The sequence below is a fragment of the Microcaecilia unicolor genome, chromosome 2 (genome assembly GCF_901765095.1).
Source record: "Microcaecilia unicolor chromosome 2, aMicUni1.1, whole genome shotgun sequence".
In the NCBI taxonomy this organism is placed as follows: Eukaryota; Metazoa; Chordata; class Amphibia; order Gymnophiona; family Siphonopidae; genus Microcaecilia; species Microcaecilia unicolor.
This window is the reverse complement of record NC_044032.1, coordinates 339,070,141-339,142,229: the sequence shown is the minus strand read 5'-3', so window position 1 is coordinate 339,142,229 and position 72,089 is coordinate 339,070,141. Positions and strand designations below refer to the sequence as shown.

Below are 72,089 nucleotides of genomic sequence, written 5' to 3'. Positions count from 1 at the left end.
GTCTCTTGGCCATTATACAGCATTCTCCTGTCCCCTGGCTCTGTGACTTGTTTTTCTAAGCTATCTGGACTTCAGAAGCATGCTCTTCTCCTTCATGTATTGTCAGTGCTTTATACTATAACTTATGGCTGGCTATCATAGTATACGGCCATCTTCCGGTCTGCATAACTCATTTTTTTTTATTGCTTTTGCGTGTTTAATCCACTGGGTGTCAAATAAAATATAACTAATGATATTTCATAGTCGCTATTCTATTGGCTTGTCCTTGTTAATTGCTCTTGTATGGTTGCTACTGTGACATGTATTCCTTTTTAATTTTCAGTTGTAATTTTAAAATTTGTACTTGTCCTAGTAGCTGTTATCACACCCTTTCAATTTACAATTTGTTTTGGGACAATTTTATACTTTTAATTAATAATGCTTAAGGTTTGTCATTTATTTTCCTATTTGAAATTTGCTTTTGGTTATTTCTACCTTGTGTAATCGGTTCTGAATTCACTTTTATATTAAGGTTTCCTGTTGTTGACAATGCCAGCAGATGTTTCTTTCTCCCAAGCTGTGCATAATTTCATATATAATTGCCTAGGTTTCCCTGAATTTGTAGTTTGAAATGGGTATTTATTGTGACATAATTAGGAAACATACCTTTACAGTTTGCTGTTTAGACGCTATATAGATTATATCCTGCTCCCGTTATAAGCTAGGGGCTATGCTGTCCCCGGCCATCAGCTTCTATTGCTTGCACAATCTATTTTACTGTTTGTATTATGCTGCGTTAGATAGGATCTTATTCACTCTCTAGATAAGATTCTCATATGCTTTGCATTTCCGATACTCATATAGTTCTGGTTTCTTGTGCTCTGTTTTAATGGCGTATCTTGTACTCGTTTAAAGAAATATAAGTTAACATGGGTTTTTGAATCCCGGTTTTGAACAGTATTATAGATTGTCAGAATTATAAATTGTCCTCATATTTAAGTCTCATTTGAAGGTTGCTTTTAGATAATTTTAATAACCGGTGAGCCTGACTATATTATAACGTTATCTACAGGAAATACTGCACTTCCTCGCTCGCATTGTGGTTTTCGACCTCCGAGTGCATACAACTTGGACTGGCTTATTTTTAACACTTGCAGTAATGACTTATGTTATAATGTTTCCTAATGAATATTTCCACGTCCTGAGAATGACCATCACTTTTAAATAATATGGTTCTATAAAGAATTAAATTGTGTAAGTCTTTATAACAAGTTTTCTGTTTTTACTCGACATCATTGTGAGCTTAGATATAACACAGAAAGTCACATGAAATTACAATGGTTTATTGTTACATTAAGAGCTAGATAACCCCTTGTATAACTTATATGATAATAGAAGTATTATGTACTATATAGAAGCATCTCTTTGCTTTTACCTTAATAGATAGGTATATAAAATAGGTTTTACCTTTCCTGTTGAGAAGATGATGGCTGCGTGCCATGAGAATACAGCGTTGCTTCACTTCTTCAGTTATTTCCTGTTGGTTCTTTATAACCCAACCCACCTTCTCTTTCCTTCTAATGCTGCAGTTGTTCTGTTTGTCATCATTTAGACATATCATTTCAGTCACTGAGTAGTATGTATGTTTTATGCCGTATGATTAGAAGATCTTGGTGTAAGAATCACATGTTTTAATTTGTTTTTTTCCCTTTCACCTGTTTAGGCACAAAAGCTTCCTGCCATTGCATTCGGGTTTATTTTATTTACTATGTTCCTTTTCTGAGTGTATGGGTATTAACTTGTCATATTTGCACCACGATTCTGGTGTCCTGTTTCACAATTTATTATAATATATGCTTCTCTTATATTTTCCTGTTTAGATGCTGCTTCCAACCTATCCGGTACCCGCCCCAAAAGCATTTAATATGTATTTACCTTTATTTCAATTATTCCAGGGGTATAGCTCTGGACTACACATGTTACAATGCCTTTCTTGTCTTTTGTTGAAATCGGTGTTTCATTAACATATATGCTTATCCCCTGTTACTCTTATTATAGTATGTAGAAGTATCATGTCTTGTTTAATGTCTATATTTTGTTTCTATACACAGCTCCCAATATAACTTTACAGTTTATTATTTGCCTTACATTACAAATAGGGTAGGCCCAGTTTTTACCATATAATATGTACACTTTATTTTTATTTCGCAGCTGGATCCTTAAAGTCTTCAGAATCGGCTGCCGCCCTTAAGGTGCCCTACAGTTCGTCCCTCATATACGTAAATATACAGACATGATGCCAGGCTCTGCTGTTCCAGGCTGGAGATTATTGCCAGGTCCTTGTTTACATTTTGTAATTTAAAGTTGGGAAATTTTTACTCCAATTCCCTATACTCTATATCTTTTCTATTTCTATATCTTTATCTTGCAATGAGTTAGAACAATTGACAATTACTGGTACTGACTGGGATTGCGGTAAACCACCCCATATTGGGACTAATATCTGCCATAAGCAGGTTAACCGTGGTTGGGGTGACAGTAACTAAAATTATAGATTTTGGAATATACACCTGTTTTAAGGTGTCCTCTAGTGAGGTGTTTGATTTTGCGTAACTGGTATATTTGGCCCCCTTGGATATACTTATAGCTGGTATCGATCAGTTGCTTGGGTTTAACTACTGATCTAGAGATTAGTCGGGAGGGTGCCTGTCCTAATTCCGGCAGGGTATATCCTGGATTTCTGAGTCTAGAACACTTAGGAACGTTAACTGGGGGTGTGTATAGGTCAAGGATGCATTTATGGGGCTCTTGACTATGTATAATCCCTACTCTTCAGACTTTTTTTTTCTTTAATACTTTTACTAATTTTAACGCTTATATTGGGTTGTGAGCAAATGTTAGTTCTCTGTCTCTCCAAATTATGGGGATTCCTTTACCATCCCTTTTGTGAGTAGTTAAATCTTGTACAAGTACTTTGATGGTGGAGTGAGTTTCTATTTCTTTGGACAGACTACATAAGGTCTAGACATTAAAAGTTATTTGAGTTATGAAAGATACGTAAGAGTTATTGGATTTATACTGAAGATACATAAGAGTTTTTTTGGAGTTATTACAGAAGATACATAAGAGGTTTGATATAGTGTAGAAACTGTTAGATAGAGTTCAGGGACTGATGCTCTGCGAGGCTTCCACTTGCTAAGGGGCAAATTCTTGTGTTGTCCGTTTGGTAGGTGACAGTGCCTAGTTAGGGATTGTTAGGGGTTTAGATACAGCTAGGGTACTAACACAAACATAGTTTTAGGGACATGTAAATACTTGGATATAGCTTAGGTACTAACCCAGATTTCGTCATAAATAATGTAGGGAATTTAGCAAGCATGGTTAGAGTAGTTAGGGAATGACGGAACGGACATTTGAGTCCTTTAGCATAGATTTTGCACGGTGCGGTGTCCCCCGCCTTATATCTATCTGTCTACCCAGCGCAGGGTAACACAGTAGTGGGTGTGTGCCGTTAAGGTATCCCCACCGAGACGGTGGTGTGACCTTTCGGATTTCCTCCGTGTACCTGTAGTTTATTGTCACGTTAGTTGTGATAACCTACGGTGTTGGTGATTTTTAGTTGTATTCATAGTCGGATTTCTATTGGCAATTGTATATTCGGATTTTTTTTTTTGGAGATAATAGTAACAGATAGTAGTGATATAGGTGTTTTATAAGACTAGATTTGCCAATACTATTTGACACAACCCAGATATCGGTGTTCTACCATACCAGAGTTCTGGTACCCAATTCATTATGCTGCCTCTTGAGAGAGTGATAAATCACTTCCCAGGAGACCACATAAATCTTATAAAGTTTTGCCAAATATGGCATTCCTGGAATAAGTTTCAGCCTGGACTCTCGTGGCCCCGTAAGGGCACCTTTAATACCAAAAATCTGCAAAGGTTATTAGACTTTATTTACACATACACACCCGATTCCACCCGTCATCTCCACTATCAGATTCTCAGTAGATGGGTATCGACTATCACTGATCACGTGATCCCAGACACTGTCGATCTGACATCGTTATTGATACCTGGTGAGGTCAATCTTAATCCGCGGCCAAGTAGACGGCCCCCTGCAAGAGCCGATTCACTCATTCCACATAACTCCAATGCTCCTAGTGCTAACAATCAGTGCCGGGACTATCGCTCTCAGCCTACTCCCAGCCACCGAACTGAAGTACAGTGCAACCGTTGTTTCCAATTAGGACATTACGCCATGGAATGTCCGTGCTGGCACTTTCCTCATAGTCAATACCGTCAACCTCCTTCAGACTCCCCATCGCTGCGTGTCTCCCGGATGCAGATACGACAGCCACAGAGAGACCGCAGGCGACCGAGTGACCTCCCCTCGCTAGATAACCCACATCGCCAAGACTGTAGGAATGATTACCCTGATAATCGTGGCCGCCGGTCTCAACCAAAAAAAGGCCCACTCATCACTAATATACGACCCAGAGACTACCATTCTGGCCCTAGTCCTGATCGCTATTCCGATATCCTATGTTATCGTTGTCATCAATACGGTCATTATGCACGGGAATGTCCGTTACCACCACAAAATAGACTTAGAAATCAAATGCGCAAAAATCCCCCTGAACGCCAGTCATTCCCTTTATGGAATCCAGACCAACGCCGCCCGCAGTGACTAGGCGTAGTTCACACTAAAGCAGGCATGGATGATCCTATGATCACCCTGCTTATCTGTGATGTCCCTGTCCCCTTTTTAATTGACACAGGCGCTTCTCGCTCTGTGCTGGCTCACGTTCCGCACAAACTGCAGAAACTTCTCAAAGTTTCCCCTAACAACATTACCACCACAGGATTTGATGGTGTCCCAACGGACACACCCCTGCTTGAGCCCCAGCCAATGTGCTATGCCAATGTCCAGTGTTATCGCTGCCAGCAATATGGCCATTATGCCTTCCAGTGTTCTCAACCACCACATCATCTGCCCCGAGCTCAAGTTCGGGCAATGCGGCTATTACGCAACCGTCTGTCCACGACCACGACTACGCGTACCTATAAAACACAGATCTGATTTTGTTGCTCTCAGTTACTCATACTACTCAGCTCCTCATTTGATATCCAGAAACCATTTATCTGTATATGTGTTGGTGTGATGTTTCTGTTTCTATTACAGGTGATATGTCTTTATTTTATATTTTTCTAGGTTTAATTGCAAGTGTATATTTATGGTACCATACAAATGACCTAACTGAGTCAGCAAGTTATTTATTTGCTTTTATGCATACCTTCCCTGGGGAGTTCTTATCAACTGCAGGGATGAGCGATCCCCAGAGGATGTTCATTTTATGTTTTTTGTATATACCTTAACTGACTTATTTATGCCATTTTACTTTATACGGGATCCCTTTTAAATAAAAGCTGTGTATTGCTCATTGTTAAAATGTTTGCTGCTTTTACTGTTGCGCTGTTTAAATTGATGTGACATTGACTTCTTTAGTTTCTTCATGAATATAAAGCCTTCATTTTTGAAATCTCTTTATGGAGTGTGTGATGTCTGAAAGCGTTTCATTATTTCCTTGTCTAAGAAAGAAGAAATATTTAATAACCATTATCCGTTATATGGAATAAATGCGAGAAATATTCCCTTGAACTGGCCATTTGGGGGAACATTTTGCGCTGATCATAGATTTTGTAGTATTCTTGAACAGAGAATTGGTAAAGCTTTCAGACATAAATAGGGAAAATTATGCATTCCACTTTCTGATTCCTTTCTATTTAAAACAGGTTATCACAATAACCCCTGGAATGCCAACTATTGCGCTTTTTTATCTCTCTGCCTTTCACTGCTAGTGATTGTGAGAAAAACTGGAGATAAACTATTTGTGTGCAGCGGTCCTGGAATTTATGCTTTGTGTATTTAACTAACACCTTGCTTCAACTAACTCTTGCCACGTGGTGGTTTTGTCTTGACGCGATATGCTTCTTCCTACTTCTTTGTCTGATTGAAAAGGGTTACTTAAACTCTATGTGAAGGTCAATCAATGGTGTCTGCACTTTTGAATGTTTTTTTTTCCATTTGTCTTTTTCAAGGAACCTTTTTCTGGCATTGCCTTCTGAATATGCCTTGCTGCAATTCAGATGTATCATATTTTGTTTTATTTTTATTTTTTTTTTATTAAGCCTATTTTTATCTTACACCCTTCAGGGTGCTTTTTTAAATTTTTTTAATTTTTTTAATTTTTTTTCATTCTCGATGCTTTGTTTCTTACCATGCCTCCTTCCTGGCCCCCATTTATACCCACGACCCGCCTCCTAGCATTATGACTTCATTCAATAAATTTACCACATAAATTGCACTACTGGTCTGTTTAAGTTTTGCCTTTCCCCAGATGGATACAGGAATTCCGTTGACGTCCCTCACCGAGGAGACGACTGCTAGCAAAGAAGAGCTACCCAATAATGTATCTGATCTGAAGGCTATGTTGCAGCAAAGAATCGCTAGATTAAAGGACAGATGCACAGACCCCAACATTACCCGGTGTGAGATACGAGACATTATTGAGCGTGAGTTTCAACAGATGCATCGATTGGTCCATGAGCGAAAGAGACAGGCTCTCCACTTACTGGAGTTGCAAGAAGCTTTGGCCTCTACCCTTCTTTCTGATTCGTCTAGCTCGTAAGTCCTGCTGGCCTCCTGCAGCTGAGGGCTCAACCCTTGGTGAATGTTAGTCATCGCAGGTGAAGATTCCATACCTATTGGCGATCGATTTCAATGCATTGACTATTTTTGTGCACCATAATCCTGACCCTCCATACCTCAATAACTTGAACAATCAACATCATCTCTAAATTTTAATTTTTACTCTTTTCTTTTGTTCCATATACTTAACCATTGTTATTTGATCATGTCTTAAAAATTACCAATCTGTCTCGCACATTATGCAAGCCAGAAGTGGGGATATATTATGCAAATCCCAATTTCTAGTATTAAGAGGGTTGCAATTGACCCCTACCAAACAGGAGATATAATTTTATATATACTATTGCTATTTATGTAAATTGGCTTTTCATTATTGAACCCTTATGGTTTCGCTTTTGCTTTTGCACTTAATTAGCACTGTTTTCTCCATGTTTACATTGTCTTTCATTTCTCTTGACATCTATATATTATTTGACTCTTGATGGACTGATTATGATGGTATATGCCTAGAATAAAGACATGGAAAGATCCAAGTTTGTACACCACAAGTACGTCTTCAAGATCTATCCAGGCCCAAATGATGTTAGATCCCCCAAGGTTGTGGCAATAATCTTTACACCTTGCAAACTACTGGACCACAAGTCTTGGGTCCATGTGAAAGATATACGTGTCTACTCAGCCGCAGAACCAGATGTTACCAGCCTAACCATCTCAAGACCGGCCACTTCCTTCAGCAGGCCAGCCTGAAAATCCAGCCCTGTTAGATCTTCCAGAACTCCGTCCAGATTCTTCAACGCTTCCACCGCCTCAACCATGATCGATGAAAGAGAATTCAGAACTGATACTTAACTTGAGATTTACTGTTGCTGTTTATGGACATTATAGATTCATATTTTGTTTTATTTTCAGTTTAGTAGTAATCCTGTCTAGATATTGAAAAGGTTTTATTTTTATTTTCCTATTATTTCCTTTATTGTTCTAATTGTTTTTCTAAGAGTTTTCCCGTTATTTCTGTTTATGTAATTTAAATTGAAGTTGATATTGCTCAGATACAAGGGTAACATCAAACCCTAATACTGGCTATGATATCATAATGTAGGTGTAAACCCTGTTAGTATCAACCAGTTATGCATTTGTTTAACTTTGGTGTAGGCTTACTTAAGCTGCATGTCTTTCTGTAGGTTTGACTAAGCTCCAAGAGGGGTAACGGATATATAAAATGCTTCCCATACTTCCAGGTCATTATGCATATGTCAAAATCCATGCATGACCTTTGTTAATATAAATTTTCCTAGGATTGACCCTTTTTGCTGTATAAGACAACCTCATACTTGTTTAAGGATTCTGAATACCTACAACCTAAAACAGCCTGCAATCAGAGTACTAACCATATATTTGTTGAGCCCATAACAATGCTTAATCAAAACCACTGTTCCTTCCGAGGACCACTGAGATAGATACATTAGATTATCTGTCCATGCGCTATGCAACAGATATAATAGAAGCCATAGAAAGACCTGAAAGTGTTTATTAGTATGATCCACCTGAAATTGCTATTACCCGCATACCTATACTTCATGGGATTTTGTAGATGAACTCATGGATTTGTCCCAAGGGATTGGGTAATATAAAGGGAATTCCATATGCCCCAAATAATATATCACCTGAGAATGAAGTTTCCTATCTTGCACCATACCTTCTAACAATTTGTAAGACCAAAACTCCCCCTCTCGTTTGATAGCTTACCACCTTCTGGAATGGATGATGACAAGCTTGACGAGCTTTGTGTCACCCCTCTCCAGAGGGGGTGACAAGTGGGGAATGTATAATTATACTACAGCAAGAGGCCCTCACTGGATGGCCACCGGAAGGGTGGAAGGCCAGATTTTAGGACTCAGGCTGTAAAAATACCAGCTAGGTTTAAAAATCTATGACTGGCTGAGCAAGGACTTGCTTTTCCTGCAAGTTAATATGCGTTCTAGTTTAAGATATATCCACTGGAATAGTGGTGGGCCAAGCTACATAGCTTTGTACAGCTGAAAAGCACTGACTAGGCCTGATAACCTACTAATGGCCTTATAGATGAGTCTTAACAAAATCAGGTACAAATTGAATGTAGCACTTATTAAAATGGAGTTTGTCTTTCTATAAGATGAAACTTAGATCATAAGATGATAAAAAAAGAGGAAGTGAAACTGATATGCTAAAAATAAGATGTTCTGGCAGAAGAGAAAACATGTTGACAAAAGAGGAAATTGCACAATAACTGGCAATAGCTAGAACGGAAGCACCTGGCCGGATAGGAAAATATGATCTCAGAAATTGTGAAATATTATAAAAAAATGGGTCCTGCCATTGGCTTGCATTGGGATCTGGGGCTATAAAAGAGATAAGATTTTGACATAGAGTTGGAGTCCTTCCCCAACACTTCTCGGACGGCAGAGCTCTGTGCAATTGAACCCAGAATCTGTTTGATGTCTGTACTTATTTGAAAACTTGGTAAGAATAAAGTCTTCTTTCTGAAATCTATCTCTGTCTTTATTTCCAATAATTCTTTACCTGTCATTCTAACTAAAAACTAAGCCACATACAATTAACACACACTCTTTGCACTAATTTTTATAGATTTCTAATACCATATACCTGAGAACATTAATGGACAAAGATATACTTAGATTTTGATATACAGAAGGCCATGGTCATGGACATTATCCTAGAGTTACGCCTTCTGATGCCTCCACAACAGAAATATTACTGGGATGCAATATCAAAACAATGTAGGCAGGCAGCCCAACAGATAGTAGAAACGCAGACCCTTTGTCCCTGGAGAAGGGTATTCCTGGGGAACAAAGAGGGCCCTTAAAATTTACACTATTCAGAATTGGTGTTAAGGTTTGCAGCATAGGCTCTAAGAAGCCTCTTTGCAGGATATAGTGTTACTTCACAAAGTACCTGGCAGTGAAGGGATTTTGTGTTGCTATTATTGAGGTGCTATCAGAATTTGAATGCATTTTTCCTATGGAAAGCTGTTAGTGGAAACATTCTAGCTGCTATATTACGTATGTATCCCAAGAAAGGCTACTCATAACCTATATACATAGTGCCCACCCATGTTAGCTCTGGGCCCACCCAAAATGTCAGGTCTGGCTACGCCACTGATGCCCATCCATGCTCCTCTGTCCCCTGTCCCCTCCATTCATCCCTATCCAGCAATTCCCCTCTCTCCCTGAGCCCTGCTCTGCAATCCATATCCATCCATGCACCTCTGTCTCCTGCCCCCTCCATTCATCCCTATCCAGCAATTCCCCTCTCTCCCTGAGCCCTACCCTCCCATCAATCCATGCTCCTCTGTCCCCTGCCCCCTCCATTCATCCCTATCCAGCAATTCCCCTCTCTCCCTGAGCCCTGCTCTGCAATCCATATCCATCCATGCCCCTCTGTCCCCTGCCCCCTCCATTCATCCCTATCCAGCAATTCCCCTCTCTCCCTGAGCCCTACCCTCCCATCAATCCATGCCCCTCTGTCTCCTGCCCCCTCTGTTCATCCCTATCCAGCAATTCCCCTCTCTCCCTGAGCCCTGCCCTCCCAATCCATGCTCCTCTGTCCCCTGCTCCCTCCATTCATCCCTATCCAGCAATTCCCCTCTCTCCCTGAGCCCTACCCTCCCATCAATCCATGCTCCTCTGTCCCCTGCCCCCTCCATTCATCCCTATCCAGCAATTCCCCTGTCTCCCTGAGCCCTGCCCTGCAATCCATATCCATCCATGCCCCTCTGTCTCCTGCCCCCTCTATTCATCCCTATCCAGCAATTCCCCTCTCTCCCTGAGCCCTGCCCTCCCAATCCATGCTCCTCTGTCCCCTGCTCCCTCCATTCATCCCTATCCAGCAATTCCCCTCTCTCCCTGAGCCCTACCCTCCCATCAATCCATGCTCCTCTGTCCCCTGCCCCCTCCATTCATCCCTATCCAGCAATTCCCCTGTCTCCCTGAGCCCTGCCCTGCAATCCATATCCATCCATGCCCCTCTGTCTCCTGCCCCCTCTATTCATCCCTATCCAGCAATTCCCCTCTCTCCCTGAGCCCTGCCCTCCCAATCCATGCTCCTCTGTCCCCTGCCCCCTCCATTCATCCCTATCCAGCAATTCCCCTCTCTCCCTGAGCCCTACCCTCCCATCAATCCATGCCCATCTGTCCCTTGCCCCTTCCATTCATCCCTGACCCTATCCAGCAAGTCCCCTCTCTCCCTTCCATGAACCCTGCCCTCACATGCTCCTCTCTCCCCTGCCCTCCCGCTCCCATGTCCCAACTGCCCGCCCTCTTCTCCCCCCTTCCAACATCCCATTCCCTTTCCTTTTTTTTTCTTTTAAATTTACCTCAATCCGGCAGCGCAGGCGCAGCATCAGTGAAGGAGGCGGCGCTCCCGACGTGTATACTGTCTAGCCTTCGCTTTGCTCATGTTCCGCCTTCTTCTGACGTCAAGGAAATGACGTCAGAAGAAGGCGGAACATGAGCGAAGGGGAAGGCTAGAAAGTAGACACCTCGGGAGCGCAGCCTCCTTCACTGACGCTGCGCTGCCGGACGGAGGTAAAATTAAAAGAAGAAAAAAAGGAAAGGGATCTTCTTGCTGCGGGAGGGCGAGGTTGTTGGATTATTTGTAGTAAATAATTAGCAGATTTTAGTACACACAGCTTCAGCTTTAGAAATGTTAATTTCTTTCTTCATCTCTCTCTCATTCACCCCTGAATAATTCACTGCTGAGTCACTTTAAAGTTGAAGTAACAAAACATCTGTTTACTCACAGTTTGCAGTTAGATTATAATCAGACAGGCTTATATATACATATTACTATACATTTGTATTATCAGCTCCTTCCATGTGCTTAGATGGTAATGGATGCTCACACCACCATAGATCCTCTCAGGTTAGGAGAGATCATGAGCTCCATGTGCTCCATGTGCTGCATGTGCTGCATCTAAAACCCCCAACAGGAAGTTGCATAGCTGTGTGACCTCTCTAAGTAATTCACATCAGAGGTCACAGAGTAATCACAGAGAAATAATAGGTGACAGGCAATGCATGTAAAATACAATTACATTCCAACAAACCCCTTCTCATGCATAACTGTCATGCAATTATTTATTCATACAAAGTCCAAGCTTTATACGCAGATTCACAAAATGTTCTCTGGGTAACGGTTTGGTCATGATGTCAGCTGTCATCTCACTGGTGTGACAATAGTGTAGACTGATGACCCCTTCTTTCGCCAACTCTCGCACGTTGTGGTATTTCGTTGCGATGTGCTTGGTGCGTGACTGAACCTTGTCATTCTGTGACAGTCGGATGCAGCTCTGATTATCTTCCATTATCTGGATTGGTCTCTTTTCAGCTATACCAAAATCCAGCAAAAGTTTTTCAATCCACATCAGTTCTCTGCACGCTTCCGATACGGCCACGTATTCAGCTTCTGTAGAAGACAAACTCACAATACTTTGTTTATGACTGGCCCATGAAATTTGTACATTTCCATACATAAACACATATCCACTTGTGGATTTATAATCAGAATGATCCCCTGCCCAATCTGAATCACAGTAACATATTAGTTTTGGATTACTATTGGCTGAAATCTTTAATTTACAATCAATGGTACCCTTTAAATACCTTACCATCCTTTTAACTGCAGTCCAATCTGATTTGGTAGGTGAGCTGACCCTTCTGCTCAAAATTCCTACTGCATTTGCTATATCAGCCCTGTATGTGGTAGCTAGATATAAAAGCTTACCTATGGCTGATCTATATTGGATGTTATCTGGTAAAGGTTCTCTTACTGTTTCATCCTTCAGAAAATCAGTGATCATGGGAGTGCTTACAACTTGGGCATCTTGCATACCTAAACTTTCAATAAGCTCATTTATTTTCTGCTTCTGGCTTAGAAGATAAGAACCATCATTTTGTTTCTCAATTTCTATACCAAGATAGTATGACACATTACCAAGTTCTTTTATCTCAACATTGTGGTTTAAACACTTTACAATGTCCTTGTACTCTTGCTCACTTTTGCTTGCAATGAGCAGATCATCAACAAAAGCTAAAATGTATGCATATTGTCCATTTGTGCACCTAGTGTACAAGCATTTATCTGCTTCACCTTGCTTAAATTCTAAATTTGTCAATATTTCATGCAATTTTTCATTCCAACATTTTGCACTTTGCTTTAATCCATAAAGACCTTTGTTTAATTTACACACTAGCTGTCTTTGTTTTGTATTTATGAAACCTGTTGGCTGTTCCATGTACAAGTCTTCAGTTATTTCTCCATGAAGAAACGCTGTTTTCACATCAATGTGGTTGACTTGCATGCCTTTTGAGACTGCAATGCTCAGAAGTGTTCTGATTGTCGTGTGTTTCACTACAGGTGCAAACACTTCATCAAAATCTTCTCCATATTTTTGAAGATATCCCTTTGCCACTAATCTGGCTTTATACCTTTCCACTTTTCCTTGTGCATTCCTTTTTAACTTGAATACCCATTTGCATCCTATAGCTTTCTTGCCAGGAGGTAATTTTGTAAGAATCCAAGTATTATTTTTATCCAATGCATCAATTTCTTCTTGTGCAGCTTTATGCCATTCAGCAGCTACTTCTGCTGGCATTTTCTCAATCTCATCCCATGTTAAGGGCTCTTGAGCTTCTGCTGACTTTGTTAGGTAAGACAGTCTTGGGGTTGGAACACCTTTGTTTTCCCTGGATGAGCGTCTGACAACAGGTTGGTCTGACCTTTCCGCATCCTCTAAATCTGAGAGTTCTTCTCCAATTGATTCCCCTTCTCCAACTGTACTGTCTTCTTCAATGATCCTTTCTGTGTCTGCTTCCTCTGCCTGTTCCTCGTTAGATACAGATGAGTTGCTTTCAGACATCTGCCTTGGTATGGCATTTATATACACTGGCATGTCTATTATGGTTCTAGTTTCATATTCTGGATGATAAGGCTCATCTGGGATAATCCAGCCTTTATCAACCCTTTTGTTTTCATCAAAATATGTAACATGTCTTATGCCAACAATGCCAGTTTTCAGATTCAAAATTCTATATCCTTTGTGTCCTGGAGCATAGCCAACTAAAATGCCCCTTTCTATTGTGGAATCCAGCTTATGCCTTCTTTGCTTTGGTACATGAGCATATGCTGTACTTCCAAATGTTCTTATGTGTGACAGGTTTGGCTTCCTACCATGCCATGTCTCATGTGGTGTGCGCTCAGCGCCTTTAGTTGGCATTCTGTTTTGTAGGTACACTGCTGTGAGAATGGCTTCCCCCCATAGTCTTTTAGGGAGATTGCTATCTGACAGCATACATCTGGTCATTTCCACAAGTGACCTAAATTTTCTCTCTGCAACAGAATTTTGCTCTGGTGTGTAAGCTACTGTTGTGATATGCTGAATGCCTTCTTGTTCTAGAAATGTGCGCATGCTTTGTGAAGTGAACTCACCACCATTGTCGGTCTGAAGAACCTTTGGTTTTCTTTCAAATTTATTGCTCACCATGGCTACGTATTTCTTCAGCATGTCTGTGACTTGACTTTTCTCTTTCAGCAAATAGGCCACACAGTATCTAGAGAAATCATCCAAGAATATTAGCACAAATCTGTTATTTCCCAATGATGGGATATTAAACGGTCCACATAAGTCACTGTGTATTAAGTCCAGCACTTTATTACTCCTATTTCCTGTGTATGCAGGAAATGAGGGTCTTACACCTTTTTGAGTAACACAGTCTATGCATTTCTCCATTTTACCAGCATCTGCACTTATCTGAATGCCGGTGGCCAGTTGCTTACTGTAAAGATCCTGGATCACCTTAGAATCACGATGTCCCAGGCGGCGGTGCCAGATTTCCGGACTACATTTACCATCATTCTTCCTTACTTGCGCCATATGTGAGGCTTCACCTGAAATGCTCAGTTTATAAACATCATTATGCATAAAAGCTTCAGCATACACTTCATCATTTTTAGAGATTGTGCACTTACTGTTTTCAAAATGAATCACAAATCCCTTCTTATCTAATGTAGATACACTAAGCATATTGCAAACTGCTTGGGGAATATACAAGACATCACTTACAGGAATTTCTTTAACTTCATTAGACACTTTGCATTTTAAGAATCCAATTCCTTTTGCTTGGATCTTAGCAGTCCCTGCGTTTGCAGTTTTAAGAATACCTTCCTCTGGACACATTTCCTGAAAGAAATCCTTACAATTGGTTAAATGGCATGTGCTCCCTGAATCCAAAATCCAAGTACTTTCATTTGAATTATTATTTACCATAGTCAAAGATTTTTCTGCCATTAGAAAGCCCTTGTGTTTATCTTTGTCCTTCATACATTTCCTGGTTTGAAAATTCTTTAGTTCCATTGGCTTAGGTGAGCTAGAGGGAGTGTTTTGTGTTTTCTTACACCATTTAGATACATGTCCCTCCTTTCCACATGAGTAGCAAATCAGCTTGCCCTTGGGTGGAGTTTTCCCATAGCTCCGCCTTCCTCTGTTCTTTGCCAAGAAATTTGTTTCATTTCTCTCTGACTTGCTTTGAGAACACATCTCCTCAGAATCATTTATTATGCATTCCTGCCTTAGTTTTGATGTTGTCTGTTCAAAAGATTGCCCTTCAATGGCCTCATTTACAGACCTAAAAACATCAAACTTCTTTGATAGTGAGGTAAAAAGAAATGCTCTTTTCAATGCATCACACATGGGAATTCCTGAAAGTTCTAACTTTTGAAATGAAGACATAAGATGCATAATGTGATCATTACATTTACTTTTATCCCTTAATTTGGTTTCATTCAATTCTGCCAGCCAAATTGGTTGCTGCTTTGCATATGTAGTTGCATACATAGTTCTCAGTTTATGTAAAATGTCCTTTGGTGTATCTTTTCCCTCCACTAATATGGCTTGTTTCTCTGAGAGAGCTTCCAAAAGCATGCACTTCACATAATAGTTTGCATTGTCCCATTCAGCCATATTTTCAGCTGTTCTGTCTTGGTCTAAGCATATATTTAATCTTTTTGCTCGAAGGAGACATATGAATCTTAGTTCCCACTGCCGATAATTAAACTCAGTTAATTTAGGCACCTTGAGAGAATAGAAAAATGGTGAATTTCTTCCCTCAGCCATTTTCTTAGCCTTCTGTCTGCTGTGTGGGGGGAGAGAGAGACAGACTGAATCTTTCCTTTAAAACTTAAGAGAAAAATGTGGCCTTTTTTTCTGCCTGGTAATATTTCTCTTCTTTTTCAATTCCTGGCCCTGGGCCCATAACCCTTTTGTTGGATTATTTGTAGTAAATAATTAGCAGATTTTAGTACACACAGCTTCAGCTTTAGAAATGTTAATTTCTTTCTTCATCTCTCTCTCATTCACCCCTGAATAATTCACTGCTGAGTCACTTTAAAGTTGAAGTAACAAAACATCTGTTTACTCACAGTTTGCAGTTAGATTATAATCAGACAGGCTTATATATACATATTACTATACATTTGTATTATCAGCTCCTTCCATGTGCTTAGATGGTAATGGATGCTCACACCACCATAGATCCTCTCAGGTTAGGAGAGATCATGAGCTCCATGTGCTCCATGTGCTGCATGTGCTGCATCTAAAACCCCCAACAGGAAGTTGCATAGCTGTGTGACCTCTCTAAGTAATTCACATCAGAGGTCACAGAGTAATCACAGAGAAATAATAGGTGACAGGCAATGCATGTAAAATACAATTACATTCCAACAGAGGTAAGCATGGTGCGGTGGCGCCCCCCAAAGGAATGGCGCCCCCTGCCATGCTTACCCCGCTTACCGTATTGGCACGGCCCTGGAAGGCCCCCAAAGCTATGAAACAGTGCTAACCTACGCACAGTTTATTTATTTTATTTAGATTGTATATATTATTTACATATATTATATACATTGCTGGAAACCCTCCACTCTCCCACTTCCCCCCTGCTACTCCCTGTGTCATGGTGTGTAATGAATAGTGATTTGCATTGCATGTGGTGTTCTCCCCCCTTTCCCTACTGAAGAGCACCACGCTGTCCCCTACTTGTGTAAAACAGACTGTAGTCCAGCACAACAGATACCCCAGCTTCCTAATAGTGAACCTACCTGAGCCCTCAGGCTGTGCTGATGTGTCAAGGGACCCAATGCCATGGATCCCCTCCTGGGGCAAGAGCCCATGAATGATGCACTCAATGGGGGTGAGGTTAGCGGTGTCACCTGCTGGGGGGTTGGCACCAGCCTTCCTCCTCACATCTTGCCTCAGCCCAGTGGCGTACCGGGGGGGGGGGGGGGCGGTGGAGGCGGTCCGCCCCGGGTGCACGCCGCTGGGGGGTGCCGCGGCGTGCGCCTGTCAGCTCCGAGTTCGCTAACTTCGCTCGTTCGCTGCAGCTCCCTCTGCCCCAGAACAGGTTACTTCCTGTTCCGGGGCAGAGGGAGCTGCAGCGAACGAGCGAAGTTAGCGAACTCCACCAACTGCGTATTTTTGAAGGAAAGGCGGAAGAGGAATTGTGAAGCTGAATTCTTGTAGGTACTTAATAATCATCCCTATGAAATCATTTGGAATAAAGAAACAGCTCTTGCCTTTTGGTTTGCTCAATAAGAAGGATCTTCCATTTCATGACAAATTAGAATTTTAACACCAGTAGGAAATCCTGTTCACGCCAACATAGTCCTTCATTGTAATTTCCTACCGGCGGGCGCCGCGGCACCTCCCCCCCCAGCGGCGTGCACCCGGGGGGGGGGGTCATTTCGCCGGGGGGAGGTGTCATTTCGCGGGGGGGGGGCGCTGCACCGGGGGGGGGGGGTGCATTAGCGATACGCCCCAGGTGCCATCCAGGCTAGGAACGCCACTGCCTCAGCCGGCGCCACTTTCGTTTGCAGTCTTCTACATCCCTGCCACAGTGGAAGACTTCGTTGGGCCTGTCTCTTACTGCTTCCCATTCTCGCTGCTTTGTTGTAACAGCTAGCCTCTGGCCAATGGGAGCAAACAGATGCATGTGTCTCCTCTGTATTTCTTGAACCAGCAGTTCAATTTCTGGGTCGGTGAAATTACCCTTGCGGGTGGATGGTTTGTCATTGTATCAATGCGATGCAAAGAATCGAAAATACAGAGAAGGCCGCTTAAATAAGCTCTCAGGGATGCCCATGTGAGAATGAGATGGGCGTATCTGAGATGGCCAGCCTAATTTTGATTATTGACAAAATCCCTGGCCGGCCCCAGCTGCACTGTGTTTTGGGTGTCCTCATTTCGATTAAAGGTGATAATGATAAACGTCTGCAGCTGCTCTTCCCATTTGGAAGTTTGCATTTGCTTTATTTGCGCCTCTTTAAAACAGCTTTCTCTGTCTTGCACTTTAGAGGTATTTCTTTACATTATGGTGTGGTATTTCAAAGCATTTTAGCTCCAGTTATAGTAAACCTTGTTTTTGCCACTGTATGCTTTTGTACATGTGTTTGTTTGTGGGGGTGGGGGGGGGGGGGGGGTTGCCAATTCTTGAAAGATAACTGGTGTGTGGGTTTTGTTTCAGACTTGGTGTTAGCTGGTAGCGTAGCATATACTCTGTATTTTCTACATGTGACCAACTCTCCATTCTCTACCCTCCAGGTGTTCCTTGCTGTGTGTGATGTGCTCCCTCACTGCCCCCCCATTTTTCTCTCTCCTTTGTTGAAGCAGGTGGCCTCTGGTCCCTTGGAGCCAACAGATTCTTGCTCCACAAATTCAAGGTAAGCTCATATCTCTCAGCCACCTGAGCCATGTAGGTACTAAACAAACACTTCTTGCATCTTGCAGGACAGCTGGTCAAGAAGATTGCAAGAGACAGCAGTGGACTGTAATACACTGGACTCTGAGAGCCATGATTGTTTCTACCCAATTCATTGTACAGATGTCTTGTTCTCTATTGGACACCCTCGGTTGTGGCTGCCTGTGGGATGGGGTGGGGAAGAGGTCCTGAGAATAGATGTGTGCATCCCTCATGGTCAAGGGTTCCCCATTCTCTCTATGTTCTCTGCATTCAAATCTTACCTCTATTTTCACCAGGTTCACAGGTATCCACAGCTGGTAGTTTTTCTCCCGCTTTGCACCTCATGTGTCTCCCCGCTAGGTTCTATCCTTCTTTATGTGGTGAACCCCAGTCCCCTGTTATGAAGTGCCCACCCATTCTCAGAGTTGTTGGGGGTGGGGAGGGGGGGAAGCATATATGCCCTGAATGTCTTCTCCACATTATTCAACAGAGTCCTACAATCCTCCATAGTTCTGGAACAACATTTCTATATTCTATCCTGCAAACTATTTTCAAGGTGGTCACAGGTGCGTGCCTACCACTGCCTTAAGCCCTTAAGTCATGGTGAAGGAGAGGGGTTCTAGTTACAGTTCCTATTCTAAATTACCTGCAGGTGACTACAGCCCGTTGCCTATATAATTCCCCTAGTCTGTGCCCTTCTGTACCTGATGTATTATATTGCAATTGTGATGAAGTAAACATCCATGTAATGCTTTTACCCTTGGTTTCCCTTTTCTCCTGAGCACTATATACCATTATTGATACATTCAATGTGAAAAGATGACCCAGCTGTTTGTAGCTCCTTCCTGGCCCTCACCAATGAGGTTTGATTGTGGGTAAGGGTGTCTGGCGATCAGGGAGCGAACATCGTCTATGCGCTACCTATGGTTATCTGCAAGTTTCTACTTGGCAAATCACTGGTGCTAGACAACATACCTATTATTTACACAACTCTGTGCTGTGCGGTTGTATGGTAAGGGGGGGAGAAGCTGGATTGGCATTTGTGTTGCTCAACAGAAATGCCCACCCAGCCTCCTCCCCCTTACCATACAGCCATGCAGTTTGGAAGGAACAGGTGGCCTTCTATATGGCCACACTTATCACACATATATACCAAAGTTTCTGTGTCACAGATTACCTGTCATGTAACCCAGATTGCTGCCTCCTCTCAAATCAACCCCAGCATTTGATAATATGTAGTGCACAAAGTATACACCCTGTTATATACAAAAATATCAGAAGTGTATTTTACTACTACTACTACTACTACTATTTAGCATTTCTATAGCGCTACAAGGCGTACGCAGCGCTGCACAAACATAGAAGAAAGACAGTCCCTGCTCAAAGAGCTTACAATCTAATAGACAAAAAATAAATAAAGTAAGCAAATCAAATCAATTAATGTGAACGGGAAGGAAGAGAGGAGGGTAGGTGGAGGAGAGTGGTTACGAGTCAAAAGCAATGTTAAAGAGGTGGGCTTTCAGTCTAAATTTAAAGGTGGCCAAGGATGGGGCAAGACGTAGGGCTCAGGAAGTTTATTCCAGGCGTAGGGTGCAGCGAGACAGAAAGCGCGAAGTCTGGAGTTGGCAGTAGTGGAGAAGGGAACAGATAAGAAGGATTTATCCATGGAGCGGAGTGCACGGGAAGGGGTGTAGGGAAGGACGAGTGTGGAGAGATACTGGGGAGCAGCAGAGTGAGTACATTTATAGGTTAGTAGAAGTTTGAATAGGATGCGAAAATGGATAGGGAGCCAGTGAAGGGTCTTGAGGAGAGGGGTAGTATGAGTAAAGCGACCCTGGCGGAAGACGAGACGGGCAGCAGAGTTTTGAACCGACTGGAGAGGGGAGAGGTGACTAAGTGGGAGGCCAGCAAAAAGCAGATTGCAGTAGTCTAAACGAGAGGTGACAAGGGTGTGGATGAGGGTTTTGGTAGAGTGCTCGGAAAGAAAGGGGCGGATTTTACGGATGTTGTAAAGAAAGAAACGACAGGTCTTGGCAATCTGCTGGATATGAGCAGAGAAGGAGAGAGAAGAGTCAAAGATGACCCCAAGGTTTCGAGCTGAGGAGACAGGGAGAATGAGAGAGCCATCAACAGAAATAGAAAACGGGGGGGGGGGGGGGGGGGGGGGGGGGGGGCGGGGAGGTGGTATTGACCAGTTGCTGCAGGAGGCGCAGTGCTGGGGTTGGTGATGGGGGTGGGGATGGGGTGGGGATAGGGCTGCAGATGGGGGTGGGGTGGGGTGGAGAGGGCGGGTGGTGTTGGGCCCTCCTCATCATCCCCCTCAAGGGGAGGCATGTCTGCCCATGGATCCTCCTGCTCGGCCTCGCCCTCCTCCTGCTCAGCCTCGCCCTCCTCCTGCTCGGCCTCGCCTTCCTCCTCCTTGGCCTCCTCGGCCTCGACCTCGGCCTCCTCCTGCCGCCGCTGCCGCCCTATGTATGTAAAAGGATTGTCTTTGAGATCAGCACATCCAATATGGCTTGCATAGAGCAGGAGCTGGCTGGCCTGAGGCGGGGGATGGGGAAAGGTGGTGTTGGGCTATTTCCCTGTGAGCCTCACTCTGCTGGTCTCTGCCTGTGTATACAACTATGTCAAGATGGAGTCTGTGAACTAAGACCCTGCACTTCAGTGACCAAGCAGATTCAACTTTCTGTTTGTGGCAGAGCTCTGCTTGTGGTAAATAACTGGCAGGTCTGGAAAAAACTCAAGGATATGCAGTGGGCTACCTGACCCTTGCACCTCCCTGATGAGCTACAGGGGGTAAGGCCATGGTGCCAGCGAGTCTGATGAAAGACAGGAATGCATAACACAATGTAACAACTGGAAGAAAAAAAAGGTTTTTCTTGCTCAGGGAAGGAGCTGGACAAGATCCTGATTGGTTGCTGTCTGGTCACCTGGGAATCAGGGGCCAGAGAGCGAAAACCAGAAAGAGGAGTCAGAGGACAGACAGAAGATAAGAAAGAAAAGAAAGAAAAGAAGAAAGGGGAATTGGTCTGGTTCTACTGGAAGAAGGGTAGCTGGCAAGAAGACCAGCGAGACCTGAAGTGACCCACAACCTTGTGAACTGACCATCTGAAGAAAGTACCTGTTGTTCAGCTCTACCGGCCAGAGACACTGTAATCCTGCATGCTGCAGAGAGCCTGTGCTGTTTCCTAAGACGGGGACTCGCTGTGGAAAACAGCTGGAGTCTAAAGGGAAAAACCTGTGTCCACTTCATCTGAGAGACCACCTAGAGTCAGCTCGGTGAGAATTACGGGGATTTATTTTCTATAGTCGGGGATTAGCCAGTGGGTTCTTACCTCAGCAAAGGCGTGTTAGTCAGAACTTTGTGATCAGGAAGATGTGCTGCTAACTGTATTACTTCATAACCTAGTCAGTATTACTAATCAGGATTGTGTAATAACCTAGTAACTAGTGATATCAGTGTTTTAGTTAGACAATACATTCTACAGTTGCTTATCAGCATAAGGGAGCTACATTTGTACAGCTGAGCTGTAGTGTAGGGTGTATTATTCTATTTTCTTACCTATATAATAAATTAATATATTTCACAGCAACTTCATTAGCAGAGCCAGCCTGCCTACCTCAGTGAGCACTGTGGCCGAAGAGGGGAGTGCAAGGGAGAGAGGAGAATCACAGCTTCAGGTAAAACGTTTTGCAAGTGAGCTGACCTCAGGAAACGGTAGGCGCCCCTCTGCGCTGCTTACCTTGCTTACTGTGTTAGCACGGCCCTGGGGTTAGGTAAGTCACGTGATATAGCCAGTCATGTGCTAGGCGCTAACCAGCAACATTCAGTGGAGATAACCAGTTACCCTCCCACTGAATATTAGCAGTTAGGTGTCGATATGCTATTTAACCAGTCAGCTTTGAATATCGGGGGAGGGGGGACTATATATATATGCATAATGCAAACAAATTAGACTGGCTGGGATCTTAACAGCATCCAAATGAGCTGATGTCAGCTCGCCTCCAGCGTTCCCTTCCCTCTCAGTGTCCCACCCTCATGGAAAGATGAAATGATGTCAGAGGAGGGCGGAACACTGAGAAGGAAGGCAAGGGAAGGCTGGAGGCGATGCGAGCCGATCCTGCCGCCGCTGCGACCTGAGGTAAGATGAATGGCTTAAAGGCAGGGCGGCAGGAAGGACAGAGTCACTGGCCATAGATGGGAGGGCAGGGGAGGGGAGAATCACTGGACATGGATGGGATGGGAGGGCAGGGCAGAGGAGAATCGCTGCACATGGATGGGATGGGAGGCGAGGGGAGAATCGCAGGACATGGATGAGAGGGTACAGCAGGGCAGAGGACAATCACTGAACATGGAGGGGAGGCCAGAATCACGGGACACGGAGGGGAGGGCAGGGCAGAGGAGAATCGCTGGACATGGATTGGATGGGATGGGAGGGAAGAATCGCTGAACATGGAGGGGAGGGCAAGGGAGAGAGGAGAAATCGTTTACACAACAGCCTTCCTAGGGCTCGTTTCATTTTTCACGAAATGGGCTTTGTTGCTTGTATATGTATAAATGGTAAAATCATTTAGGTATAATTTTACTTGTTACAGCAATTTGACCATGGTCTTTATGCAGGCTTTAAATATTCTGTGTTGTGGATGCAGCCTAATTCATGTGTTTCTAACGATTGTGTATATTGTGAATAAAAGTCAGTATTATCACAATGTTCCTGGAGCATATGTCAAGGAGAATGGAGGAAGGATAGGCAAACTAGAACAATGCAGTTAAAGTTTATTATTTTAAATGTGTACAAAGTAACATAAAATAAATGCTAAAAATATAGCATGTGTAAAACAATACACAACAAAATAAATATACTAAAAGTTCAGTAATGTACACTAAAAGTAATGTCAGTGCTCAAGACTCAACACGGCAACATGTTTCAGCATGTAACATGCCTGTCTCAGGAGTCTACAATGCCTGTCCCGTGGGACTTTGTTATTCGGTTACCTTCTAGCACATGTCAAGGATCCATTAACATAAAAAAATTGTGTATAACTGTCTGTGACTGGATAATAAAAATCCCAGTGTAGTGTGCATGCTTTATAAACAGAAGTAAACCAAGTAAAATCAGCAAGTTTGGCTCCCACTAGGAAGGCAATCACGAACAGGACTTTCATGATGCAGTTTCCCATCTGTAAAACAAAGAGCAGACTATCCTGTTCTGGATTATTAATATCCATTTAACATTAAAAATATCTTAGTGGTACAACTTTTATGCTAACTGTACATTGGCTTTAGGTCTAATAAGAGAACTTCAGTACACACAAAAAAAATATCTTTCCTAAGACATAAATGAAAACTGTGTTTTAAAGTTTTATCACTGAACGGAAATTAACAAAAATCTTGACTCATAATTTCTTTTCTTCTTCAGGCATCTTCATAAAAACATTACTTCATTTGCTCAAATAAATAACTACAGGTTCCCTGCTCCACTTCAGCTGTTAGTACAATCAAACCAAACCACTTCTGGAGGTTTGCCATCTCTTAGGGTAGGGTGACACTTGAATTCAATCAGTATAGGTTATGTACCAGACTTACAAACTCCCAAAATATCTCTTCAATGGCTCCATCAAGTTCACGTAGGCATGACCTAGGAAAATACTAGAGCAACATAGAACAAGTTAGCTACTGAACTAGGTAAATTCTTTATGTTATAAAAAAAACAGTTACATAAGCACATAAGTATTGCCATACTGGGACAGTCCGAAAGTCCATCAAGACGAGCATCCTGTTTTCAACAGTGGCCAATCCAGGTCACAAGTACCTGGCAAGATCCTAAAAAATTACAATACATTTTATGCTGCTTATCCTAGAAATAACCAGTGGATTTTCCCCGTTCATTTTAATAATGGTCTATGGACTTTTCTTTTAGAAAGCCATATAAAAATCTTTTAACCCCCGCTAAGCTGCTTTTACTACATTCTCTGGCAACAAATTCCAGAGTTTAATTACATGTTGAACGAAGAAAAATTTATCTGATTCGTTTTAAATGTACTACTTTATAGCTTCATTGTGTGCCCCCTAGTCCTAATATTCTTGGGAAAAGTAGATCCATGAAAGCGACCCAGAATTAAAGGGCTCTTAGGAGTCCTTTTACTAAGCCTTGATAAAAAGTGGCCTGCGCTAGTGTGAGTAGGTGAAATTTGCACGCGGTGGACCATTTTTTACCACAGCTGGGAAAAAGGCCTTTTTTAATGGGGCAATAAATGGCCATGCACTAACATGAAAACTAGTTTGTGGCTATTTACTGCCTGAGCCCTTAATGCCACCTATTTACTTGGCGGTAAGGGCTCACACACTACTCCTGTGGTAATCAGGCAGTGTGTGGCAATGTGATCACGCTGCCAATTACTACTGGGAATGCCCCCTGCGGTAGAAAATAGAAAATGACTTTCTATTGTGGGAAACAGCATTCACCAACTTTTTTTTTTTTTTGTTACATTTGTACCCTGTGCTTTTTTCCCACTCATGGCAGGCTCAATGTGGCAGGCAATGGAGGGTTAAGTGACTTGCCCAGAGTCACAAGGAGCTACCTGTGCTGGGAATTGAACTCAGTTCCTCAGGACCAAAGTCCACCACCCTAACCACTAGGCCACTCCTCCACTGCCCACGCTGCCTCTGCAGTAGAGTCGATTTGGCTCGCGCTACCCATGCATTAGCCCTACTGTGGCTTAGTAAAAGGGCTGTTAATGAATTCAGCTCTATGAAAACGTAGACACATTTGGCACTAATGCTGTCATCTTCCCTATAGGAACGTGTAACAAAACCTTTTATTTTTGTGTGATCAGGTCAACATTCATTATGTTTTTCAGCTGGATATTAAACTGCTCCAGTTTTACTTGGGTAACTCTTTATCAGATACCTGTAGAAGGAAAGAAACTATGGTTATACAATCATCGTCCTTTACATAACTAACTGTGAGGAGGCTTGAAATTTATGTTCAGAATTCCAACTACCAACGCTGTAACAGCCACAACAATATTCAAAGTACTGTTTCTGTGGCTCAGAGGCTGTAAATTAAGGTTGTCAGCAGCCTTAAATTTCTCTGGCATAGCAATTTGGCTGGTCCTATTTGTTCCAGAGAAGGACGCTAATCCATAATTATAGCTTCCAGGCTTTCTTGATATACAGAGAAGAACAAGGGTTTTGTGTGTGTTCAGTTCACATCTGGGCCCACTGCCAATGGTGAGGAACATATAGTACTCTCACTACCTTGCTGTTTAGCATTTTTTCTGAAATGTCTTTGTCTTCAACAGGTATAGAAAAACAGTTCATGTTAGCCAGCAATGGATCCTTGGGTAACCAGAATTAGCTTTCACAGAAACTGTCTCACACTGTTGGGTACTGTAGGCCAGCCCTCACCCCCACCCCTTCCCCTTCACTACAGTGAGGAATTTATCTTTTAATTTCAGCCTGCTCTGTTTAGGTACCTCAGGTACAGTTTGTGTAGAAAAATGTGTTGACCCGTATTCATTCTTCCCTGCTATTGAGACTGACCCTTCTTTCCCTCAGTAGCTACAAAAGTGGGGCCACATCTTTTTGATATGTTTATAAATTATCTAGAGATGAGAATAGCTAGTGAGGTCATTAAATTTGCTAATGACACAAAGCTATTCAAAGTTGTTAAATCACAAGAGGATTGTGAAAACTGCAAGAGGATCTTAGGAGTCTGGGAGACTGGGCATCCAAATGGCAGATGACATTTGTGAGCAAGTGCAAAGCGATGCATGTGGGAAAGAAGAACCCGAATTATAGCTACGTAATACAAGGTTCCACATTAGTAGTCACCGACCAGGAAAGGGATCTAAGCGTCATCGTTGATGAAACGTTGAGACCCTTTGCTCAGTGTGCGGTGGTGGCTAAGAAAGCAAATAGAATTTAATCTTCATTTCATTAATTAATATTTATAATCCACCCTTATCTAGGGTGGACCACAAAGCAACACAGATAATAAAACATAAAAATCTCACCAAAACAAAACATAATTAAAACACAAACCACAATCAGTGAGTCCAGGCAAAATGAGTCATAATTAAATTGGCAACAAAGTTCCGGTTCCCCAGGCACATGGTAAACCAAACAAAGGAAATAATCCTTTAACTGACATTTAAACACTACAAACCAGGCAGTTTATTCCATTCTGGTGGTCCCATGTTAGGAATTATTAGGAAAGGAATGGAAAACAAAAATGAGAATGTCATAATGCCTTTGTATCGCTCCTTAGTGGGACCACACCTCAAATACCGTGTGCAATTCTGGTCACTGCATCTCAAAAAAGACATAGAGGGCCATAATCAAACGGCGCCGACCATCTGTATGGCTGGCCCCATAAAGCGGCGCCCCGACCGTATTATTGAAACAAGATGGCTGGCTATCTTTCATTTCGATAATACAGTCGGAGCCAGCCAAATCTCAGCATTTGGGCCAGCTTTAGAGATGGCAATAATGGACACTAATGCCGGTGATCTCAAACCCGGCCAAATCCAAGGCATTTGGTCGTGGGAGGAGCCAGCATTTGTAGTGCACTAGTCCCCCTGACATGCCAGGACACTAACTGGACACCCTAGGGGGCACTGCAGTGGACTTCACAAATTGCTCCCAGGTGCATAGCTCCCTTACCTTGGGTGCTGAGCCCCCCCATATCCCCCCCAAAACCCACTCTCCACAACTCTACACCACTACCATAGCCCTAAGGGGTGAAGGGGGCACCTACATGTGGGTACAGTGGGTTGGGGGGGTTGGAGGGCTCCCATTTACCACCACAAGTGCAACAGGTAGGGGGGGATAGGCCTGGGTCCACCTGCCTGAAGTGCACTGCACCCACAAAACACTACTCCAGGGACCTGCATACTGCTGTCAGGGAGCTGGGTATGACATTTCAGGCTGGTATAGAGGCTGGCAAAAAAATGTTTTTTAATTTTTTTTTTGGGTGGGAGGGGGTTGGTGACCACTGGGGGCGTAAGGGTAGGTGATCCCCGATTCCCTCCGGTGGTCATCTGATCAATTGGGGTACTTTTTTGAGGCTTGGTCCTAAAAATAAATGGACCAAGTGAAGCCGGCGAAGTGCTCGTCAGAGCCGGCCTTTTTTCCATTATCGGCCGAAGCCGGCCATCTCATAACCACACCCCCATCCCGCCTTCCAAACCCTCCGGAAACGCCCCCTTTAGCTTTGGCCGGCTCTGCGACGGAAAGCAGTTGGAGCCGGCCAAAATCGGCTTTCGATTATATCGATTTGGCCGGGTTCAGGAGATGGCCGGCCATCTCCCGATTTATGTTGGAAGATGGCCAGCGATCTCCTTCGAAAATAAGCAGGATAGTGGAATTAGAAAAGGTACCGAGAAGGGTGACGAAAATGAGAAAGGGACTAGGACAACTTCCCTATGAGGAAAGGCTAAAGCGGCTAGGGCTCTTCAGCTGGAAAAAAGACGGCTGAGGGGAGATATGATAGAAGTCTATAAAATGCTGGGTTGAGTGGAGCAGGTAAATGCGAATTGCTTGTTTACTCTTTCCAAAAATACAAGGGCTAGGGGGCATGCAATGAAGCTACTAATCGGAGAAAATATTTCTTCACCCATTGTGTAGTTATCTCTGGAATTGGTTAGAAACATAGAAATATGACAGCAGATAAGGGCCAAATGGCTCATCCAGTCTGCTCATCCTCAGTAACCTCTAACTATTCCTTTCCTAAGGGATCCCACATGCCTGTCCTGCGCTTTCTTAAATTCTGACACAGTCCTCATCTCTACAACCTCCACCGGGAGGCCATTGCATGCATCCACCACCCTTTATGTGAATTTTCTTAGATTCCTCCTGTCTATTTCCTCATAACTTCATTGTATGCCCCCTCATGCCAGAGTTTTCCTTCATTTCAAAAAGGTTCGACCTCCTGTATATTGACGCCACTGAGGTATTTAAACGACTCTATCATATCCCCTCTCGTCTCTCTTCCAGCGCATACATGTTGAGGTTCCTAAGCCTGTCCCTATATGTTTTACGACAGAGACCACTTACTAATTTTGTACCCGCCCTCTGGATCGACTCCATCCTGTTTATATCTTTCCATAGGTGCGGTCTCCAGAATTACACTCAGTACTCTAACTTGGGCCTCACCAGAGACTTACACAAGGGCACTATCACCTCTTTTTTCCTGCTGGTCATCCCTCTCCTTATGCACCCAAGCATCATTCTGGCTTTGACCGTCACCTTTTCTACCTGTTTAGCCACCTTAAGGTCATCAGACACAAAAGTCTCACTCTTCTTTTTTACATAGAAGCATTTCACCCCCTATAATGTACCATTCCCTTGGATTCTTGTAACCCAAGTTCATTGCCCTGCATTTCTTAAAATTAAATCTTAGTTGCTTCACTAGATCCTTCTTCATACCATCCACATCCTCTGGGGTGTCCACCCTATTACAATGTTTGGTATCATCACTCACAAAGATGTTAAAAAGAGCTGGCCTGAGAACTGAACCCTGCGGTACACCACTGATCAGCCCTTTCCTCAGAGCAAGCTCCATTTACCACTACCCACTGTCTCCTTCCACTTAACCAGTTTTTAACCCAGTCAGTCCAGTCATTTTAGGTCCCATACCGAGGGCACTCAGTTTATTTATCAGATGCCTTGCAGGAGAATGTGGTAAAAGCAGTTAGCTTAACAGGGTTTTAAAAAGGTTTGGATAATTTCCTAAAAGAAAAGTCCATAAGCTATTATTGAGATGAACTTAGGAAAGTTCACTGCTTATTTCTAGGATAAACAGCACAAAATCTGTTTTAATCTTTTGGGATCTTGCTGGGTACTTGTGACTTGAATTGGCCACTGTTGCAAACAGGATACTGGGCTTGATGAACCTTTGGTCTGTACCAGTGTGGCAAAGCTTATGATCTTATGTTCTTGGTGCAATGGTAAATTTCATCTTCTGTCCCTCTTGTGACAGGAAGTGGTTTGTACTTTCATCCTGCTTCATTTTACAGGATGAAGGTCACACCTCTGGCACAAAAAAGGAACATCGCTTTTGCAGAGAATCCAGCTTAGTTTCTGGAATAGGCTGAAAACCTTTCTCTTCCCAAAGACTGCTTCATAACAATCCATTTACTTCTTCCGCCTAGTATCATCCATTATCCTTTCCTGTAATGTTTTTGGTCTCATGCATTACACCAATGGTCTTTAATTGTTCTCATACCTCTCACTAACATTACCAGCTTTTGTCTCACCTAGAGACATTGCTAGAACATAAACTTAGAACATAAACTACACTGAATCCTGGAAAGGGGATATTAGCGGTATATAAGAAGTGATTTGATTTGATTTACTTTACTGTGGCTGTCCTGAGGAGAGCATATCCTGTCATAAAAACATTCCCACAATCAGTTTTTCGATCTACATTTAACTCTTGCACTCTAAGTCTGAGAATATATAATTCAAGTCCTGCCATGGCTTCATTGTGCCAGATCACGCTGGTTAGAAAGTTGTACACGCTGTGCTTTTTGCTGTCTGATCTCTGCCAGCAAATGATGATACTATCAGTACCGCAACTTTGGAAATCACTACATTTTACTTTACATTTTCATCTGTGTACAGAGACAGCTCTGATTACTAGATCTGCTTAATTAAAGAAGCCTCATGGCCTGCTCTCTTAAATACTTAATTCCATACACCAAACTCTAATTCCTATTTTCCAAGGACACTTTGTGCTGTGATAATTCCAGGGGCATATCTGTAATGGGGCCAAGAGGGCCAGGGCCCCCGTAGATTTGGCCCTGGAACCCCCTACCGATGGCCCTCGCAACCCCCCCTCCCGCCGCCAACCTGCCGTGGCCTACCTTTGCTGGCAGGGAACCCCAACCCCCTGAAAAAGACCATGCCAAGTCAATTCGTAACTGAGCAGACTCTGCCGGAAAGGCTTTCAAATCATTCTGAAGGAGAATATTGTTAAGGACATGTTCTGCCAGCTTTGTTGCCATGATACCAAATGAAAAAGTAGAGAATACAGCCAATCTTATCAGCAAAACTTATCTAAGTATGGAACCTCCAATTTATATCTGAGGAGGACACTGCAGAGGAAAGGATCCAGAGATTCTAGAGAGAGAAGGAGTTGCAGGACCATGGATAGAATGGAGATTCAGAGAAAGGAGATACCAGATTGTAAGCCCCCCCCAGGAGTCTCATGTGCAGAGAGCTCTCTTGTGGTTCTTGTCAAGCTTCTTCTGTTCTCCACTAGGGTTTGCTAGCACTCTGCTTCAGAAAACAACCCAGAAACAAGGATCCTCTGTGACTTCTGTAAATCTGGGCTCTATGTTTGGGGCTCCTCTTTCACTCGGGGTGACTTCTTCATTAACACCCGTTCGTGGACCTGCCTCCCAGCTGTATCCCCTGGTAACAGGCCACCTTACCGGTTCCTCTGATGGGCCCCCTGGTCACCCTTCTTTGGAATATAACCCGGGTTTCTCAGCTTTCAACCATATGCAAATTCACTCCACACCAGATGCAAATTAACAATAACTCTTTATTAGCACCTGGTTCCTGGCTGTAGACACAGTTTCCAGCATATCATTCAACTTTCAATAATATACAGTTTCATTTCTACCCCAAAAGGTATCCCAGGTCAGCACCTTCTTGGTTTGTAGAGGGATCCTTCTCTCTCTCTTCCAGGAATCTCCTCCTTTCCTGCATATCATTCAACTTCCAATAATACACAATTTCATTTCTACCCCAAAAGGTATCCCAGGTCAGTACCTTCTGGGCTTTTAGATGGATCCTTCTTTGCAATCTTCCAGGAATCTCCTCCAACTGGCTTCAGGTCCCCAGCTCCTTGGGAGATGCTGTTTATATAGGGCTGCTAATAGCCCACCACACCCTTTCTGGGCCCCTCCTCCTAGTTCTGGAAGAGTCCAGAGCCTTCTGTGTGCCTTTTCTCTTAAAGGGGAATCCTCTGCTATGGGTATTCCCTGGTCCCCATGTTCAGGCCTTGACTGGAGCTCCCTCAACTGGCCCCTTCAGGTCATTACCCTGATGTGCCATTGGAACTCCCTCTAGGGACCATATCAAGGCATTTTCCCATTCTTTCTGTAGGAGAGCGCCCTCTGGCGGCCTCCTCAGGGTAGGGCAGTCCTGTGTTTATCACAAGACTTGAGGTGGAGTGGAGGGAAAGAAGAGGAAAAGGGAGAGGGAGAGATGCTGGACCTGGAGGCAGAGGAGAAGGAGAGAGGGAAATTAGAGGACAAACGCAAGGTGATGCACATTAGAAAGAATAATCCGAATAACAGTTATGATGCTAGGGTCCACCTGGGGGGTCAGCGCTCAAGAAAAACATCTTGGTGTCATTGTAGATAATATGCTGAAATCTTCTGGTTGCCGTACCTCAATAAAGATATAGCGGAATTAGAAAAGGTTTAAAGAAGTGCAACTAAAATGATAGAGGGGATGGAACTCCTCTCGTATGAGGAAAGGCTAAAGAGGTTTGGATTCCAGGGCTCTGTCCTTTCCTGGTTCTCTTCCTACCTCTCCCTCCACACCTTTAGTGTTCACTCTGGTGGATCCTCTTCTACTTCTATCCCTCTGCCTGTCGGCGTACCTCAGGGTTCTGTTCTTGGTCCCCTCCTCTTTTCTATCTACACTTCTTCCCTTGGTTCATTAATCTCATCCCATGGCTTTTCCTACCATCTCTATGCTGATGACTCCCAAATCTACCTTTCTACCCCTGATATCTCACCTTGCATCCAAACCAAAGTTTCAGCGTGCTTGTCTGACATTGCTGTCTGGATGTCTCAACGCCACCTGAAATTAAATATGACCAAAACCGAGCTTCTCATTTCCCCCCCCAAACCCACCTCCCCGCTCCCCCCGTTTTCTATTTCTGTTGATGGCTCTCTCATTCTCCCTGTCTCCTCAGCTCGAAACCTTGGGGTCATCTTTGACTCTTCTCTCTCCTTCTCTGCTCATATCCAGCAGATTGCCAAGACCTGTCGTTTCTTTCTTTACAACATCCGTAAAATCCGCCCCTTTCTTTCCGAGCACTCTACCAAAACCTTCATCCACACCCTTGTCACCTCTCATTTAGACTACTGCAATCTGCTTCTTGCTGGCCTCCCACTTAGTCACCTCTCCCCTCTCCAGTCGGTTCAAAACTCTGCTGCCCGTCTCGTCTTCCGCCAGGGTCGCTTTACTCATACTACCCCTCTCCTCAAGACCCTTCACTGGCTCCCTATCCATTTTCGCATCCTGTTCAAACTTCTTCTACTAACCTATAAATGTACTCACTCTGCTGCTCCCCAGTATCTCTCCACACTCGTCCTTCCCTACACCCCTTCCCGTGCACTCCGCTCCATGGATAAATCCTTCTTATCTGTTCCCTTCTCCACTATTGCCAACTCCAGACTTCGCGCCTTCTGTCTCGCTGCACCCTACGCCTGGAATAAATTTCCTGAGCCCCTACGTCTTGCCCCATCCTTGGCCACCTTTAAATCTAGACTGAAAGCCCACCTCTTTAACATTGCTTTTGACTCGTAACCACTTGTAACCACTCGCCTCCACCTACCCTCCTCTCTTCCTTCCCGTTCACATTAATTGATTTGATTTGCTTACTTTATTTATTTTTTTGTCTATTAGATTGTAAGCTCTTTGAGCAGGGACTGTCTTTCTTCTATGTTTGTGCAGCGCTGCGTACGCCTTGTAGCGCTATAGAAATGCTAAATAGTAGTAGTAGTAGTAGTAGGTTGGGACTCTTCAGCTTGGAAAAGAGACGGATGAGGGGAGATATGATTGAGGTCTACAAAATCCTGAGTGGTGTAGAATGAGTAGAAGTAAATTGAATTTTTACTTGTTCCAAAAGTACAAAGACTAGGGGACACTCAAGGAAGTTACTTGGAAATACTTTTAAAACAAATAGGAGGAAATATTTTTTCACTCAATGAATAGTTAAGCTCTTGAACTCTTTACCAGAGGAGATGGTAACAGCGGTTAGCATATCTGGGTTTAAAAAAGGTTTGGACAAAGAGGAAGTGACGTCACGAGGTTTAATGGACGCCTGAGTTCTTAGCTCCTACACTTCCCTGCACTTAATTTGCTTCATCTGCCGCCATCGGTTCCCGTTTTCTGTTTTGACTAACCAGGGCGATACACAGTGAGTCTGTGACCGACATGAGTAAAAATTCTGCTTTGCAGCCAAGGGAGGGAGAGCACTGTTTGGCGAGGAAACTAGTGAGAGGCCCCTCACGATACGTGTCTCCAGCACCGGGCCGCTCATCTGGATCAGACTCGGCCTCCTCCCAGGAGGATTTAAGGCGCTCGGCCCCAAAAAAGGTTTCCCGAAAGAGTTGGCAAAATGCCTTGAGGAAATTCGAGCGGACATTAAAGTGTCCAAAATTGAGATCTTGGAGCACATGGACGCCATTAGTATTGACCTATGAGAGTTAGGGGGATGGGTCGAGGTTCTGGAGGAGCGCGTGGACGAACAGGCAGAGAGATTTGTGGAGGTGGACTCCCGTTTCCAACAACTGACAGATCAGGCAGAGGAGCTGCAGTACAAAATTGATGACTTGGAGAACCGAGGGCGGAGGCACAACCTCCGGTTCCGTGGGACACCGTAAAATGACAAGAAGGAAGACGTTCCTGCAGTTGTTCATGTGTTATGTGAAAAAATCCTGGGAAAAACCCTGGATTCGGGGGCAGTAGAGATGGGCTGTGCGCATAGGGCACTTGGAAAACCGAGAGATAACAGACCTAGAAATATTATTATGCAATTCTCTTCCTATGCCCTGAAGGAGAAGTTGTGGGTGAAAGCGCGCCAAATACCACCCTTGGATTACAATGAGGCAAAGGTCACAGTTTTCCAAGATCTCTCACTGTTCACTTTGGCATAGCGGCGGGCAAAGAAGCCAGTTCTTGACATTTTACTAAAGGAAAACATTTTGTACAGATGGTCCTTCCCATTCGCGCTGTGTTTTGCCATAAGTGGAAAACAGGTCAGGATCCGTAGGCTTGCGGAAGCCTGGAAGATATTGCATGAGGCGGGTCTGACCGTGGCGGCGATTCCACCACCTGATTTGGCTCCAGCGATAAGATCACAGCTGCAGAAATGGAAAAGGATTCCCCAGAAGGCCAAAAAGCAGCGAGATCTGACTTGACTTTGTTTTCTTTTGTTTTTCTTTTCTTCTTTTGTTACCTGGCTCTGTTAGCTACCAAGGTGAAATGATTGTTGTGAGAAAATTCACATATTTCTGTGGGTCAACAGTCGGAGTGGTATGCGGCGACACGTGTGGGTTCTGGTGGATGGAGGGATGGTACACTTGCTGGTGACTTTTGAATAAGTGGGGGTGTGTGCAGGGGGTGAATGTGAGTCGGTAGGGGGTCTATTGGGCCTACGGGGAGTTCTTCCCGGGTTTTTTTTCCCATTCAGAGCCTAAGGCTGCTGTCTGGTGGGGGTATGTGTGGTGTAAAGATTGATAGGGGGCGGGGGGGGGGTTGAAGGTGGGAGGGATCAGGGAGGTGGGGGGTCTGGGATCTGCTGAGGGGGAGGGGGTTGCTACCAAAGGTGAATATAGGGGGCTCCCATGTTTGGAACACTGTGAAGTACGCTTGCCTGTTAGAGATTTCAAAAGACCAAGGACCTAAAATTTTTGTCTTACAATGTGAAAGGCCTGAACTCTCCACAAAAACGCGAAAGTTGTTTAAAGAACTAACCCATTTTCAACCACAGGTGGTATTTCTCCAGGAAACACATCTGAGAAGGGGCCATGAAAAGTTTTCATCCCATCCTCAATATCCCTCCATTTTCTGTGTGTCTGCGTTAGATGGGTCTAAGAAAAGGGGGGTGGCCATTTTGCTACACTCCTCACTACAGTTTCAGGTGGTAAAAACGGAGCGAGATAGAGAGGGGCGTTTTTTGCTGATTTGCAGAGACGGTTCCTGACTAAATTGGTGGGTCACTTCACTTCTTGTCCTTCGGGAAAATTATCGTGGGAGGGGACTTTAATGCCACTCAACACCCGGCATTGGATAGGTCGGGCTTGCCTTCGGGTGTTGATGTCACGATTTCTCAGGTCTTGAATAGGTTTGCTAGAGATTTGGGAATATCCGATTTATGGCGTGTTTCTCACCCGGGGGTTAGGAACTACTTGTTCTACTCTCACTCACATGGTACCTATTCCCATATTGACTATATTTTTGTAGATGTCTCATTAACCCACGCAGGATGGACATCTGAGATAGGAACTGCTACCTTGTTGGACCATTCTCCAGTGTGGGTTAGTCTTCCCTCGCTCTGTGGGGAGGAGAAGGAGAGGAGATGGACGTTGAACACCACTTTGCTAAAAGATGTGAAAACTGTAGCAGGTTATAGAAAGATCCTACAAGATTATTTGGAGCTTAATGTAGACTCGGGACCTTCACTGGGTCAGGACCTTCACTGGGGGTGGTCTGGGACGCGTTAAAGGCGGTCTCCAGGGGTTACTTTCTCCAAAAGGCCAGCTTTAGGGTGAGACAGCAACGGGCGGAGGTTGCTAAGTGTTTAACGCAACTGACTCTCGTATCAAAAAGGCATAAATCTTCTCACTCTGTAACAACTTTGAGGGAAATACAGGCATTGCATCTAAAGTTGGACCAGATATATTCTGATCAGTTAAAGTTATTCAACGAGGCATGCACATTTTGTACTTAGTAATAAACCGGGTAGGACATTGGCGGTTAAATTGAGGCAGTAAAGGGTTGACTGGACCATCCTCAAAGTGCGAGACAAGGCGGGTAAGCTGGTGACCAATTCAAAGCAGATACGGGAGAAGTTCCAGTCGTTTTACCAATCGCTTTATACTTCTGACACTGCGCTGAACCCTGATGCGACACATAAATTCTTGTCAGTATGCTCTTTCCCTACACTCACAGCAGCACAGCGGGAAGCACTGGACGGGCGGGACTCAGTTGAGGAGGTTGCAAAGGTGATTAAGGCTCTTCCAATGGGGAAATCGCCTGGTCTGGATGGGTTACCCAACGATTTTTATAAGACTTCAGGGGAAATTGGCTCCTATCTGACAGAGATTATAAACGAGATCCTAGTGGGAGACGAATTTTCCTCTTCTATGATGGAAGCCTGGATAGCGGTAATTCCTAAGCCTGGTAAGAATACGAATGAACGTGCCTCTTATCGCCCCATTTCTTTATTAAATTCTGATATAAAATCTTAGCAAATGTCCTGGCCAATCGCCTTGCAAAAGTTATGCCTGATCTAGTACATCCAGACCAGACGGGTTTTATCCCTTATAGACAGGCAATGGACAATATTCGCTGAATGCTGAACCTCTCTGTCTGTCTTTGGGACTAGATGCCGAAAATGCCTTTGATAGAGTCCATTGGCCTTTTATGTTTCAAGTGTTAGACCGCTTTGGTATTGGTTCGGGCTTTTGTAGATGGATTCGGGCTCTGTATACTTCACCAAGGGCATGTGTTCAGGTTAATGGAGGTAACTCTCAGATGTTCTCCTTATCTCGTGGGACTAGGCAGGGATGCCCTCTCTCGCCGCTGCTATTCGCATTGATTATGGAACCTCTGGCGATGTACATTAGATCGGACCCAAACATAACAGGAATTCAGGTTGGTAATAGGGAATATAAGTTGGCACTTTTCGCCGATGATGTGCTTCTCTCTTTGACAAAACCATTAATCTCATTACCAAACCTGATGAAAGGCTTGTCATTATATTCAGCAGTTTCTGATTTCAAATTGAATATGAGTAAGTCAGAAGCTCTTGCGATCGGAATGTCTCGTCTGGTTTTGGAGTCACTCAAGCATTCTTTTTCCTTTAAATGGGTGACGGAAGGTATAGCCTACCTGGGAGTCACTATACCCCCTAACTTCTCAGAGCTGTTCTCTGCCAATTATCTTTCCCTCTTGAAGGCCATCTATAGAGATTTAGAGAGGTGGGATATTACAGACCTGTCCTGGCTAGGCAGAATTGTGGTTTTGAAAATGAATGTACTACCACATCTGTTGTACCTTTTTCAAGTTCTCCCAATAAGGGTTTCTAGGGGTTTCCTTGTGGGTGTGCAAGACAAATTGATTCGCTTTGTTTGGGCTAACAAGCGCCCCCGTTTGCCTAGGGCTCTATTGTACAAGGATAAGAAGTGGGGTTTGGGTGTTCCAAATGTTCTGTGGTATTACAAGGTGGCTCAAGTGCAAGCGGCTTTTGAGTGGTATCAGGATCATCCACATAAACTTTGGGTGCAATTGGAACAGGCTGAGGTTGGTTCTTGTCCGCTCCATGCTATGATGTGGCTTCCCTGTAAGCATAGATCTCTGCGCAAAGATCTCTGCCTATCGATCTTGTCTACTTTCTTTTATTGGGATGGGCATTTCACTAAACTGGATGAGGTGTAACACACTCTATGCTGGATGCAAAGAACAAATAATCAAGAAACTTCAAACAGCCCAGAACACAGCAGCTAGACTCATATTCGGTAAAACAAAATATGAAAGTGCTAAACCACTACGAGAAAAGCTACACTGGCTCCCTCTTAAAGAACGCATCATGTTCAAAATATGTACCCTAGTTCATAAAATCATTAACGGAGATGCCCCAGCCTACATGTCAGACCTGATAGACTGACCACCCAGGAATGCTAAAAAATCATCCTGCACATTCCTCAATCTTAATTTCCCCACCTGTAAAGGTCTAAAACACAAACTAATGCATGCGTCAACCTTTTCCTACTTGAGCACACAATTCTGGAACGTGTTACCGCGCAACTTAAAACGATCTACGAACTAACTAACTTCCTCAAACTACTGAAGACACATCTCTTTAACAAGGCATACCACAAAGAGCAACAAATGTGAACCCTCCACAGAATTGCCTAATAACATTTGCTTGTTATACTAATATCATGCTTTCTCACTATCATGTTACCCAAGATCCTTCTGTAATACTAAATGTTTATTTCTTATACCTCTCCACCATTCATGATGTATTGTAAGCCACATTGAGCCTGCAAAGAGGTGGTAAAATGTGGGATACAAATGCAATAAATAAATAATAAATTTGCATCGATAGCAGACAACCCTCTCTTTCCCCAGGTATTTCTCCAGGGCCCTTCTATCTGTGGTGATCTCTGGGCCTGGTATCTTGGGGTCAGTTATTTGATGAAGGCTGCCTGCTATCTTTTGACTCTTTGAAAGAACAATTTCCTATTTTACACAATGAGTTGTTCGCTTACTGTCAACTGTCAACTTACTGTCAACTGAGACACTTTCTTACTTCAAAGGCGATTCATGCCACCATAATGTGTGAGAATATGTTTATTGAGGACCTCTGTGAAGACTCCAAAACTGCTACATGTTTGTATTCCTTTATCCACGGACAAATGGATTCTAGCCATGCCCATAGGGATAGGTGGCAACAGGAACTGAGGGTGACTATTGATGAGGGTGATTGGTCCTTTTTTGAGAACAATTGGTCCAAGATTTCTATCTCAGTTCCTTTTCAGGAGAATGTAGTCAAAGTGCTTTACCGGTGGTATTTGACCCCAGCTAGGTTACATCATATGTTTCCTGGGGTTTCACCAATGTGCTGGCGTGGCTGTGGTCAGAGGGGTACGATGGGCCATATCTGGTGGACTTGCTTTAAAATTCGAGCCTATTGGAAAGCAATACAACATAGGCTGCAGCAGTGGATTCAAAGGCCTGTTAAATGGTCCCCTGAGTTTTTCATATTCACAAAAAAACCACCAGGTCTTACTAAGTCTCAGGCATTGCTTACCAGGCAAGCTATGACGGCAGCAAGAGTTGTGATTGCTGGGTGTTGGAAATCCCCGATGTCTCTCCTCTGACGAGATGGCTCATTAAACTATGGTATGTATGTGAAATGGAGAGGCTTCGGGCAGTGCGAAGTCACTCGGAGGCGAAGTGGGAGGAAACATGGAAGCCCTTTCTTAAACATTGCACATGTTAGGGGGGGTCAGGTGAGGGTGGGTTGGGTTGAGAGGAGAGGGAACTGGGTTTAGTGGGGAGGGGTAGCTGGAGATTGCGAGGGGGGGGGTAGGACACTACATTACAAAATTAAAACCTGGAGTCATGGTTAGAGCTGTTGGTTGATGTAGAATTCTCAATGTTTTGATATTGTTGTATACTAATTTCGTGAGGGATATACTGGTCATATGCTGTTTCTATTTTTCTTGTACGTTTGTACAATGTTTCCTCCTCATGTAGTTTCAATTGTACAGGAATTCCTCAATACTTAATAAAGACTTCATTTAAATTAAAAAAAAAAAAAAAAAGAAAGAAAAGGTTTGGACAAATTCCTGGAGGAAAAGTTAATAGTCTGCTATTGAGACAGACATAGGAAGCAACTGCTTGCCCTGGGATTTGTGATATGGAGTGTTGCCACGATTTGGGTTTCTGCCAGGTACTTGTGACCTGGCTTGGCCACTGTTTGGAAAACAGGATACTGGGCTAGATGGACCATTGGTCTGACACAGTATGAGGCATATTTTCAAAGCACTTAGCCTTCCAAAGTTCCATAGGTTTCTATGGAACTTTGGAAGGCTAAGTGCTTTGAAAATATGCCTCTATGGCTACTGTTATGTTCTTATGTTGGATCAGGAGAAGAGGGAGGGATGGAAAAGAGAGGGAGCGATGTTGGATTGAGGTCAGAGAAAAGGAGGGAGGGAAAAGAGAGGGAGAGATGTTGGATCTGGGCACAGGGGAAGAAGGGATGGAAAAGAGAAGGAAAGATGTTGGATCTAGAGGCAGGAGGAGGGAGGGAAAGGAGGAAGAGAGGAAAAAGGGAGACATGTTAGACCTGGGGGCAGAAGAGAGAGAGGGAGAGAAAAAATAGGCAGAGGTTTTGGACTCAGGAGTAGAGGGGAGGGAGGGAGAGAAGGAAGAGAGAGGGAGAAATGTTGAACCCAGGGAGAAGGAGAGGGAGGGAGGGAAGAGAGAGAGAGAGAGAGAAAGGGAGGGAGAGATGCTGGACTGGGGGATGAAAGACTGCAGAAAAGAGAGAGGGAGAAATACTGGACCACGGGGGGGGGGGGGGGGGGGGGGGGGGGAAGAACTTCAGGAAAGACAAAGGAAGAAATGGTTGACCACTAGAGGGGAAGAACTTCAGATAAGAGATGGAGATATGCTAGACCACAGGTGAGGGCAGGCCAGAAGACAGATGGTCAGCAATAGCAGAAAGGCGATGATCTGCAACCAGAAGAAATAATGAATAACAAACAGACCAAAAACAGTGAAGCGCTATGCAAATTTATTAAATCAAATGACCGACGTGGCCACGTTTCACCTTTAGGCTGCATCAGAGGCAGAAACTAACAAACAGATAAAATTATTAAAATAATCTAAATCATCAAAAAGATAATAATCAACAGTAATACAACAGACAGCTATAAATAATCTCATCAGACATATAAACAATGATCTGGTGCAGGAGGCAATGGTGCTGGGGCCACTTGATAACAGTGATCATAAATACGATCAGATTTGATATCGGCTTTGGAATAGGTACACACAAGCAATCCAGTATGTTAGCATTGAACTTTCAAAAAGGAAATATGATAAAATGAGAAGAAAGGTGAAAAAAAGAGGAGCAGCTGTGAAGGTCAAAAATGTATATCAGGCATGGATACTGTAATTAAACTCTGGAATTCTTTGCCAGAGAATGTAATAAAAGCAGTTAGCTTAGTGGGGTTTAAAAAAGGTTTGGATACTTCCTAAAAGAAAAGTCCATAAGCCATTATTAAACGGACTTAGGGAAAATCCACCGCTTTTTTCTAGGATAAGCAGCATAAAATGTACTGTACTGTTTTGGGATCTTGCCAAGTACTTGTAACCTCGATTGGCCACTGTTGGAAATAGGATGCTAGGCTTGATGGACCTTTGGTCTGTCCCAGTATGGCAATACTTACGTACTTATGTAACAAACTGAATATCAAACAAAATACTTAAAGCAGTGATGAATCTGCTGTTCTCTTTGTAAGAAAGAAGTGCTGCTGTATTTTGTATTTTTTATGACAGCATTATAATTATAGAGATCAGAACAGAGACAAGCACTTTTTTTATTATGTGTTAAAATAGAATATATGTTTGTTTTAGGTTTTTTGGATAAGTCATAGCTACTAGGGGAGTGTTTGTCCTTTATCCCCTATAGGTATGTAGCCCCTTTTGGTACTTATTTATACTATAAAACCGAAAGAAAGGAGGTCCAATACTTCCACAAACAAATCAAGAACGTCAAAACACACAGGAGTGGAAGAACGCCAGATCCAAAGAGACCAATCCAGAAGACACAGAAGTAAGAGCACCAAAACAAAGTTTATTGGGACCCTACACGGTCCGTGTTTCGGCTTCACAGCCTTCATCAGGGGTCTAAAAACATAAAATCAAATGATTTAAAAGCATAACAACATGAAAATGAAAACTTTTCATCTAAAATATACTACATATATAGGATGTAGGACGTAACATTAATAAATGACTTCAATTTTTAAAAAACCTGTTTTTAAAAATACAAATTAATTATAATAAATATAAATCATAATAATAAACAATAAACAATCATAATAAAAGTAATCATAATAGAAATAGCACAGGATGTATAAGTAATAAACCCTCATTATATAAAAATGTAATTAAACCATACATATGTATGTATGTATATACACACACACACTTTTTCACCCACCTATGTATATTTATACACATATATAAACACATGTATATTAGCTACAACATCCATACCATATTGGGTTTATATATGTATAATGGTAAATAATAGTGCATATGAATGTGTGTACATATATAACCTCATACACAAATGTATAAATTCAACAATCTCAGATGGACACCAGATACGTCATTATTTTAATGATTTTAATTATTTTATCTGTTTGATAGTTTCTGCCCCTGACACAGCCTAAAGGTGAAATGTGACCACGTCGGGCGTTTGATTTAATAAATTTGCAAAGCGCTTCACTGTTTTGGGTTAGAAAAGAGATGGGACAGGGAGGTGCTAGGGGTTGAGAAAAAGGTGCAAGGAGATGTGAGGCTACAGGGGTGGATGAGAGAGAGAGGAAGTGGAAGGAAATGCTAGGCTACAAGGGTAGAGGAGGGTGGGAGAGGAGAGATGCTTGGAATGATGGAGCCCTTTGGAATAGGCGATGGGGGGTTGTCAAAGAGATGAGTGAGAGGAGGATAGTGAATACAGAAGGTAGAAATGTAGCAATGAGGAGTAGATGAAAAAGGGAAAAGGCAGCTGGGGAAGGAGTAAAACGGCAAGCTACGGGGTGAGAGAAGGAAATGGAAACTTGATACGAGGATGAGAAGTAAAAAGAAGAGTGAGAAAAAGGGTAAAACCTGAGTAGACAAAGAGGCAGAAAAGAAAGAGAGGAAAGAGCTAAAAGAAAAAGGTCATTGTTTTAAACTTTTTTGTACATCACTTTGTTATCCTTGTGATGAGAGGTGATTAATTAAGTACCAATAAATCAAATCAGTGTGTCAGAGACAGATCTAGTGAGGAAATGGAACAAGACAGGAGGATGGGAACAAAGGGAGACAGGGATCTGCAATGTTTGAACCAGCAGAGACAACAGCAAACCACCAAAATGATGAACAAAGTAGTAGCATAAAAAGAGTTTATTGCAGCAAAGGAAACACTGTGGCAGAAAACTTGGGGTGTGACATTGGGCCGCTGCTGAGTTAATGCTACCTAGCCAACCCAAGGGCTGGCTAAGCCACGGGGTCATCTCCCGCACTCCCGCCAAAGCGGGAAAGTCTCCCACTGAGACACCGTGGCGGTAGCTCCCCCTTCCACCCTGTTGAGCAGCAGCAGCCGCAGCCGCGACCAAAAAATAAAAATAAAAAAATCAAGTGCAGGGCTGCAGCAGCCTTCAGGCTCCACTCCAGGGACAGAGAGAGGAGAGAGGACTGGGTGAAGAACCAACAGCCCATGCCTGAAGGCTGCTGCAGCCCCGCACTTGCTTTTCAAACTTTTTTTGTTTGTTAGCTCTGTTTTTTTGTCACAGCACTGCTGCTCAATAGGAGAAGCGGCAGTGGCCAGGAAATGAATATCAGGTGGAAGGGGGAGCAGGAGGTAGAATGGAGAGATGGGGAGAGAAGGAGAGGACATGGAGAAGAGCTGGAGAAAGAGAGAAGCTGCTGAAGATAAGGATGGAGAGAAAGAGGGGATCCTAGCTGAGAGCAGAAAGAGGGAAGACGCTGGAAGGAAGAGTAGGGACAGAAAGAGGAGAGACATTGAAGGATGGGGAGAGAGAGGGGGGACATGATGAATGGAAAAGGGTAGAGAGAGACACACTGGATGGAAAGGGGATAAAGAGAGAGACACTGGATGGAAGGATCAGGAGAGGGGTGTCAGGTTCTCAGGTTCAGAGCCCGCGGGGCCGGGCTCTGGAGCAAACGTGAGCCCTTGGGCTGCTGACGAGGAGCAACAGCAGCAGGCAAAACCCACCAACCAACGCTGGGCAAGCACACCGACACCGGCAAGGACTGCAGGCACCGCCCAGCGAGCTGGAACACACGGACTGGAACACTGGACTGGAATTCCCCGGACTGGAGGACACAGGACTGGAACCCCAGACCAGAACACTGGACGGGAATCCCCCGGACTGGAACACTGGACTGAAATCCCCCGGACTGGAGGACACAGGACTGGAACACTGGACTGGAGCACACCGGACTGGTCCACACAGCTTCACCTGCACTTAGCTACTAAGCCCCCCAGGAGTTGAGCTCCTGGGTTCGAGTAGCCGGCAGGACTTACTGGACGACACAGGGACTAGGACTAGAACAAGCTGTAACTGAAGTGCACCTAATTCCTAAAGTGACCAAAAGTGTTCCTAAGCCCAGCACCAACAGAAAAGCTCCTAAGCCCTCCACTAACAGCAGTGCTCCTAACAGAAACTAACAGGGGTGCCCCTACGCTAGGGTTACCATATGGCTCCAGAAAAAGAAGGACGGATTGAGCCAGCCAGGTTTTACTTCCATTGCTTTCCATTGAAAGCAATGGAAGTAAAACCCAGCTGGCTCAATTACTTCCATTGAAAGCAATGGAAGTAAAACCCAGCTGGCTCAATCCGTCCTCCTTTTTCTGGAGCCATATGGTAACCCTACCCTACGCCTTACACTAACAGAAGTGCAGGGAAGCCACAAGGGAAAAGGAAGGGAAGACAAATGCCAGACCTAACACTGGTGCTTCCTAAGCACCAAGCTGCAGCAGCTAAACACGGGTTCTCACCCCGGTGCTTCCTAAGCACCAAGCTACAGCAGCTAAACACAGGTCACGAGGAAAAGCGGGGAAGACACAAGGAAACAGGCAGGAAAGCCAAATACCCAAACAACAAAAGGTGCTTCCTAAGCACTTACTAACAAGGGTGCTCCCAGCACCAAATTCCAGCACTGCACCAACAGCAGTGCTACTCACCGTAACAAAAGGGAAAAACAGGGAAGTCAAACACACAAGTCACAAATGCACACTGCACTAAACTAACCTGGACCTAAAGCAAGTAGCCAGAAGCAGACGTTGCGAAGGCCCCGAAGGAAAGAACACCACTTCCTTATCAAGGCCCTCCCTGATGATGTCACACTCCCTAGACCCAGGCAACAGCACACTGACCCAGAGAGCACACTGAAACCCATAGAGGCCCAACCCACACCAATGCAACACCATGAAGCACTTGAAGCCAGTACACCCAAAGAGAGTTAGAGCAACTCAGACTACACCCACAGCTGCAGTGAAGTGAGACAATTAGCCCCATGCTGGCAGCAGCCGGCACAGAGAGAGAGAGAGCTAGCTCAAACAGGACAGAAAAACAGAACAGAAGCCAGCTAAAAAGCTGACCCCCAGGCAAAAGGTACGTTTGAGAGGGGTTCTGACCACGATCATAACAAGGGGGGTAGATGGATGAAAGGTTCGGGAGAGGGGGTAGACGGATGGAAGGATAAGGAGAGAAAGGGAAGACGGATGGAAGGATGGGGAGAGAAAGGGAAAACGGAAGGAAGAATGGGGAGAGAAAGACACTGGATGGAAGGATAGGGAGAGAAAGAGGGAAGACGATAGAAGGATAGGGAGAGAAAGAGGGGAGATGGATGAAAGGATGCAGAGAGAGAGGGGCGAGACTGGAAGGATGTGGAGAGAGAGAGAGGGAACACTGAACAGAAAAGGGTAGAGAGATAGACATGGATAGAAGGAAGAGAGAGAGACACTAGATGGAAGGATCAGGAGAGAGGGTAGATGGGGAGAGAATGGGGAGAGAAATAGGGAAGATGCTGGATGGAAGGGTAGGGAGAAAAAGAAAGGAGACGCTGGATGGAAGGATTCAGAAAGAAAGAGGGGAGACATTGAAAGGATGGAGAGAGAAAGGTGTGAGCTGCTGGATGGAAAGGGGGAGAAGACAGAGTAGTTAAAGACTGAAGAATAAGAGGAAGAAGCATGGGGAGTCAAGGGTGAGGAAAAATGAAAAGCCATAGGTAGATGAAGTAAAAAGAAGGAAATTAAAGAATGGATAGTAAGAATGAATTAAATCTGGACAGAGAGAGAGACAGAAAAATATTGAAGAAAACAAAGAAAAAGGAGAGAAAAATGACAAAAGGACAGGAAACCCTGGCAAAAGAGTTAAGACAAAGGAAAGCAGAATCAAGAGACTGGGAGCAACACAATTAGAAAAAGTAAATGGCCAGACAACAAAAGTAAAGAAAATAATTTTATTTTTAATTTAGGATAAAGTAATGTGGTAGCTGTGTTAATAAAGTTTAATAAATGCAAATAAAACACAAAATAGAAAATAGAAAATAAGGTGATACCTTCACTGATTTTAAAACATTTTTGATTAGCTTTTAGAGACAAACACTTCCTTCCTCAGGTCAGGAGAGAATACCATAACAGCAGTATACTGACCTGAGGCAGGAGGTTTTGGCCTCTGAAAGCTAATTGAAAAGGGTATTAGGCAATTAAATAAAATATTTTCTGAAATGGCCGTGGGTTAGAGGTGTGCCAGGGGGGTGGAGCCATGTAGTGGGTGGAGCAAAGGCAAAGTGGGGCAGGGCTGGGGGGCGTGCACTAAAATCTCCATCTCAAAAATTGGGACCCCTTGGCAACTCTGCAAGTTGGGTCGGGATTCCAAGATGGAAGGCTTGCCCTGGGGTGAATCCATCTTAGGCAGGGTAAGCTGAGGTTGAACAGACGTTAAGCAAGACTGAGAACAGGTTGGACCCCAGGCCAGAATGTCTCCACAGCTCCAGTCAGTACAGGGTTCATGTTTCTGCAACCAGGGAAACCCCAAAATGACTTGATGGACAGATCTGGGGAGTACATGGAACTTTATTGTCTCTTGATGTCGAGAATCCTCCTGGAAGGGAAATAGGTTGAGTAACAGCTCACAGATGCCCTGGCAGTGGGTCTCCTTAGACTGAGAAAATGCAAAGGGGTTCTCTGAGGGGATTCACAGAAATGTCATACTGGCGTATCAGCCATTCATCCACAAAGTTCCTGGCTGTGCTGGAATCAAGGAACACTTGGACTATGATCTGTTTATTGTCCCATAGAAGGGTGACAGGGAGAGTAGAGAGGGAGGTTGGAACTACTCGGGAAGGACCTAGGGAAATCCCCCCCCCTCAACTCCTAGGTCTCAAAGTGTTCCTGGTTTCCTGGGACATTACTTAGCATAATGTCCCAGGTCTGCACAATATAGAAAGAGGTTTTGAACTCTCGGACACCTCTTCTTTTCCTCTGAAAGTTGAGAATGTCCTATTTGCGTGGGAACCTCCCCATCCAGGGTGACAGCCAGAGCTGGTATCTATGGGTCTATGGGGTTCTGAAACTGGGGTATTGACCACGTAGGGTGGCTTCTGTCTCCACGTTCCTTAGCCCTCTCCTGGAAGCAGATGTCCACCTTGATGCATAGGGAAACTAGGTCATCCAAACTGGTGGGAAGATTCTGTCCTACCAGTTCATCCTTAATGTGCCATGCCAGGCCCTGCCAAAAGACAGCCACCTGGGCCTCCTGATTCCATTGCAGTTCTGAAACCAGGGTCTAAAATAGAATGGCATACTGGCCCACTGTTAGTGTCCCTTGATATAGGCACAGGAGCTAGGAGGCTACTGAGAAAAGGCGCCCGGCTCATCAAATACCTGCCAGAAGAGTGTGAGGAAGACCGCCAGGATGGACATAAGCAGGTAATTCTGCTGCTTGCCCAGAAAGGAGAAAAATGTTAAAAATAATCTTGTTCCTATCACATGGAAAGCTAAAGGGTTGTAGGTCAAAGTTCATCAAGCACTGGTGGAGTGGAGGAGTGGCCTAGTGGTTAGGGTGGTGGACTTTGGCCCTGGGGAACTGAGGAACTGAGTTTGATTCCCACTTCAGGCACAGGCAGCTCCTTGTGACTTTGGGCAAGTCACTTAACCCTCCATTGCCCCATGTAAGCCGCATTGAGCCTGCCTTGAGTGGGAAAGCGCGGGGTACAAATGTAACAAAAAAAAAATTAAAAAAATTAATGAATCCTTGGCACGCCTTGGAGTCCCTATTAAAGCGTGGCAGTGCCAAGACTCAAGGATGAAGCACTGGGTAAGCCAGGGGCGGTACCACTGGAGTGGGCTCCCAAGGGGGCTTCAGGACCAGAGGTCCTGTGGTTTGCATAGCAGCAAGCTAAACGCAGAACCCCTGAGGGGTTTCTATAAACTGTCAAAGTTGAGTCCGTTGTAGCTGGACCTCCTGAGCGAGGTCTTGGAGTTGAAGAGCCAGCTTCAACAGCCATAGCAGCTACAAAGCGGGTAACTAGCCCGAGCTCATGTTCTTTGCAATCTGTCATGAATTGGGGTGAGCCTTGGGCCACAGCTGAGTTGACGCTACCTATCCAACCCAAGGGCTGGCTAGGCCCCGATTGACAGTAGACGAGACACCTAGGCAAGGCTGGACTGAAGGCAAGGCTAGAAACTGTAGACAGGACTGGAGCTTGAAGACAGGACTGGATCTTGAAGGCGGGGTTGGAACTGGAAGACAGGGCTGAACAAGGTTGGAGCACAGAGCAGGAGCAGGGCTAGAACAGACATAGGTAGGAACAGGATCCAAAATGGAACAAGGCTGCAACACACACTAGACAACTCTAAGGGACCTGCTGCAAAGGCACTTGCTGGGAGTCAGGAACTTCCTTAAATACTATCAGACAGGATGACATGGGCCAGCACCCTCTTGCAAGGCTATAAAGGAAGTGCTGGGTTTCCAGGAAGTAATCAGATCCTTCTTTGCACAAAATGCTGCTGGAGACCACTGAGAAGAGGTGAGGGCCATGACATGTTTCGCCTACACAAAGCTGTGTTGAGGGCAACGACTGTCAATCAGACATGACATAATGAAAATTACTTTATAAAATCATAAATCATAAATGTGAAATAATGAAATATGAAATTAAAACATTAAAAACCACATGCATAATATATTGAAAGAGTACAGTGATCACAAAACCAAATAGTTTATTATAAAGCATAACATGAGTGTAGTGCACAAATGATGTTTCAATTATTCAAGCACAGGCACTGTGACTGGATGTCTAGCTATATAATAATTGGTAACCCTGCTTCCCTGGATGGCTGGGTTCGTAACAGCATGCTGACGTCAGCTCGCCTTCAGTGTTCCTTCCCTCTCAGTGTCCCGCTCTCGCGTAAAGATGAAATGACGTCAGAGGAGGGCGGGACACTGAGAGGGAAGGCTGAAGGTGACACGAGCCCAGCCTGCCGCCACTGCAACCTCAGGTAAGATGAACGGCTTAAAGGCAGGGCGGCAGGAAGGACAGAGTCACTGACCATGGTGGGGAGGGGAGGGTAGAATCGCTGGACATGGATAGGATGGGAGGGCAGGGCAGAGGAGAATCGCTGGACATGGATAGGATGGGAGGGCAGGGCAGAGGCGAATCGCTGGACATGCATGGGATGGGAGGAAAGGGGAGAATTGCTGGACAAGGGGCAGGGCAGAGGACAATCGCTGGACATGGAGGGGAGGACAGAATCACGGGACACCATGGGGAGGGGAGGGCAGAGGAGAATCGCTGGACATGGATGGGATGGGAGGGGATAGGAAGGGAGGGAAGAATCACTGGACATGAAGGGCAGAGTAGGGGACAGACACTAGCCTTGCTAGCGTCCGTTTCATTTTTTAGCGAAATGGGCTTTTTTGCTTATTGAACAATAAAATTACTATACAAGACTCTTAAAATTCTGAGATGGTAAAACATCATGCATAGCGTGCACTACACCTCCAATTGTGCACATTAGCTCCTTCATTCTATAAAAGTTGCCAAAAATTGCACACACAATTTAACTGAATAACCAGCCAATTAGTGCCAATAATTAAATTTTTAACAAGCAATTATTGGTGCTAATTGGAATCTATTAAGATGTACACACATAAATTTTGGCACCGGATCTGTGCCTACATTTTATGCGCATGCCAACGAAGCCATGGAAATGGAAGGGTCAGTTCGGGGAGGATCATGGGTGTGGTTTGGGGGTTCCGCACGTAAATATAGGCAGGAGCATTTGCACCACGTTGTCATTGGGGCAAATAGATGCACCTAAATTTACGCACAGCCCCTGGGACATAAGCACTATTCTATAAGCTGAGCCTAAGTTTAGACGCGGCTTATAGAATAGCACTTAAGCAGGGTTTTTAGGTGCAATTTATAGAATTTAGGCCTAAGTGCAGAAGTAGAGCAAATGTTGACAATGGTACATACCTAGATGGGAAGGAACAAAGTGTGCTTTCCTCTACAACTAACAAGACACTACACGTCAATTATAATTCAGAATGCATCAATAGAAATAATAGAATAAAGATTTAGAGCAAAGTACTTACAGCCACAATCTGTTCTCCAGGAATCTCTGTAAGGAGCAACCAAACGTATTGTTTATTGTACAGAACTTGCTATACCATCTTATCTAAATGAAGGTCAAAGAGGTTTAGAAAAGTAATTAAATCAAAAGGAGTAAGAATACTATACAATTTGATAGGACAGACCTGAATTAAACATTCACAACTGAAATGTAGAGCAAATAAAGAAAATAGGTTAACAGCAATCCTTAGGAATCACCATGTCCTCCAGGCACCACAGAATCATACCCTGTAATGTTAAGTGCAAGACCATATACCAGTTCAAAATCATTTGTTTTAAATTGGGATTAAAACAAAAAAAAAATGACTGTTCCGACCTTATACAAGGTAGCAAATCATTCCAAAGACATTGGGCCAAGAAGAAAAAGGCTGAGGACCTGGTTGATCATAATATACTTTCTTTGGTGAAGGAAGTACCAGGTAGCAATGGGCATCAAGGGAGCACAGAGTTCGAGAGGGAGTGTATGGTATGGTGATGGCTTCTTTAAGCTGAAATGTGCACTTTTTAGTGACAATTGGTTTAGAAAAGCTAACTATTGGACTCCATTGGCATAAGGAGGGGGGCAAGAAGGGGCATTTGCCCCCTCCTTAATTAGATTTCTGTTAGCCACTCATAGGTGTTCCTATGGATTGGCAAGTGCCACCCCAAAGTTGCTTTGCCACCCTAACCAGAACCAGCATCTCTAAACTGGTCCCTCAGATCCACGACTCTGGTGCTGGCAATTGCAGCACTGAACCACAGAGCAGCTCCTTCCATGCTATACTGGTGGGGACACGCAATTGAAAGCTGCACTTTGAGCTACACAGTTGAAACAGATGCTACTGGAACCTCTTAGGGCTCCATAGAGGAGCTTTCAATTGTGTGTCCCCACCAGAATAACACAGAAGGAGCTGTTCTGTGTTCAGCGAAGGGGAAGGGAGGGCAGAAGCTGGATGGGACTCGGGGGGGGGGGGGGGGGGGGGAAGCAAAAACTGGATAAGACTAGAGGGAATGGGTCAGAAGCTGGATGACACTTGAGGGAAAGGGGAAGAAGCTGGATGGCTCTTGAGGGAAAGGTGAAGAAGCTGGATGAGACTTGGGGGAAGGGGCAAGGAAAGATAGCAGAAGTTGGATGACACTGAAGTTAAGGGGGAGAAGAAGCTGGCTGGGTCTTGGGGGGGATAAGGGGAGCAGAAGCTGGATGGGACGGGAGGAAGGGGGAAGAAAATATAGTAGAAGCTGGATGGGATGAGGGAATGGGGAAGAAGCTAGACGGGACTTGGGGGAAGGGGCAAGGAAGGATAGCAGAAGTTGGATGACACTCAAGGAAAAGGGGAGCAGAAGCTGGATAGGTCTTGGGGGTGATATGGGGGGCAGAAGCTGGATGGGACTTGGGAGGAAGGGGACGGAAAATATAGTAGAAGCTGGATGACACTTGAGGGAAAGGGGAAGAAGCTGGATGGGGAAGGGGCAAGGAAGGATAGAAGCAGTTGGATGACACTCAAGGAAAAGGGGAGCAGAAGCTGGATGGGTCTTGGGGGATATGGGGGGCAGAAGCTGGATGGGACTTGAGGGAATGGGGAAGAAGCTAGATGGGACTTGGGAGGAAGGGGAATGAAAATATAGTAGAAGCTGTATGGGACTTGAGAGAAGGGAAGAGAAGCAAGATGGGACTTGAGAAGAGGAGGTGGAGGTGAGAAAGGGGAGAAAAAGCTGGATGGGACATGGGGGTAAGGGACAGGGAAAGGCATCAGAAACTGGATGGGTCTTGAGGGGGGAGGGGTAATGAGTCTGGATGGGACTCAGGGTGAAGAGGAGCAGAGCAAGAATTGGACTTGGAAGAAAATGCCCAGACAAATAAAGGTAGAAAAGAATAAAAATGATTCTCATTTTGGGAAATGTACGTCTTCTCTATTTTTATACGTAGCAGAGTACAGGAAAAAAAATTCATTTATTTCTTTTTTACTAGTATTTGCATAGCTTATAGGGATAGATTCAGTAAATGGGGCTCACAAGTCAACGCTAAATGCTACTCTATTGTCACCTTCGATAGGATTTGGGTGCACATTGTTATAGAATAGCGCATAGCAAGAAGTCCACGCAAATTCAAATTGGTGCCAATTAGTGCCAATTAGCACCCAATTATTTGCTCTGATTAGCTTGTTAGCCAATTTAGTTGGGCATACATTTTGGATCAATGCCCAAATATTGGTGCCCAATTTTGAGCACCAAATATAGAATCCAGGGGATAGAGTCTGGCTTTCTTGAAGGGGTCTCCATTTCAGTTTATGTCTGCATGTTTTTTGTGATTCCCCATTTTGTATCAGGTAAGGGTTTGTCCGTGTTCTGCATGTGCAACTGAGGTGAAGGATTTTGCTAGCATGTAGTGTCTCTGTGGGAATGTGTAACAGTCCAGCTTGTTCTAGTTTACTAGTAGCAAGTGTGTTGGTGCTCTAGGGCCCAGTGTAATATTTATAGCACTGTCTTTTCCTAGATGGGTTAGGGTTGTTATGGTTTGGTAAGTTTCCTATATAGGTTTTGAGTGTCTTTTTCCAGAGTTTTGTAAAGCGTCTGGCCTACTTGAAAGCAGGGTCTCGGACAGCCCTTGTCACCCAAATTTAAAATGCTCGGGATTAGTGGTCTCTACATTCTGTAGAGTCATCAAACAAACAAAATCCCATCAGTTTTAAACAAAGTGGCAGTGGAAGGAGCGTGTGCTGTTGAATATTTTCTTGTATGATGTGTTATAAGAGGGATAGTCCTATTAATGGAGAATATGGAGTTTATGATACTGAACTGGAAGTGCCAGATTTACATTCTGTCCAATCCTGTAGAGAATCCAGATTCCACTTCCACACAGAATTTCTTGAAGGATGGTATCAATTATAATGGTGCTTTTACTGAGTAGTTGAAACTGAATGAAGGAGGGAGACTTTCTTTATGTTTGAAGACCATGGTGTATTATATTGGTAATTTAAAAATGGGTGAAAGAGGGGTATGATGTGCATAAATGTCACTTTGGCTTGCCACCCTCATACCTAGTTTCATCCTCTGTTGCCACCCCAAATATTTATGTCTAGAGACGCTACTATAGCAGCTGTCTGCTGCTGCTATTCCCCCTCAAACTGAAGCTGTTGGACTATTTGTGCAACAGGGTAGTATCCAGCATCTACTCACCTCCCCCACCTGTCTCTTCTGTCTCAATCACACACACCCCCCCCAATCCCCTATCTACCTTAAAATTTGTTTCTCAGTAGCTGCAATTTGCATATGTGGTCTGCTCTGGATCCTGACCCATCCCAACCCCTCTGATGCAACTTTTATTTATTTATTTATTTATTTTGTTACATTTGTACCCCACGCTTTCCCACTCATGGCAGGCTCAATGCGGCTTACATATTGTATACAGGTACTTATTTGTACCTGGGGCAGTGGAGGGTTAAGTGACTTGCCCAGAGTCACAAGGAGCTGCTTGTGCCTGAAGTGGGAATTGAACTTAGTTCCTCAGTTCCCCAGGACCAAAGTCTACCACCCTAACCACTAGGCCACTCCTCCACTCCTTATGCATGGGTGAAACGGCACAAAAGGAAAGCTCCAGGGCAGGCCACAGGCAGCATATGCAGATCACTTTGCCACTGTCCCTGCCTAGGTCCTCCAAAAGATGTGAAGACAAGTTTTAAGGTAGATGGGGTTGTGGGGGGGGGGGGGGGAATTGAGAGAAAGGAGGAAATGCCAAACTGCAAACAGGCAGGAGGACAGGAGGGGAGGGAGGAGAGATGCTAGACTGCGCACCAAGGAGATAGGAAGGGAAAGATGCCAGACTGTGCACAGAAGGGAAGGGAGAAATACTGGACCACACATAGGGGGATGGATAGGGAGAGAGAGATGCTAGATTGCATATGAGGGGGGGGGGCAGGGAGAGAGACGCCAGACCACATAAGGGGGTGGGGGAGGGAGACAGATGCTCTATAATGCCAACAGGAGGGTGGAGGAATAGATGTTGGACCCAGGGGTGGAGGGAAGAAAGACAGATAATAGACTTGGGGAGGGGGAGGGAAAGGGAAGAGAGAGAGAGATACTGGACCTGGGGAAAGAAGAGGGAGGGAGAGTTTCTGGACAATGGGAGAGAGAGAACAGAGAGGGAGAGATGTTGAATCTGGGAGTGGAAAGGAAGGAAGGAAGGAAGGAAGGAAGAGAGAGAGGGGGAGATGTTGAACTGGGGAGGAGGGTTAGAAAAATAATATGTCCAGACAACAAAGTCTTTTAAAAAGTGTTTTATTTTGAATGTATTTACTGGAATATGTTAGTTTGGAAAAAGCACATTGTGGATGTGTTTGTATTATGCACAGTACAAGAGGAAATACTTTTCTGTTGTTATTTCTCCAGTGATTGAAGAGTTATGCTAGCCCTTGCTCTCAGTAAAATACAGGCCAATGGCTCATAATAAGAGCTAGGCTTCTTAAAATCAGAATCATCTCTGATACAAAAGAGAGCTAGCCTGTAAAAATCAGAGATCACCTTTGACACAGTTACATTTCACTGTGGCAAGTGCTGAAATGAGGTAATTGAGAGCTGACAAGGGTGGGGGCAATCTACTCTATAAACAATCCTGAGATTGGCACCTGCAAGACGTCATAAGCAAGAGTTGCTATGGTTATGTAGAGATAGTACTGGGTCAGCTGCACCCCGGGTGAGAACATCCAAAGAGGGGGCTACAGGAAGGTTTGGGAACATGTGAAGTCATTCTGATCAACTGATAAGAACCAAGAGCCCTGGTGAGAAAGACTGGGGTCCATTGAAATGAATAGGGCCAAAATTGTATATAAGCAGCAGTTTGAGGGGTATTAGATCAGATGACAGGAGAAGAAGACCAGAGAAGGAAGACTCCAGAAGGCTAGAGAGAGAGGACGTGCCATGATATGCTGCTCCATTATGTGAATGCTTAACCTACCTGTATTACCATTGGTAAGATTGTAATAAACTCTTATTATATCTACTACATACTGGGTTCCTTTCTAATTACAAGGGTCCATACTGCCTGACGGTGTAAGCCTGTCATGAGCAGATTTAAGGTTGGGGTAATTAAGTATCTAGAGGGGATTTGCAGTTCTCTCTAGGATAGTACAGAGAGCCCATGGCTTCCGCTGCGCAAATGGGTGAGGCAGATCCTAATTATAAACATTTTTTTGGTAAGCAGAGGATGGAGTCTCCTCTCCCTCTGAGCTTAGGATCTGCCTCCCTAACTTTTAATTAACAGTTAAGTCCCTTTTCTTAACATTGGGCACCAGACTATAAATTTCTCTATAATATTTTTCCTTATACTTTTAATTTGATTCACTCTGATTTGGAGCACAGAACTGTAACTTACTTTAAAACATTTTTCTGGCCACAGAACTGTATTTTCAAATCAAGCATTTTTTTCCTTCATTGTTTAAAGTTCTTCCTAACGAGCACTTTAACTCAGTTTGTCAAGGCCACGAAAAGCTGGGAGATGTGCCACGCTTAGCTGTCTTATCTCTCCAGCCCTGCACTTTTAAAAGTAACTTGGCTTTCTGGGTTTTTTTTCCCTTTTGAAAAAGAAAGACAAAAACAGGGGAATAACAGCAGTAATTTTTCTTTTCTTTTCTTTTTATGTCCCATGCTGAAGTGGTACAAGTTAAACAGTCATTTACACAGGTATTCTTTTTAACCTCTCGCTGTCTATCCTCTGTCAACTGTATTGCTCCTAAATCCATCTAACTAACTCCCTCTCTTATCTTTTTCACACCTTTAAACTCCAGTTTCATGTCTCAGAACTGGTACAACTTTTTTTTTCAACATATTCTCGACGGTGGACTTATGCAAGGGTCCTTCCCTTAACGCCGATGAGATTTATGATTCCCTATCTCTAGATTTTCAGTCTGCCTCCTTCAGCAGCACTTTCTGATACACAAACAGCCTTCCCCTGGCTGCGGTCCCAAATTACCACTTTAAACTGGGTCACGCAATAGCCAGTTTCCAATTACTGGAGACTGACCCCACCCTTTGTGCAGGTTCCGGACTTCTTATAGTCTGTGGGTTGCTGCGCTTTCCTCAGTACTAATAAAGGGAGTAAGAAGCACCTTCTAACGTCTACCAAGGTACTTTTGAGGGTTTTAGGCCTTGTGCAGGACAATTTTTTGAGACTGGCCATTGCACAGTACATTTTCTTTGTCTTGTTTCTGGGCAAGTGGCCAACCATACATTGTTTACTGATTCAGCCCTGCTTGTGCTGTCTAAAGACACTCACTGAAGCAGGATAGACACGCTGATTTCAACACACTTTTTACTGTCTTCTTACAGAGCTGTGGGTTTCTCTTCAGGTCTCTCTTTATTACAGAGAGCTGTTTGGACCCTATGTCCCTTGGTGAATACCCATAGGTAGTTTTTTTGGGGTTGCCCTTATTCAGGTACTATAATTTTAGCTGACCATTACGTTTTTTGTAAATAGGTTTTTTTATGTTAACCAGTCTACAGTTGGCCGAGGGGTTTTATATTGGTCAAGGTGACCAAGAGTTCCAGTTTAATACTGAGGGATATTTTTGTATTCCAGTCTAAATTGACTGAGGGTTATTCCGGTTCTAGGTGTGGAACCGAGGGTTCTTTTTTCCGGTCTAGCGTGACCGACAGTTTGTCCAGTCCAGAGAGGCTGAGGGTCCAGTCCAGAGCGGCTGAGGGTCCAGTCCAGTGGAACTGAGAGTCCAGTCCAGAGTAACTGAGGGGTTTTTTTTGTCCGATCTCCTGACCGAGGTTGAGGGTTTTTTCTTCCGGTTCAAGGAGAACCGCGGGTTTTTTTGTAATGCAGGTAACCTTTAGCCACCCTGTCTTAAGTGTCTTGTGATGTATCCTGAGTGTACTCTCAATAAGTGGACGCACTAATTGATGGGCCAGGTTTAGACCGCGGGGTTTTGCTAAGTACCTTGACTATTACAAACACATATTGAGAATTTTTTGTTTACATAGTAACATAGTAGATGACGGCAGAAAAAGACCTGCACGGTCCATCCAGTCTGCCCAAGAAGATAAATTCATATGTGCTACTTTTTTTTATTTGTACTGTCCTCTTCAGTGCACAGACCGTATAAGTCTGGCCAGCCCTATCCCCGCCTCCCAACCACCAACCCCGCCTCCCAACCACCAGCTCTGGCACAGACCGTATAAGTCTGCCCAGCACTATCCCTGCCACCCACCACCGGCTCTGGCACAGACCGTATAAGTCTGCCCAGCACTATCCCCGCCTCCCAACCACCAACCCCGCCTCCCAACCACCAGCTCTGGCACAGACCGTATAAGTCTGCCCAGCACTATCCCTGCCACCCACCACCGGCTCTGGCACAGACCGTATAAGTCTGCCCAGCACTATCCCCGCCGCCCAATCACCAGCCCCGGCACAGACCGTATAAGTCTGCCCAGCACTAGTCCCGCCTCCCAACCACCAGCCCCAGAACAGACCGTATATGTCTGCCCACACTAGCCCCGCCTCCCAACCACCAGCTCTGCCACCCATTCTAGGCTAAGCTCCTGAGGATCCCTTTCTTCTGCACAGTATTCCTTTATGTTTATCCCACGCATGTTTGAATTCCGTTACCGTTTTCATCTCCACCACCTCCCGCGGGAGGGCATTCCAAGCATCCACCACCCTCTCCGTGAAAAAATACTTCCTGACATTCTTCTTGAGTCTGCCCCCCTTCAATCTCATTTCATGCCCTCTCGTTCTACCGCCTTCCCATCTCCGGAAAAGGTTCGTTTGCGGATTAATACCTTTCAAATATTTGAACATCTGTATCATATCACCCCTGTTCCTCCTTTCCTCCAGGGTATACATGTTCAGGTCCGCAAGTCTCTCCTCATACGTCTTGTAACGCAAATCCCATACCATCCTCGTAGCTTTTCTTTGCACCGCTTCAATTCTTTTTACATCCTTAGCAAGATACGGCCTCCAAAACTGAACACAATACTCCAGGTGGGGCCTCACCAACGACTTGTACAGGGGCATCAACACCTGTTTTCTTCTGCTGGTCACACCTCTCTCTATACAGCCTAGTAACCTTCTAGCTACGGCCACCGCCTTGTCACACTGTTTCATCGCCTTCAGATCCTCAGATACTATCACCCCAAGATCCCTCTCCCCATCCGTACCTAGCAGACTCTCACCGCCTAACACATACGCCTCTCTTGGATTTCTACTCCCTAAGTGCATCACTTTGCATTTCTTCGCATTGAATTTTAATTGCCAAACCTTAGACCATTCTTCTAGCTTTTTCAGATCCTTTTTCATGTTTTCCACTCCCTCCGGGGTGTCCACTGTGTTACAAATCTTAGTATCATCCGCAAATAGGCAAACTTTACCTTCTAACCCTTCGGCAATGTCACTCACAAATATATTGAACAGAATTGGCCCCAGCGAGAGCCGAGTCAAGATGGCGTCAGTAACGGATGTGTGTTCCTAAGCTCCCGAGACCCATCGTTAGACTAGCGAGGGAATTCTCTTTTTCTCCGTTTTTAAAATGGGGAAGAGAAAGGGGAAGACGGTGGTTTCTACCTCCATGATTCCACCGACGACGCCAACCTCTCGACAGCCGACTTTGGAGGTCTTTGGAATTGGGACCCATGGCGAGCGGATCTCTGCTTCGACGGGTTCGACCTTTTTGGATACGGACCGCAGCATTGAAGGAGTGACGTTGAGTCCCCCTTCTCACACTGTTCCTCCACAACCCGGAAGTGAAAGATTGCCTGAGGGACCACGGCAGTTGGAAATGTTATTCGCAACACCGATGGGAGGAGGACCTTCGGGCACCTCAACTCCGGGGAAAGAAACAGCAATGCAGGAGCAGTTGCGGGTCGAGGCTCCTGCTCCCCGGAGCGTCACTACCGGGAACAACGGTGGATTACTGAGACCAACAGTGGTGACTATGAATTCATTATGGGATGCAATTCAAGGGGTTAATAGCACACTACTCCAAATGAATATTTCCATTAATGGAGAAATTAAGGAATTAAAACAGACTAGTGAAAATCTGTCTAATAATTTACAAGAACAGAAAGAAAAAGTCTTGAAGATGGAAGTTGAAGTTGAAAAACTTCAAAATCTAACGTTTTCCTTAACTAAAGAAAAAGAAATTCAGGAAAAGAAATTGGAAAATTTGGAAAATAACGCTCGAAGAAATAACTTAAGGTTAATTAATTTTCCAAAATCACCCTTAGTATCAGCCACAGACATGCTTAAAAGATATTTTACTCAAATACTGGGAATCTCAATGGAGGGCTATCCCCCCATAACGAGAACCCAGTATATTATGGGTGTTTCTAAATTTCCAAAAGAGCAAATTACACCAGATTTAAACCTGACAGAATTTCTAGAGAACTCTCTGGAAGTTATTACAGAGAGAACGACACTTATTGTGACTTTCGCATTAGAAATGGACAGAAATAATGTTTTGAGACTCTATTTTCGCCATTTGACTGATATCTTCCTGGGTCAAAGGATACAAATATTTCCAGATTTGGCAAGGAGTACGCAGAAGAGGAGGAAAGATTTTTTGATTTATAAAAATAGAGTTCTTAAGTTGGGTGCTACTTTTTTGCTTAAATTTCCCTGCAAATGCTATATTACCTTTGAATCTGTTAACTACATATTCTTTACCCCTTCGAAGCTATTAGAATTTATTGATTCCAAGCAGAGTGCTAATCTACCTGGAGTTTTGCCTCCCTAGTTAGAAATGCTGTTTAGTTGGCTGCAGATATCTGTTATGTCCCTTCCGTTTAAATAATGTTGTTTATTGCTAATATTTTATTTCCTAGTATCTTGATTCAATTTATTGTGGACAAATTTGAAATACTATTTACTATAAGTAATGATGTAATGTTTATTTCCTTATTTTATTTTTGCTGATATTGCCGAATTTTATATCGCTTGATGTAAATGAAAAAATTTATAAATAAAGAGTTAAAAAAAGAATTGGCCCCAGCACCGATCCCTGAGGCACTCCACTACTCACCTTTCCCTCCGAGCGAACTCCATTCACCACCACCCTCTGGCGCCTGTCCGTCAACCAGTTCCTAATCCAGTTCACCACTTTAGGTCCTATCTTCTGCCCATCCAGTTTATTTAAGAGCCTCCTTTGGGGAACCGTGTCAAAAGCCTTGCTGAAATCTAAGTAGATTACGTCTATAGCACTTCCACGGTTCAATTCTCCGGTCACCCAATCAAAGAATTCAATGAGATTCGTTTGGCACGATTTCCCTTTGGTAAAACCATGTTGTCTCGGATCTTGCAACTCATTTTCTTCCAGGAAATTCACTATCCTTTCCTTCAGCATCACTTCCATTACTTTTCCAATAATCGAAGTGAGGCTTACCGGCCTGTAGTTTCCAGCTTCTTCCCTATCACCACTTTTGTGAAGAGGGACCACCTCCGCTGTTCTCCAATCCCTCGGAACCTCTCCCATTTCTAAGGATTTATTAAACAAATCTTTAAGAGGACCCGCCAGAACCTCTCTGAGCTCCCTCAATATCCTGGGGTGGATCCCATCCGGTCCCATGGCTTTGTCCACCTTTAGTTTTTCTAGTTGTTGATACACACTCTCTTCCGTGAACAGTGCTATATCTATTCCATTCTCAAATGAACTTTTACCAGTCCATCGTGGTCCTTCTCCCGGATTTTCTTTTTTTTTTTCCAAATATTTTTATTGCTTTTTCAATTTCAACAAACAGAGAAACAAGGACAACAACATTTGCCAAGTCTCATACATAGGATTTCTCATACAATGCAAAACAATTACAGATAAAGCATCCTCCCCCCCCCCCCCCCCCCCCCCCCCCCCCCCCCCCCCCCCCCCGTCCCTCCCGCACTATGGTGGTGACAAAAGCACTTCTCTTTTCTGTTCGTATGGGAGCCATATCTTCTGAAACAAATTAACATGGCCTTTTCTAATTGCTGTCAACTTGGACATCTGATATATATAATCTAATTTACGTGCCACCAGCTGCATGCCAGGTAGTTCGACCTGCTTCCAGGCCTTCGCTAGCATAATTTTAGCTGCTACAAGACACTGGATCGCTAATTTATGCCAGCGTACCCTAACTTTCGGGGGCCGAAGGTGTAATAAGCAATATCCTGCCTGACTAGGGTATGTCACCTTGACCATTGTATGAATCATCTCCAGCACCTGTGCCCAATATACCTTGACCTTTGGGCATTCCCACCAAATATGCATAAACGTCCCTCTTATCCCACAACCTCTCCAACAGTCTGCAGTCATGTGTGTATAAATTCTTTGGAGTTTGTCCGGCGTGTAATACCACCAATACAGTATCTTATATCCATTTTCAATTAGGGGTTGTGCTATAGATGGCTTTAACAAATATCTATACACAATCCGCCAACTCTCATCCGTAAAGCTAGTTTGTAGCACCGACTCCCATCTCCTCACATAATATTCCTGGGGAGTTGAGAGCAGCAGCAGGGCCCTATAAAGCCTAGTCACAGCGCCCTTGCCACCTCCCCCCCTGATTGCTTTTTCGAGCACTGTTTCAGCCAACTCTAGCTCTTCCCTCGCTCGTCTGTGTATGTAATTTCTCAAGCAATGGTAGTATACCAAATCCTTCTCCTCCAATCCATACTCCTCCTGCATGTCCTGAAATTCTCGTATTGTCCCCTTATCCCATATTTGGTCTATTTTATGCAGTCCCTGCTTAGCCCACCTTTGATACACACTCTCTGACTTTCCCAGTGGGAATCCCGGAGCTTCACAAATAGCCATTTGTAGGAAGTATTTCCTGTCTGGGAATGTCTGCGTTCGGATGTGGTGCCAGGTGTGTAAGAGATGGCTTATCCCCTCCGGTGCCCGTCTGATAGCTGCCCAAAGGTCCTTCCCCGGGACCCATAATATAGCTCCTAAGTATCGGGTTCCTAGCCATGCTCTCTCCCAGTGTAACCATTTCTTATTATTTTCAGGGTACCATTCCGCTAGTATCCTCAGCTGTGCAGCCTGATAATATAGATAGAAATTTGGTACACCCATGCCTCCCATGACCGGTAGCTGGAACATCACCGACCTGCGCACCCTGGGCGGCCTCTTCCGCCAAATGTACGCAAACATTTTCCTATTTAATTGTTGAAAAAATGAGCGGGGAATTGGTATTGGAAGGGCCAAGAACAGGTATAGTAGTTTGGGGAGTATCATCATTTTTATTGCATGAACTCTGCCCATCCATGATATGTTTAGACCTTCCCACCTGTCTAACTCTTCAAATAACTCCTTTACCTTTCTGGGATAGTTTGCTTGAAACATTGTCTCTATCTGATTGGTAATTTGGATTCCTAAATATCTGATGGATTTCTCTGCCCAAACGAATGGGTGAGCTCTCTGTATTTGTGCTACCTCTCCTGGCGGCGTCGTGAGGTTTAAGATTTCTGACTTGTTTGCATTAATTTTAAAGCCTGACATCTGCCCATAGTGATCCATGAGCTTCATCGCCTGTTCCAGCGATTGCCTTGGGTGTGTAAGGGTTAGTAAAATATCATCTGCAAACAGCATGATCTTGTGCTCGCGTCTACCTCTGACCACTCCCCGTACCTCTTGCTGGCGCCTAACCATCCTGGCTAGTGGCTCAATTGTCAGTGCAAACAACAGCGGAGATACCGCACATCCCTGCCGTGTACCTCTACTCAATGACAGCGGCTTGGTACGTGTACCATTTATCTTAATCATTGCCAGTGGGTCAGCGTATAGCAGGCGAAGCCAAGTCAAAAATCTTCCTTCTATTCCTATCTGTTTTAGGACCGCAAACAGAAATGGCCATTCTACTCGGTCAAACGCTTTCTCTGCATCCACCGAGAACACAATCACTGGAGCTTCATCTTCCCTTGCTTGTTGAATAATATGGAGCAGACATCTAATATTATCAAATGTCTGCCGTCCCTCAATAAATCCCGCTTGGTCCTCATGCACCAAGCGTGGCATTACCCCCTGTAATCTCTTAGCCAACACTTTAGTGAATATTTTATAATCAGTATTTAAGAGCGAAATCGGTCGGTACGATCCGCACTGAAGCGGGTCCTTACCAGGCTTTAAGATCAGTACTATCTCTGCCATTCTCCAAGAGTATGGTAGTTCTCTGGCCGTTTCTAGGGATGTCACCACCCTCAGCAACACAGGGGCCAACCATTTGGCATACATTTTATAGAACCTGACAGGGAACCCATCTGGACCCGGGGCCTTGTTATTGGGTAGATCTGCAATTGCTTTTTCTATATCTTCTAATGTCATAGGTCCTGACAGTGTTTCCAGTTCCTCATAGGCCATTTTAGGTAGGTCAGCTTCCTTCAAATACTGAGCTATCTCATTCTCAGATGCTGTATGTTCTGACTGATACAACCTAGTGTAAAATTCCCAAAATATTTCCTGTATTTTTTCTGTTTGAGTGTGGTGTTCTCCCCAAGCATCCTTTATGCCAGTAATGACATTTCTTTGTGCCCTCTTTTTAAGCTTAAAAGCGAGCAATCTGCTAGCCCTATTCCCAAACTCAAAGTGTTCTTGCTGTGTTTGCTGCATTTGCACTGCTATTTCTGACAGCTGTAGGTCCTTTAATTGCGCCCTAAGCTCGTGCAGCTCTGCCGCCTTTATCTTATCTGCCGGGTCAGTTTTATGGGCTTTTTCCAGATCTGCTACTGCTCTCCTGAGAGTGGTTTCCCGCTCCGCCCTGGTTTTATTACAGTGGGCCTGGAGTGATATCAGCTGACCCCTAAGTACTGCTTTAAGTCCCTCCCATATGCTGATAGGCTGTACCTCCTCTGTGTCATTAAATTTAAGGTATTCTATTATATAGTTTTCTATGGTACTTATATTTTGCGGGTCTAAAAGGAGAGCATCATTCATCCTCCATTGCCATTGCCTTTTAGGCGCGTTTACTACCCTCATGGTTAGAACCACCGGGGAGTGATCCGACCATGTTCTTGGCTCAATTTTCACATCACGCACTCTATCCCCCATTACTCCCTCACCTAGCCAGTAGTCTATCCTAGAATATGAATTATATTTTGGTGAATAGTATGTAAAGTCTTTTATTGGCCCATGTCTCTCTCTCCATAGGTCCTTTAGCCCCCATCTCATCATCCACCCCTTAAGGGCAACTCTGTCCTTTTTGGCATATGTCACCTTTCCCCCCGAATTATCTATTGCTGGGTCTATCGTGAGATTCAGGTCACCTCCCACCATAAGCTGTCCCTGTATGTGGTTTTGCATGAGTTCCTCCAGTTCTTTCAGAAATTCTCCCTGACCCTCATTTGGAGCATATACACATATCAAGGTATAGAATATATTGTATAGGGATGCCACCACCAATATATATCTGCCTAATTTGTCCCTTATTGTTTTATGTATATACCATGGGTGAGCACCAGACATTGCCACCAACACCCCCCGCGTCTTTTTGCCATCTAGACTCGACGCATACTGTATAATTGGAAAGCTTTTATGCTTCATCAAGTGTTCATGGCTTCGCTTTAAGTGGGTTTCTTGAAGAAACACCACGTCTGCTTTCAGACGTAGCATCTCTCTGAACACCTGTCTTCTTTTCTGGGGGGTGTTTAGGCCTCGCACATTCATTGTCACATATGTGCACACCGACATGACATTCTATTTTTTTCCCCACCTATATATCCACCACCTAGTGCTCTCCCTCCTCTCCTTTCCCCTCCCAACCCCCCCTCCCGCCCCCCACATCTGTGTTTGACATGCCAATTTACCCAACATTGGCATGTTCATTAGAGAGGAAATCACGTCATCATCTCAGCAACCTTCAACATACCATCAGTCTGCACCACAGAGCTAATTAACCTCAATGTGTAGCAACTCCAGGCTTTTGTTAACATTCATCTTCCCATAGGTCTATAGTCAAATATTCATCCCATGTTCGCCGATGGGGTCATCCTCTTATCTGATAGTTGGCGTCTCAGTCTCCCCCTTCCTTGGGACACTCGCTGCCATTTCGGCCTTTCTTTCCGTAGTTGTCCCGCTTTCTGCGGAGCTGTAGTAGCCTCATCTGATCCATGAGCCTCCAAATAGTCTTGTGCTTCTTCAATCGACCCCACTCTGCATTGCTTGCCTTCTTTGTAAAACATCAAGGCGAACGGATGCTGCCATTTGTATTTAATCCCTGCTTCTCTCAATTGGTTTGTAAGGGGTTTGAGTTCGCTGCGCCGCTTCAGGGTGGTGGATGACAAATCATGATAAATTGCTATAGGATAGCTATCCCACTCGATCGGTTCAGCCGCTCTAGCTTTCCGCATCACCGCTTCTTTTGTTTTAAAGTCTTTAAAGCAGGCCACTATGTCTTTTGGCGCATTATTTTTGCGACCGCCCAGCGCTCTATGTGCTCTCTCAATCTGTATGGATTCCATGTCTATTGGGTGATCCGGCTCCGAGAGCAGTTGGGCCGCTATGCGTTGTACTACCCCTTCGCAATTCACATAGTCTGGTAGTTCGGGTACGCCCCGCACCCGAATGTTAGCTCGTCGGCTTCTGTTCTCTAGATCTTCTACTTTGTCTAGTAGGTATTGAGTCTCTGCCTTCTGGACTTGCACACGTTGTTCTAATGTCTGCAGCGTCTCCCCATTTTCTTCTAGGCCCGCCTCCAACTCCACCACGCGGCTGCCTAGCTCGGCCATTTCTCCCCGAAGCTCCGCACCTAGGGCAGCTATATCTTGACGTACCTCTTTTAGGTCTTTTAAATCTGTGCGGATCTCCTGGAACCAGTTGCAGAGCTTTGCCCAGACTTCTTGTTGTGGTGCGTCTGTCTCTCCGCCCTCTAAGAAAGCCGATAGTTCGTGGTCGGTCCTCTGACTCGCGCCATTTTCTTCCTGCTGCTGCATCATCTTGGCGTCTTTGCGTTTAAACGCAAATGCCTGCAACTCAGCTGCTTTGGCGCTTCCCGATGCCATCGCCTCCTGCGCTCCGCTTTCCCACCGCTTTTCCTTCGTGTTTCGCCTTACAGCGTGGTGCAGATCGTGCCGGTAATTATAGCTTTGTGGTTGCTGGTTCGGGAGCTATCGTTTCAAGCCACCATTTGCAACGCTGACGTCACTTCCTCCTCCCGGATTTTCTTCAGTAAAAACAGAACAAAAGTATCTATTTAGCAAATTTGCCTTTTCTTCATCATTATCTACATAGCGGTTTGCAGTATCTTTTAGTCTCACAATTCCCTTTTTAGTCATTCTCCTTTCACTAATATACCTGAAGAAATTTTTGTCACCCCTCCTTACCTTTCTAGCCATTTGTTCTTCCGCTTGCGCTTTCGCCAGACGTACCTCTCTCTTGGCTTCTTTCAGTTTCCTCCGGTATTCCTCCCCGTGTTCCTCGTCTTTAGTTTTTTTGTATTTCTGGAATGCGAACTCTTTAGCCTTTATTTTCTAAGCCACTTGCTTGGAGAACCATAGCGGTTTCCTTTTTCTCTTGCTTTTATTTACTTTCCTTACATAAAGGTTTGTGGCCCTATTTATAGCTTCTTTTAGCCTGGACCACTGTCCTTCCACTTCTCGTACGTCCTCCCAGCCCATCAGCTCCCTCCTTAGGTATTCCCCCATTTTACTAAAATCAGCACGCTTGAAATCCAGGACTTTGAGTTTTGAGTGGCCACCCTCCTCTTCAGCCGTCATATCAAACCAAACCGTTTGATGGTCACTGCCGCCCAGGTGGGCACCCACTCGGATATTTGACACGCTATCCGCATTTGTGAGCACCAGATCCAGCGTCGCTCCCTCCCTCGTGGGTTCCATGACCATTTGTCTGAGCAGAGCACTTTGGAAAGCATCCACAATCTCTCTACTTCTTTCCGATTCCGCAGACGGAACCTTCCAATCTACATCCGGCAGATTGAAATCTCCCAGCAACAGCACCTCTCTCTTCTTTCCCAACTTTTGAATATCTGCGATCAGGTCTTTATCTAATTCTTCCAATTGTGTTGGAGGTCTGTAGACAACACCCATGTGGACAGAGGTTCTATCATCTCTTTTTAAGGTGATCCATATCGCTTCTTCCTTACCCCAGGTCCCTGTCATTTCGGTTGCTGTGATATCATTTCTCACATATAGAGCTACTCCTCCACCTTTACGACCCTCTCTATCCTTCCTAAATAGATTATAGCCTGGTATGTTTGCATCCCATTCATGGGAACCATTGAGCCATGTCTCTGTGATTGCAACAACGTCCAAGTCTGCCTCCAACATCAGGGCTTGAAGGTCATGAACTTTGTTGCCAAGACTGTGAGCATTTGTGGTCATCACTTTCCATTTACATTTCCTGGTATGTGTTTCAACATTTGATATTTTGGTGTGTTTTCTGTCTTTGGGTCCCTCCATATCTTTTTGTTCCACCTTAATTTCTTTTGGTGTTTCTTCTGGCTCAGTTCTATTTTTAAGAACCTCACAGAGCTCTAATGGAGCAAAAGAATTCTGTAGGGGTAACACTTGTGAGGGTGTATGCCTCTTGTGTCACATGACGAAGTCTGCCTGAGCCTACTGTGAACCATCTATTCTTAGGAGGTTTTATCCTTTGAGGCAGTGGTGTGAATTTGGTTTGATTTTGTGCAGTCTTAGAAGTTGCTTTAAGTGCATCTAATTCCTGCTTTAATTTACTGACCTCTTGTTTTAAACTAGCGAGCTGATTACAGATAGGACAAGCCTTAAGTTTCCAGATGATTGGCCTTGAAACTAAAGCTCCACAATTATTACAGAGAATAAAAGTCATCTTGATTTGTTGAATGGGTATGAATAGGTATTTTATGATGAGGCTTGACAGTGTACAAGATTAACTTTACTCCTCAGCAATTTGAGACAGTTGTAATTCGGGTGGAGTTAAGTTGTGATAAGTAGTATAGTTAGAATAGGGATTTAGGAAGTGTCAGTCTTGGGGTAGATGGGTATAAACCTAAACTTGTGGAATGTGATTGCTGTAAAACCTATCTTAGGCCTGTATTAAGCCTCTTTTCTACAAAGCTGATTGGGACAAGGGGAGGACAAGGATAGTAGGTAGAGATGTGCAAAAAAACCACAGTTCTAGGGCAGGAAAAGCCACAAATATAGCCAGCACAAATCTTATCTGAGTTTCTCCCAGCCAGAGACCAGCAACACAGCTCTCCACAGAAAACATACTTGTGCTTTTAAAATGGCTGCAGAAAAAAAAACCAGGTGAACTGAGATAGATGGGGTGGGGGAAGGAAGGAGCTCAGAAACTTGGCAAAAGAAAGATTTCTAATACTTGCTGGCAGTTTGAAATCAGAAATCTAGTTTTCAGATTCACAGATATCAATAAACCAGTTTGAAACACAGTTTGAAACACAGTCAGATTATACAATCAGATCAGATGTTTGAGTGCACATTGCAATTTTCTTTTTTGTTTTTGACCGGTTCAGCTATAATTGTACCTTTATGAAATTGCCCTAGGCAACCTTTTCTTTTTACTTAGACATATTCACAACTTTCCTTCCCTTTTGAGAAGTATCCCTGCACACTGGAAAGTTCTGAAGACAGGTAAGTATATAATTCACTTTAATTAATTTTTAATGCAGATTTACGTTGTTAGACTCCTTTCCCACTGTAATAAAAGTTAAGCACATAATTACACAACACCATTAGTGCCACTTTTACTGCCATATACTTTTCTTACCATGGCCACGCCCCTAGAGAATGTTCTACAGATCTTCCCTTTTGATAAATACCTTAATGCGATACTCCGCCTTATTGGGGCGCAGAAAGGTAATACCCAATCTCTGCACCCTTCCCAAAGCCTGGCACATCCTCCTTTGGATGCAGCCGCACCTCCAGCTCCAAATCCATGTGAGGGGGCTCCGCCATCATATGAGTCAGGGTTCTCCAATGAACTTCTAACCCAGCCCTCTAAACCAGTGAATTCCCAGTTATTCCCCATCCCATCAGGCAATGCTTGTCCATGTCAGTCACCAATTGACGCAGAGACTGCACTTGACAAAATGGACCTAATGTCTTGCAACATCCAGAAATTGCCTGCCCAAATCGCCGCACACATATTAGGTGCTGGAGATGCCATCAGTTAGGTCATTTTGCAGCAGAATGTCACCGAAATCCGCAGACCTTTCATAGGTATGCCCGGCGTACTAATCCTTCTGTCCAGCAATTGTTCCCTGACCCACGCCGTTCTCAGTAACTAGGCATGGCCTGTACCAGAGCAGATTATAAGCACCTTGTGGAGTCACTCTGCTGAACTATAATTTTGTGGAGAACAATGCTTAAACTATTAGATTAAAGATTAGAAGTTACCCTGAGTGTGTTTGGTAGTTTTAGTAGTCCTACTGTCTCTTCTGACTTAATTCTAAACAGTGGTTACTTCCTACACTGTCTTGAATTACTGTATTATCCATATGTGGGTTGTTTTTTTTTTACCATACCTTGTGCTAACATGCCATGGTTTAATGCCATTACTTTATCTGATATTTACTTAGGAATAAAATGGTCCCAGTTCATCAGGCTTTTCAACTCCAGAATCCCCTGTAATAGATTTGTTTTTAGCTAACTTTTTAAATATATTGTGCAACTCTTTCTTAAAAAAATAAAAAATAAAACAGAATGGTCTTGTGTCCATCTGGTTTGAGCCCGAGTTACTCAGACCTACAAATGCATTCTTCTGTGCTTCATGCTTAAAGCTGCATCTCTGCTTTTCTCTGTGTAAACGCTCACACTGGGAAAGCCTGACAGTTTCATTTTTCTGTACTTCAAGGTCATGCTGAGTACTCTTCCCCCCTCCCCTCCCCTGGCAGAGAGGTGCCGCAATTTCTAAAACTTTTGTGTAACAGGATAAACTCATTATTTCTTACTTTTGGGTTTTCTTTTTCTCACACCCTGCTTGTAGCACGGTAATGATTTAGTTATTGCCTGATTAAGACAGAATTATAAGGCACTTCCCCCTAAAGCCACCGGAAGCCCCTAGCCTGCTTCTTTAAACATTCACTATGAACTCCCACAAACTAGTGATTTACAGATAGAGTTAGCTATTCTGTTACACTTAGATTTTTTCCTTACCTTGTTATTCACAGACTGGAAACAAAAAGGGAAAAAAAGAAAAAATGTGATCCTCTGTTTATTTTTTCCTTTATTTCAAACATCTGAATAATGAAGTCTCACTGTTCACTGTCTTCTGACTAACTTTCTTTTGATTAACAGCTGTATTTTCTTCTGCTACTTGTCTATAATACTTGTCTGTAGCACTGAAGAGTTTTCTTTAAACTTTTAAAGATAAGCAATGCCGCTGACAAGATAAAACTCATTATTTCTCACTTTTGATTTTTAATAAATTCTCACCGTTTACTGCTTTCTGTTCAACTCTCTTTTGATTTATATCTGTATTTTCTGCTACCGGAGAACTTTAAAGGAAATTCTTTCCCTTCCATTTGCTCTCCCGACGTCACTGTGTGTGTAAAGATTTATGAACTGTCTTTCTGTTCGCAAGCGCAGATTCATCTGCCCACAAAATAACTATTTTCTGTTTCACAGCTGCTGAATTACAGGACACAGGAATATTTAAAATGCACTGCACTTTTTCATGTCCAAATTCTAGACTCCTTTATGCTTGATCTATATTATAAAGATCACTCATCCAATCCCCTAATAACAGCAATTTAGCTGATGACCTGGCACGCCAGGTAACAACAGGTCAGGTGTCCTTTGGTCCTGATCTCACCCTGCCACTGCGCACCCCGGATGCATTAACCCCACCCCATACTCCACCTCCACCCCCCTCCTTCCTATCCCCCCTTAGCCCCCTCCCTCTTTCCCCTCAGCCCTCCCTTTCTCTCCTCTCCCTGCACAGCCCCTCCTTCCTCTATGCCTCCTACCCCCATTCCTCCACCCCTCATTCCACTCCCACACCCCCTCCTCTTCACTACCCCCTCCCCCTGACGTCCCCCCCACCCCCCTTCACAAGATTTTTTTTTATTTTTTTATTTTTTATTTTTTCTTTATTTTGCAGTCTTCAGTTACACAAGCAAAACTTATGCAATGGAAATGAACAGGCTGCTTTCTCAATCCTGATCATTTACTCAGTCCATACTCTCTTTTCTACTGCACTCATTCCATATGACCAAGTTGATGGGTTCAAAGCCTGCCATTCAACTTTATTTATTTTTAATTATTTTTATTTTTCTGACTTTGCAAACTGTTTTTTTCCTTCTTTTTAGGGGGCTACCATGATACAAATTTCCAGTATAGTTTTGATTAAGTTGCGGAGGAAGGTAAATGGATGTGAGAATCCCATTCATTTTTGGGATAATTATAAAGGTTATAAGGAAATGATATTTTCAAATATGATAGGTTTCAGAAATGTTTGCACAGTAAAATAGTCTAGCTGTTCATGTATCATTGGATGTGCTTTCTATAAGTGCATGTAAGTAGACATTCGCATGACAGACCCTTAAGAAAGATTTTCGCAAGTAGAGTGGGTGCAGAGCAAAGTCGTAGAAGGTCCAAAGGAATTTTGAAAAGTTTGAATGTGGTAATGTATCTGCTATCCTCTGTGCTCTATTTATGTGAGGCCTTCTATTCTACCTAAAGCTTTTTGAGTTATAATGCTTTTTGTCTGTCTACACAATAACAACAAACAGTGTTATGGCCATATAATATCTGTATCTTGTTTCTATTTCTCTGTTTATACTCT

General features: G+C 44.0%; 1 long non-coding RNA gene across 1 annotated transcript; it reads right to left on the bottom strand.

Annotated features, from left to right (window-relative positions):
* Positions 1-23,332: 23,332 nt before the first annotated feature.
* On the bottom strand, positions 23,333-70,983 carry LOC115462449. The gene is made up of 4 exons (XR_003940852.1): positions 70,739-70,983; positions 70,460-70,474; positions 50,373-50,398; positions 23,333-24,129 (listed from the first exon to the last, which is right to left on the bottom strand). It is a non-coding gene; the product is annotated as an uncharacterized LOC115462449 (long non-coding RNA).
* Positions 70,984-72,089: the final 1,106 nt, after the last annotated feature.